At 39.2% G+C, this 53,508-nt stretch overlaps 2 protein-coding genes across 11 annotated transcripts in view; both read left to right on the plus strand.

Annotated features, from left to right (window-relative positions):
- Window positions 1–5,117: 5,117 nt before the first annotated feature.
- Window positions 5,118–45,083, plus strand: LOC117400584 (gap junction gamma-1 protein). 10 transcript variants are annotated; one of them, XM_034000765.2, is made up of 5 exons: window positions 5,118–5,240; window positions 5,348–5,460; window positions 18,538–18,627; window positions 27,194–27,423; window positions 41,797–45,083. In XM_034000765.2, exon 5 carries the CDS (start codon window positions 41,817–41,819, stop codon window positions 43,065–43,067), a length of 1,251 nt encoding a protein of 416 aa, XP_033856656.1. In that variant the 5' UTR covers window positions 5,118–5,240; window positions 5,348–5,460; window positions 18,538–18,627; window positions 27,194–27,423; window positions 41,797–41,816; the 3' UTR covers window positions 43,068–45,083. The 10 variants fall into 10 exon arrangements, 7 of the variants coding, with proteins under 7 accessions (XP_033856656.1, XP_033856654.1, XP_058878964.1 ...); XM_034000763.2 differs by lacking the exon at window positions 27,194–27,423; XM_034000764.2 differs by lacking the exons at window positions 5,118–5,240; window positions 27,194–27,423 and having other exon boundaries at window positions 5,290–5,460.
- A 7,310-nt stretch (window positions 45,084–52,393) lies between these two features.
- iba57 (iron-sulfur cluster assembly factor IBA57) overlaps window positions 52,394–53,508 on the plus strand; it is a 9,306-nt gene continuing 8,191 nt past the window's right edge. Inside the window, exon 1 of the mRNA XM_059022987.1 lies at window positions 52,394–52,998. Coding sequence (XP_058878970.1) covers window positions 52,610–52,998 — 389 coding nt within the window. The 5' untranslated portion in view covers window positions 52,394–52,609. The remainder of the gene's footprint in view (window positions 52,999–53,508) is intronic.

A 53,508-nucleotide genomic window follows, 5' to 3' on the forward strand; every position in this document is an offset into this window, starting at 1 on the left:
ACCTACAGCAGTATAACTCCACCAGTTCTACATATTTTAAGCTGGTTTGTTATTGCTGCAAATCTCGAACAATCCAGCTTTTCTATCCATTCCTGCAGTTCGTTGTCACTCTGAGGGATTCTCAGGAGTTCCCCTCCTGCCTCAACCTTTTTCCTACCTATATCAATTGACATTCTTCAATTTCAATTTCAACTCTCCCGCCCCGCCCTCTTCGAGGACCTAGTCATGAAGCCACGTGCTTATCGGCTTTCTGAGATGCTCCGAATCCACCGTCACATTAACTTCCAGCTTCCCTGCATCAAGCATCCATTCCTGCAACCTCTTCCTGTTCCCGGATTCGCACTTCCTCATCTGGCTCTGCTCCTCCAAACCGACAAACTAACACGGCAAGAGTGTTATGGAGCGATGATGAGGTCTGGGAGTTGCTCAGTATTTGGGCAAATGAAAATATCCAGCGGCAGCTGGATGGAACAAAAATAAACTTAAAAGTCGCATCCGGGATTGTGATTGTTGTTGTAGTAACCTGAAAAGGTTACGTCTTGCATGGAGCACACATTGCTCCACAAAATAATCAAAAAATTCTTCTTCATCTCTGGCCAAAGGCAGCCACATCTCCGGCTGCATGTAAACCGCCTTAACACTCAAAGACCAATATCCACTGCATTCAGCAGATCTCTGCTCTCTGCAGCAGACCACCGCACACTACTGACAGCACTCCATTGTTTACTTCCTCAGATCTCTGCACTGTTCAGCAGATCCTGACCTCTACTGTTAATTGCTCCTCACTACAGCAGATCCCTCTTCAGATCTGCTCAGTAGTGCAGCATGCAAAAGTTGCTTTAGTTTACTGTTTAAATCTGCAACTGCCCTCCCCCAGAACTTCCAATGCTCCAGCATTCCTCCAATACTCGGATCGCGGCAGCCTTTTCTGCAGTCAAGACTAACACTAATCCCCATCTAATCAAAATACAGGCGCTTGATTTCCTCAGCAATCTAGTCATATGTCCGCTCATCCTCTCAAATACTACAAGCATTACTACATGGTGAGAGATGTGGTACGAGACTGGAAATCTGTCTTGATTTATGAGTTAAGGAGTTCCACTATTAGGGGAATGACTGGAGTCGTGAAACCCAAATCTCTGAACGTGAGTTCACCTTTTCCATTCCAAGCAGACATGATAGTAGCAAACCGCTGATCGATTCCATATTAACTCTTTGAACTAAGCGTAACAAAAGAGCGATTTCCACATTAACAATGAACTGAATCTCATTATCGAACAAGTATCGATGAGGAAGAAATGTTTTAAGTGGCAGAAACAACTCAAAGTGTTGAATCGGTAAGAGAATGGCACTCGAAACAGTGATTTTTTTTACAGATTCAACACTTCTCATTGTTCATCCCTTACTTACGCGGCTAAGAAAGATAATTCTGGTCGCTCTTCTTTGCACTCTTTCTAGATAAGCAATATCCTTTTTGTAACGAGGTCACCAGAACTGAACACAATATTCTAGATGAGGTCTTACTAATGCATTGTAAAAAATTACTTCCCTTGATTTAAATTCAATGCTGTTCACAATATATCCGAGCATCTTGTTGGCCTTTTATATAGCTTCCCCACATTATCTAGATGAAGACATTTCTCTGTCAACATAAACTCAGAGGTCTTTTCCATAGATTCCTTCTTCAATTTCAGTATCTCCCATATGATATTGCCTGCGTGCAGTCCCTTACACTTTTCTCTATTAAATGTTATTTGCCATGTGTCTGCCCAGTTCTGAATGCTGTCTAGATCATTTTGAATGACCTTTGCTGCTGCAAGTGTTTGCCACTCCTCCTATTTGTGTGTTGTTTACAATTTTAACAAGTTTGCTTACTATACCAGAATCTAAATCATTAATGTAGATTAGGAATAGCAGAGGACCTAATACTGATCCCTGTGGTACGCCACTGGTTACCTCGCTCCATTTTGAGGTTTCTCCTCTAATCAGTACTTTCTGTTTTCTACATGTTTACCACTCCCTAATCCATGTGCATGCATTTCCTTGAATCCCTACTACGTTCAATAGACAGTGTCCGGCCAATGCCTGGTCATTCAGAGCAAATTTCCATGCCTGGATAATGCTGTACATTGTTTCATGATACAACTGGAACAGAAACATTTGTGACTTTTGGTCAGATTTTTCCTTTATGCACTGAAGCCCCGGGACTTTATAATATAACATGTCTGTACTGATTCACCATTTCCATTACACACTGCAGCCCCTGTACTTTATAATATAACATGTCTATACTGATTCACCATTTCCATTACACACTGCAGCCCCTGTACTTTATAATATAACATGTCTGTACTGATTCACCATTTCTTGAAAAAAAACATGTCTCAATGAGTCATTATGAGGCCTCAGGATTGAGTCACCCTAAGCCTGATCAAATAGAATGTTCTTCATTTTTCTTTTCATGTTGTTCACCTATTCTCCAAATTGGTCTAAATAAAATAAAAAATAAAAAAAAACAGTGTTTGCAGAAAAGGAAAGATTTTGAGTCAAACTGGAAGAAAAAAAAAAAGCTCTTAAGTCAAGAACATGGAAACTCACTTTCATCATACTGACATTGCAAAGCCTAGGATTATATGAGTCTGGACTGATAAAATGAGATGACTCTATTTTGATGGATAAGTGGCATCATTCAGTAAATATTTTAATGCGTCCTTCAGGGAAGTAAGGGGTGGAAATTTGCCCCAAATGACTTCTCACTGAGTAAAATAGGGTTATATGATTACAAAGCAAAGTTGCAAACAACAAAATATGTCAATGCATTAAGCAGAGATTTATGAAACCCTATGTACAGTGGATTCAGAATTATTCTTGGGGCTAACCAGTAAGAAGAAAATAACATTTAGGATAATGAGAGGCTTGATTCTTTATGTTTAAAAAGTAACTACATGTTAGTGTGCACTAACAAAAACACATTATCTCTGTTAAAACATATATTTATATCAAAAGAGACCCAGAAGAGAAATGTGTTGATTCCAGATCTCCCTCGAAGACAACATTTATTTACAAACACTGGTATGTGCACTTCATTCAGTCTGTTAGGCCTGCTCAGAAGCAATCCAGTCTATCTCTGCTGCACTCTGAAATATCAACCATTAAAATGAAGTTCTCTCTAGAAGCACATTCCCCCAATTAAGTCATATTCTAAGCCAAATCCTTAATACAAGCATTTAGGTATGTTTTTTGTCGGGGTGTTCGTGCACACCCCTTTTTTATCAGAAGAAAGTATCGAATGCAGACAAACAGTAAGAAGAAAAATACAATCTTAAATGCCAGGGCAATAGCTGCCTGTCACCATCTGGCTAAGCTGCTGGGCTTGTCAGCTAACCGAACAGCAACTGTCTCTGCTGCGAATGAAGAACTGGCCTGGAGAACCTTTCTTCCCTCTAGCAGGCGGTCCCCGCAGCTTGCTTGACTTGATACAACTCTCTAGCCCACCATGTGACAGACTGGCAGCACCACAGGGACTGTTACTTTTACTCAGTATCAGTTCTGAAGTAACTGTCAGTAATGCTTATTTAAAGAATTCTATTATAAAACAGATTTATGATATGTAACCTCAAAGACTCTAAAGTGCTTTGGCTTTGATAAGGGTCTTAAGGGGATACTTCATACAATCTACACTTACTTTAAGGAAAGTAGCTTCAAATGACATTTTCTTGGTTTGTTTTATGTCTCCTTAACTTTGTATGGTTTAGTGGTTCTTGCAGCAATTACTCAAAACTGTGTAAGAGCCAGCAACATCCAGTGGATCAAGTTTTTTTTTGCTTTTGCTTTTGCTGGCAGGTGGTGTTTACCATTTCAAAAACGCTTTTGGCTGAGCTGGGCTACATTACATATGTCTTTGGAGGCAACTAGAACTAAATAGTAGTTTGTGAACTCAAAAAAAGCACCTCAGGACAGACTCTGAATTACCTTTGAACAAGCTCATCGCTCAAGAGAGGCGATTTGAAAAATGAACACTTAGGGTGTCACCTGTAGGGTTACACTTTAATATATGTGTCAGTAATTCAAATATAATCATGAACTAACATATCATACCATTCTTATTTCACAAGATATGCTAATTTATTTGGGAGAATGTATTGTCAAATGTTTTGATACTGTTATTTAATGCTGTGTGTTTTTTTTCTATATGCATGTGTGCTGTTTTTTGTATATGTATATTCAGGTCCTGTATGGTGCTCTGAAACTACTTGTGGTCTGTTGCACTCTATACAATTTTAAAATAAATTAAATAAATACCAGTATTTCATACTGATGATACTCTATTCTGAATCACTTTTCACTACTTTAATTGTAGTTTGTGAATACATTGATTTACATCTGCTGGTGTTTATCCTCACCATATAGCTATTCTGTGACTGTTGTTTTGGAAATACAGTACACGGTAAGGTGCTGTACCTTTTGAGAGCCAATATGAGTTTTTATACAAAGCAGCATCAATAGGGTTGAGAAGCAGAGACTGTGAAGATGACCAAGATGGCACAACATCATATTATTATGTTAATAAACCATTCTGAGGTTTTGCACAATACATTGATGTGTTATTGTTGGAACATGTAATCTGCTTCAGGGTAATATTGAACATCATGGGTAGCCCCACATCACAAATAGTTAATTAGCTACTGGTTTGCTATTATAAGTGGATTTTAGAGGTACTGGCAATATTAAAAATGGGTCAATGTATCACTAACAAAATGTGTGTGTTTTATCAACATTTTGAACTGATTAACAAACAGCTCAAATGTATCTACCCAAAGCACAGGAAAGGTATAATCTGCACACGCCTCTACTAGAAGTGTCATCAAACACACACAACAGAAAATAAAGCCACAAATAGTAAATAACAAAATAATAATTAAATATGGTAAATGCCTGTACACTACACTATGCCAGACGCTCATTCAAATTAATACCGATTTTCAATTATTACTTTACAACCAGTACAAATGACGGAATTGTTACCCATTGCCTGTAGGTTGTTAAAAGTTGTCTGTGGGAACTGTCTGCACAGTATTTAGGAGTGCTGTCTCTTTCACCCCTTTTTCACTCCCTCTCTTTTGTTCGGCAAGTCCTGTGACGACGGTGCTGTATTAGTTGCCGCTTGGATGATCTGGGAGCCTTCTGTGTCAGCCTTCACGTTACAGACTAAATTAGGAACAGCAGAAGGACTAATATAGGTATATGTGTGTATTTGTTTTTCTTTATTATCTCGGCATTAGAATATCTGTCATAGACAACAGAAATAAGTGTTATATGACATACTTGTTTATGTGGTTTTTTTTAGTCGCGTTCTGTTGAAGAGAACATGTTAACCTGCCTCTGTCCATTGCTATGTTATTGTTTGGGTTGATGATCTCACACGGGCAACAATTCACCACCATGAGGGACAGTGAAATTGTAAGTACTGTATTTTCATTTGTACGCTTTCTGAGGGAAATTAAAGCTAGTCAGTGTGTGTGTGTGTGTGTGTGTGTGTGTGTGTGTGTGTGTGTGTGTGATATATATATATATATATACACACACACAGAATATCACCTAGCCTGTATATGACGTTGATTATCATGATTACGACGTTGTAGTAATATTGTTAGTATTATGGTTGTTGTATCTTTTTGGTACGGTGTTATGCATGTCTTTACTTCATTACTTGTGAACAGGTGTTCAAAAATAATACAAAACTACAATAGTTAATTCAGCATAAAAGTTCGATGGAAAGTTTTTGACCGATTTCATTTAAAGTTTGTATTAAAAAATGGAATAGTGGTTTAAATAGTGAATTATCATCTCTAAAGCATGTCTTTTTATTTCGCATATTATCTTGTGCGTACTGTACGGTATCAGAGGTTTTCTGTTCATTGCTGGAATAACCAGAAAATACACCCGTGTTCTGTCAGGGGAACGTTTTGTTTGAGTAAAATCAACTGAAATAGAATTCATTTTATCGTCTTTAACCAGAGTAATGTTCAAACCTACGAGAACAACACCAGTGAATAGTTTTCTGACCGAACTGAGCTGTAACAGTTGTAATTTATATTAATATTTTTTATTTAATTTATCTCTATACCTACTTATCCCATTTCTGAATAAATGTAGATAATAAACAGGTAAGTAATAGTTGACATTTAAATTATATTTCTCCTTGTACCTGTGTTTTAGAAAATAAAATATTTACGTTATTATTATCTTACAATTATCATTACTAATAACAATAATGCTAATAATAATAATAATAATAATAATAATAATAATAATAATAATAATAATAATAATAATACATTTTATTTGCATATTATTATTATTATTATTATTATTATTATTATTATTATTATTATTATTATTATTGGCTTGTTTGGGTGGGACTATGTACTGTACTTATTTTGTGTTGTTAAAGTTGTTTATTTGTTTACTTGCTGCAAAAACTCAGAATGTGCTATGTTGGCAACACTAGAGACAAATTTAGCTTTATTCACAAACCAGGCGTCTAAACCCTGCCCTGGAGGTCTGAATCTTTTTTTTAATGGTTTAAAGAACGTTCACTCTACAGTATTAGACGATGCCCAGGGAAGTGCCAGTCATAATACCAACCATCGATTGAACCAGTACATTAGATTGCTAGAACCGTAAATATTTAGTAAATCAATTTACTGGCAAACATTCATTAAACATTTTATTCACGGCATTTTGTTTGCATCTAACATCTTTCGTTTTGCTGTACAATCTCTTTTCAGTTTATTGTTCATTTAATAGTGTTGTGTTAAATGAAGCGGGCAGCCTGACACAAAGAGAGATGAAAAATTGAACAAAGAAAGGGTTTTAAAAACCTTAGCATTTCAGTTTGAATTGCCCTGGGAGGTGAAGCTACTGTTGTTGCAAGTGACCCAGTAAGCAGTAGTAAATCATACATGAAAGGTTCAATTTGATGCATACCACTGTATCTGTAGTGTACTAAAAGGTCGGATGAATGTAGTGCTGTGTATGCAGGACTGAAGAAGTACTTAATTTGTGCCGGGGCTTGCCAGGGCTCATCTCCGGAACCTCTGGGCGTGCAGTCATATTCCCGGTACCTCTAGTTAAAAATCTCATAAAATGCTTTATTTTAAAATTCTTAACACCGTTGTATCAAATCTGCAAGTTCTTGCGAGCGCGCTAAAGAGAGACAGTCCGCTGCCACGTTTGTAGCCTTTAAATTACTTTAGAATTTCAGCTTGAGTGCCTTTAAGTAAGATGACACTGCCTGCAACTCTATTGTCGTTTTGATACACAAATAGCTTATTTGATTTGAAAAACGTCATGAACGCCACAAGGGGAACGTCTTAGTCTACTTGGTTTGATTAAATGAGTAGTACACGACAAAATGTTAAAGCTGTACATTAATTTCAATAAAGAACAATGACAATTTTTTGTCCTGCGGTTGTCTTTAATTATTTTTTTCTGCACGTACTACTACGTGAATGTACACATCTAAGACTATACGTACAATACTTTCAAATAAACGTGTTATGATTTTGAATGTGCGGTTCTTAAGGACGGTGTTATTGTCATTGCTTGCGCCCCGGCACCTCTTTCTTTACAAGGACTGGAAGAATTACCAGTGTTCTTAAACACTGACACAATTATTGCGTTTTAAAACTGCCCTTAAGATTGTTTTTTCTTCCACAGTCTGAACAATTGACGAATTCGGAAGTAAAATCCTCAAACAATAGACACATTCCACCATTCCGGATGATATGTTCAATGAATCAGCAACGATTGCCAGCGTACAAATGGAAGGGGACTGGTTTGCAGTAAAAATGAAGCTTTTTACAATTGTACAAAATGTGTACTTCAGGAAAAAATAAAATTGAAGTACTGCTTGTTAAGCCACATGCCACTGCTCATCTGCAGATTTTGGGTTGGGGCCAAACTTTTCAATGATGCAGTGTGTGCCTTTGCAGAAGTGTTCACAATCCCATTGTGATAAAAGATACCGTACTGTGGCTGCGAGACAAGAGAGGTAAACCACAGTTTTAAGTGTTAAAGTGTTTTTATAGCAGAATGTTAAGTGGGATTTGTTCTCCCCTAGACTGGTGTTATTTTAAATGGAAAGATCTGTTTATTTCTCATCTACCATTACAAACACGTACTGTACAAAGTTGCATTAAAAGCAGCACCCATAACTATAAAACAGTCAATAGTGGTACATTTAGAAAGAATAAATACACTTTAAATTCAATGACAAACATTTTATCTAACAGTCTTTCTCAATGTTTATTAGTACGTATTGATAACCTGTGTGATGTATGAGAAACAAACACAAAAAAACAACACAATTATAATAAATCTGCCTGCATGATTCAAATTACATGACTCAATTCATTGTGTTTTAAAGACCACAGCTGCAGTACACTGTGCAGTAGATTTGAGGTAATGGAAGACACTAGTTTGGTTAATATAGCAGAAAAAGAGTGAAACACAATTCAAAGTATATCAAAGTTTGTGAATGAAAGATGTTTTATTGACACCATCAGTTAAGGAAAGCTTCTTCAGCCACAAATTCACAAGATTCCCGATACAACAACAACAGCAACACACCATTATTAGTTAGGTGATGTTTTGTTGGTTTGACAAAATTGACGGAGATGTGATAACTACAAAAGGGAACCAACTTATAAAAATAGGTGGGGGGGTTACCCCATTGCTACTAGTTCCTGATTTATTACTTTACTCCTTTTGTAGATATCGTATCTATATGGGTGAGTACTGAAGCCTTTAGTCTTACCTGGCAGTTTTTGTACATGAGAAATACGTGTGAGATATCTTGCCCTCAACCAAGGTGGTCATCTGAAGCCTGCAGAGCCTGTTTGCTCTCTGGTTGTACTCTGTTGTCTCTACGCCCCTTAGAATCATGAAGCCGAATTTTACTTTAGCAGAGCTTATATGCTGTGTCACAGTTCATAAGAAAGCTACAGTATGGGCATTTTTTGTTTCTATTTTTTTCTCAGCAGTCCCCTACATTGCCTTTTTTTTTCTCTCTCTCCCATTGTGTTCCCTGTTATCTACACTACAGCTGTGGTCAAACGTTTTGCATCACCTAGAATTTTAGGATTAAAAAAAAAAAAAAACTATAGGAACATAATTTGGATCTTTTATTTGACATTATGTAATTGTAGCCAGCTAGTTTAAGAAGTTAGCAAATAAACTACAAACTGGTAGGGAATTCTGGGACACTTCCTGTTTCTTCTCCATGTGGGTAATTTACATCAGCATACTGGAGTTAGTTTGTAAAATGGCTCCGGCTGTGCAACAGTGTGCTGATGTCTGTCTGCTATACTTGGTTTCGTTTGCAGATGAGCTACACTCTTAACGTTCAAATGAATAATTATCTGTTTACTTGTTATTTTACTTCGAAATGTAAGAAATTATTAGAGAAACATAACTTGAAATTACTTTTGTAATGTTTATCTCTGCTGCTCTTTCTTAAAATTGAGTCTTTATTATTATACAGCTAGTGCGATTCTGTTCAACTAGCTGCTAATGTTATTTCAGGGCTTAGGCAAGTAAAGTAAGATTGAAATTATTGTAATAAATAGTTTTCAGGTGTTTTGCTGGTAACCTTATCGTAAGATGTGGGTAATTTACATCAGCATACTGGAGTTAGTTTGTAAAATGGCTCCGGCTGTGCAACAGTGTGCTGATGTCTGTCTGCTATACTTGGTTTCGTTTGCAGGAGATGAGCCAAAAATAAACTCTGTTGTACCTGAGTCTGAGCCAGAGTGATTGTGGTCTGGGACAAACAAATAATAATACACAACACAACGCAGAGTACGCTAAAAAAAACAGGTTGTTTTATTCACAGTAATTCATTCAAACCAAAACTAATATTTAGGAGGAGACGCAGCCTAGCTGCCCATTACGTAACCGTGTGGTCCTGCATGCACTGTAGTTTTAATAAGGGTTACATTTTTTTATTATATCTGGTGCCGTGACTCGGATGGGCAGCTTCTAAGGGAAGCGTAAACATAAATTAAATAGACAAATAAAAGGTGAATACGGATTTAAAAAAAAAAAAAAAAAAAAAAGATAAAAATAAATAAACAAATAAATAATAATTAAGTAAACAACTAGCGGTTACTAACAAGGCAGACCTATGGCTAAGCAGTTTAGTTCTGGAAAGGGAAAGACAGAAGAATATTCTTCTGGTTTTACTGCTGGATTGAGGGAGGACTGGACACAGAAGATGTCTGAGAGTAGAAAGGGCTGGTCAGAAAGGCCTGTGAAGACAGAACCATCTGGATGGTGTTCTGATGAGGAGGAGGAGACCAGAGCCATGCCCCAGATGACAAAATGCAAAACGTTCCCAGTGGGCCCAACTCCTACCTATGTGCCAGCGATGCATCAGGTGCGAGGTATTCCATTATTCAGCAATAGTAAAGATTGCAGGATTGATATAGAAGACTGGATTAAGGATATCCAATACTTGTTGAGTGCTACACATGTTCCAGCGTCCCTACATTTTGACACACTGGTGCGTTACCTGAGTGGTGGAGCAAGGAAGCTCGTATTGAACCTCCCATTAGAAGAGCAGATCGCCTCCAGAGCCTTTGAGGAGTTGAGGGCTGAGTACAGTGACTGCCATTTATCTCTTGACCCAATGGCAGACTTTTATGAGCGACACCAGCGCCCAGATGAGTCAGCCTCCACCTATGCCATAGAGCTAGATGCCTTATTGAGGAGCATTGAAGAAAAAATAAATGGAGGTGGGGCACTCCAAGACAGGGACTATAAACTCACCCAGCAGTTCATGCGTGGCATAAGTGAGAAAGATGTACGTGATCGTCTTGCCCCCATGCAGCCTCGCTATCTTACGTTCAGGCAGTTACAGGGAGAACTGAGACAGCTGGTGAGGGAGAAAAATTCACTAGGCGACAAGAAGGTGAGAGCAAAGAGTGTTAGCAGCATGCAGCAGGCTGCAGTCAGTGCAGAGGGGAGCATGCAAAGTAATGTTTTGCCCCAGCAGGAAGCAGCAGCCACAAGAGGGTTAAGTGATGCCGTTCAGAGTCTTACCACCCTAGTTCAGGACCTTGCCACTCACCAGAGACAGCAGTCTGAGAAGATGGGGCGTTTGGAGGCCATGGTTATGCAACAAACTGCTACTACCTACAGGTATGTCCCCACCAGTAGCCAAGGAAGTGGTAATGGAGCAGCGACTCAGAGACCTCCGCGTCGCCAGGAGCCCTTTGTGTGCCATCGGTGTGGTCAAGTTGGCCACATCGCTCGGGGGTGCCGTAACCAGCCAAATGCTTATGCTGTGCAGCACAGTGTAGGAGAAAACAATTCTCATTTAAACTAGTACAGCCTGACACTGAGGGGCAAGTGGAGGGCAACGAAAACAAGACCAGCCCTATAGTTACCTGTGTTCACAGTGCGCCACAGATGGAGTGCAGTGGGGAGACAAATTCTTCCAGTTTAGTTGGCCCAATGAATGAAGATTTTGTTGTGGTGAATAGTGTCCCCTGTAGAGCCCTAATTGATTCAGGATCCCAGATTACATCAATTACTGAGGAGTTTTGGCACCAACACCCCACCCTCAGAAACCTGAGACCAGATGAGGTTGATATCCGCATAGAAGGGGCTGGAGGTCACGAGGTCCCACATCAAGGGGTGTTGCGTTTGAATTTGTCTTTTCTAGACCAGACCTATGCGGCTGTTCCAGTTTTCGTTGTGCCGGCGACACAGTACCGAAAGTCTGTACCACTTCTGTTAGGAACAAATGTTATTAGGGCTAGCAAGCAGGACTTAGAAAAACGGCTGGGCAGAGAGTTCCCTAGCTGCCTGAAAGATGAACATCCAGCCTGGCATGCTGCCTACCAACAGGTGAGGGTGAAGTCACCCGGAAGGGAGCCCAAGACGGTGTCACAAGTTCGTTATGCAGGAAAACAGCCAGTGAAAATTAAGCCTGGGGAACACAGATGCATAACAGTCAAGGCTCCATGGTCTCGTGATAGGAGTCCATACACTGTACTTATCGGACCTCCAGATGGCAAACAGTTTATTAAAAACATGGTGGTGGAAGAAGCAGTGGCAGATGTGGTCCATGGGCGGACTCTAGTGCACCTCTACAACCAAAGCACATACAATATTGTTATAAAAAGGGGCCAGACAGTAGCTAGCATCTCTGCACTGAGCAGCGTAGAAGCAGTGGTTCCCTCTGACCCTACCCCGGATCTAGGTAGCACAGCCGGTTCGTCGCATGATCAACAAAGTTCTTCCCCACCAGATAAAGCACCAGTTCAATCGGACATTCCGGAGATGGATTTGAAGGAGGCAGCAGTGCTGAACCAGGAACAACAGGAAAGGCTGGAAGAACTGCTCCGGAGGAACTCTGATGTGTTTTCAGTTAATCAGTTCGACCTTGGATGTACATCCGCTGTCAAGCATGAAATACCATTGATTGATAACAAGCCCATGCGCCAGCCTTACCGTAGGATCCCACCAGCCCAGTTTCAGGAGGTTAGACGACATCTACAGGATATGGTTGAAGCGGGAGCCATTAGATCAAGTCAGAGCCCTTATGCCTCACCCATTGTAGTGGCCAGGAAGAAAGACGGCTCAATCCGAGTCTGCATTGACTACAGACAACTAAATGCAAAGACGGTGAGAGATGCATTCCCTATGCCCCGTATTGAGGAGGCCTTGGATGCTCTTGGTGATGCTGAATTCTACTCCACACTGGATCTCACTTCCGGCTACTGGCAGGTAGAGGTGGCTGAACACGACAAGCCCAAAACTGCATTCACTACACCCATGGGCCTGTTTGAGTGCAACCGAATGCCTTTTGGCCTGCAGAATGCACCAGCCACCTTCCAAAGACTGATGACTCACTGCCTGGGAGACCTAAATTTTTCAGCTGTGCTGATATACTTAGATGATGTCATTGTATTCTCCCGAACATTTGACGAGCACCTAGAGCGCCTGCAGTTAGTTTTTGACCGGCTGCGCCAGTTCCGGCTTAAGTTAAAACCTAAGAAGTGCCACCTGCTCCGGAAAGAGGTTAAATATTTGGGACATGTGGTGTCAGCCGGTGGTATAGCCACCGACCCAGAGAAAATACAGCAGGTGCGGAACTGGAAGACCCCGACAGACAGGAAGGAGGTAGCGCAATTTTTGGGGTTCTCCGGTTATTACCGGAGATTTATAAAAAATTACTCCAGTTTAGCAGCACCCCTCTTTCACCTGACCGCTGGGTCCCCTAAGAAGGGAAAACGGCCCCACAAACCGGCCGGGAGGCCACCACCATTCAGTTGGACAGGGCAATGTGATCAAGCATTCACTGAGCTGAAGGAGAGATTGACAACAGCACCCGTCTTAGGGTACGCCGACTACAGCCTTCCATTTGTTCTCCAGACGGATGCTTCAACAGAGGGGTTAGGTGCAGTGCTGGCCCAGGTGCAGTCCGGCAAAGAGAGGGTAATTGCGTACGCCAGCCGCTGTCTCCCCCCCTCCGAGAAAAGGTACCCGGCTCACAAACTTGAGTTCCTGGCTTTGAAGTGGGCAGTAGCTGAGAAGCTGAGGGACTACCTGTTAGAGCACCGTTTCACTGTGTTGACTGACAACAACCCGTTGGTATATGTAACCAGTACTGCCCACCTTGATGCAACAGGGCAACGGTGGGTTGCAAAGCTAGCAGAATTTGACTTCGAGATAAAATACCGCCCGGGAAAGAGCAACGCGAACGCAGATGGCCTCTCACGCATGCCGAGAGCTGAAATTGCAAGCATACTGAAGGTCGGTTGTAATGTCAATACCGCTAGCACTTCGGACCAAGGGGAATTTAACTCCACCAGAAATACTCTATCCAGCACTGCACCTCCCAGTCAGTGGGCTGAGGTCATCCCCAGACTGCCTAGGGAGGAGCTTAGGAGACATCAAGAAAAGGACCCAGTAATCTCCGTTGTGCTGCGTTACTTCAAGGCTGGACGGGCACCAAGTGTAAGGAAGAGGAAGCAGGAGGAGCCCCTTGTCAGAGCGATGCTGAGACAGTGGAACAAGCTGACGTTTGAAGAGGACATCCTCTATAGAACATTCAAGTCGCCAGAAGGGAATGAAGTTAGACAGGTGGTGCTGCCTGAAAAGCTAAGGCGGGAAGTATTCGACATGCTACACACCGACATGGGCCACTTGGGGATGGAACGAACCGTAGATCTTATGCGTGCACGATGCTATTGGCCAGCTATGTTTTCCACTATCCAACACTGGTGTGAATCATGTGAAAGATGCTGCCTAAGGAAAAGTTCACAGGGCGCCCGTGCACCCCTGATCTCTATTCACACGACTAGGCCTTTAGAGCTTGTATGCCTGGATTTTCTCACCTTGGAGCGCTGCAAAGGGGGTATAGAAAATATCCTGGTAGTTACCGATCACTTTACACGCTATGCTCAGGCTTATCCTACTCCTGACCAGAGAGCAGCTACCATAGCCAAGGTTATGTGGAAACATTTCATTTGCCATTACGGGATTCCCGAAAGGATACACACTGACCAAGGGAGGAACTTTGAGAGTGGTCTCCTGCGCCAACTCTGGAAATCAATGGGGGTAGCCAAAAGCAGAACCACTCCCTACCACCCACAAGGTAATGGTACCACTGAAAGGTTTAATAGAACCTTGATGAACATGCTGGGAACCCTGGAACCTCACCAGAAGTCAAACTGGAAGGAGTACGTTGAACCCATGGTCCACGCATATAACTGCACCCGTCATGAGTCCACAGGCTTCTCACCCTACTTCCTCATGTATGGAAGACATCCTCGTCTTAAAGTGGATTTGGCTTTGGGGCTCCCATGCCAGGAGGAGGAGGAAACAGAGCCAGAGGAATACGTGTCAAGTCTCCGTAGTAGACTGGAGTTGGCTTACAAGCAAGCAACGTTGGAATCTGAAAGATCCAAGCGCCGTCAGAAACGGTATTACGATCAGAAAGCAAAAGAAATTACCTTGAGACCAGGAGACCGTGTCCTAGTGGCAAATAAAAGTGTTAGAGGAAAACAAAAATTGGGAGACAAGTGGGAGAAAATACCGCACATTGTAGTTCGTAAACAATCTGATCTGCCAGTATACGCTGTGCGTCCAGAAACGGGAGGGGGGGAAAGAGTTATTCACCAAAACTTACTGACGCCCTGTATGTTTCTCCCATTAAACAATACCAAGCAGCTTACCTGTATGGATGATCAGGGTTCGAACACTAGCCACGTAAGGTCAAATTTTGAAATAGACACCTCTGAGGATGAGGAAAACTTATATGTAGAGGTAGGGTCACAAGCAAGAAACCGGGGGAATCAGATTGATAGCATAGGAACAGAGAAGCTCCCTAAATCAATTGCACTCGCACCTAGCAGACACATGGGCTTGGGCACCCATCCATTTCTCAGCGATAGAGACGATAGCGATAATGACAGTCAGCTTAGCTGGGAAAGGGGTTATCATGATACAGAAATAGTGGCTGACTATTCAGAAACGCACAACCCAGACCACATCTGTTTAGGTAGTGAGTTGTCAGGCCCGGAGGGTCCATCCGCCCCGAGCCAGACCCCAGAGGGTCCATCCGCCCCGAGCCAGACCCCGGAGGGTCCATCCGCCCCGAGCCAGACCCCGGAGGGTCCATCTGCCCCGAGCCAGACCCCGGAGGGTCCATCCGCCCCGAGCCAGACCCCGGAGGGTCCATCCGCCCCGAGCCAGACCCCGGAGGGTCCATCCGCCCCGAGCCAGACCCCGGAGGGTCCATCCGCCCCGAGCCAGACCCCGGAGGGTCCATCCGCCCCGAGCCAGACCCCGGAGGGTCCATCCGCCCCGAGCCAGACCCCGGAGGGTCCATCCGCCCCGAGCCAGACCCCGGAGATTTTAAGTATCCGTAGCCAGGCCAGAGCAGGTCCGCCTGCCATGGGCCAGGCCCCAGGAAACATCGAACTCCGCCGCTCCACTCGGCAGAGGAGGCCACCTAATAGGTTATCTTTAGAGCACCACGCAGAGACTCTAGGTTCTGAACAGTGCCGATATTGCCAGAAGATTGCTAGGGGCAGGCAAATCTGGGAAACCCAAAAGAAGAAACAGGCCCTGCGGATTCCCAGAGACTTTAGAGTTTGCAACAGTTGTGACATACGTTTGCATTAACATGTAAGACGAGGGCGTCCTTTTCTGTAACAGGGGAGAGTGTAGCCAGCTAGTTTAAGAAGTTAGCAAATAAACTACAAACTGGTAGGGAATTCTGGGACACTTCCTGTTTCTTCTCCATGTGGGTAATTTACATCAGCATACTGGAGTTAGTTTGTAAAATGGCTCCGGCTGTGCAACAGTGTGCTGATGTCTGTCTGCTATACTTGGTTTCGTTTGCAGGTGAGCTACACTCTTAACGTTCAAATGAATAATTATCTGTTTACTTGTTATTTTACTTCGAAATGTAAGAAATTATTAGAGAAACATAACTTGAAATTACTTTTGTAATGTTTATCTCTGCTGCTCTTTCTTAAAATTGAGTCTTTATTATTATACAGCTAGTGCGATTCTGTTCAACTAGCTGCTAATGTTATTTCAGGGCTTAGGCAAGTAAAGTAAGATTGAAATTATTGTAATAAATAGTTTTCAGGTGTTTTGCTGGTAACCTTATCGTAAGATGTGGGTAATTTACATCAGCATACTGGAGTTAGTTTGTAAAATGGCTCCGGCTGTGCAACAGTGTGCTGATGTCTGTCTGCTATACTTGGTTTCGTTTGCAGGAGATGAGCCAAAAATAAACTCTGTTGTACCTGAGTCTGAGCCAGAGTGATTGTGGTCTGGGACAAACAAATAATAATACACAACACAACGCAGAGTACGCTAAAAAAAACAGGTTGTTTTATTCACAGTAATTCATTCAAACCAAAACTAATATTTAGGAGGAGACGCAGCCTAGCTGCCCATTACGTAACCGTGTGGTCCTGCATGCACTGTAGTTTTAATAAGGGTTACATAATCAAAGAAACAACAAAATGATATCACAAAAGTTTACCGGAAGCCATAATAGTAGTACAATATTTCATGTTAAATTTTGAAATGTCACCTTTTTCAATTTTTGTCAGTTTGTTGTTGTTAATGGAAAACTACAAAGTGGTATGTAATTCAATATGTTAACATTATTTAGCAGGTTTAATTTGACTTTATGTAGCAAAATGTGTTCATTCTATAGGGTGATACAACATTTTTGGCCATAGCTGAACAGTGTATAGACTCACAGCCACCATCCTGCTGGTAAATAGTGAAATTAATGAAGGATTTAAAGGTTATGTGTAATCTTAAGGAGAAACTTTGCCCAAAGTGATTTTGTACTCTGGTTCCTCATCCAAATCCCTTTTCATTTTGATCTTTAACCTCCATGTACTGTATGAGTCTGGCTGTGGGCACACTTCAGTGCCCACACTGCAGTTTTCCATAATCACCTCAAGGGGACTAATGCTTGCCATCTCCAGGGTGACTTCAGCCTCATTCTGCTAACATCAGACATGGCTGAACCATGACGAGTTCATTGGATCGGCTGGCAAATCGCTAATAATCATCACACACTGGACAGTATGTTTCGTGCAACAAATTATCTTTACTTTAAGCAAGCCAGATGCCATGGTTCACTTGATCATAGGCATCCCTGAGCATTATGTACATGTAGTGCTGCATCTGCATGCTTGGTTTTGAAGCAAGTGCATCCGTATTTGTAATTTGTTATTTTACTAATGAGGCATCTTTGTACAGAAAAGTTTGTGGGTGGCAATGATTTATTTAAATGGAGTAAAGACTATTTTATATAGGGATGGAGATATACTACATGCTGTATTTGTTTAAAGAGAAGGACATCATTACATGCTTTAACATGTGGATCACAGGTATGCAGTTTTGAAAGAAAAAGGTTATAGCAAATATGATCAGAATAGGCTGGCTAGATGTGTAAGTTGGTGATTAGAACTGTTTCTGCAGCCACCTGTGAAAAAAAACAACTACACTTCCTTTGATCCATGACAAATCCACATCACTGAGCTGGCATTGAGTCAACCAATAAAACTGCTGATTTTTAAGGTGCCAGGATTGTGGCAGGTGCATGATCATACCTATTTATAGTGTTAGGCTGGTGCTTCTCATTTTTGTCCCTGCAATAGTAGAAGTAGGTTAAAAGGAGAATGTTTTGAACTTCCGTGATGGATTTCATTATACTGCATTTCTGTTCTGTAGTCATCATGGCCTGCGATCACATGGCTTGGAGGAGTCATGCACACGTTGGTAAAAGATCTGAATGAAATCTAGAACAAAACCCATGATTCAAATGCACAAAACTGTCCAGTGTAACAACTCGGCAGATTGAACAATGAAACTATTGGAGGGGAAGAAGGCTGATTTCTAGTGTGCTGTCCTTTGTGCTTGGTGGCGAGTGGCTGCTTATACAGTGCCCTCAGAATGAGCTATTGTCTTCATTTCTTCTTTAAGGTTCAGAACTGCTAACCAAGGTCCGGAACCATCGTAGGATGCACTGAAGTGATTGGAAGTAAAGCATCAGTGATTTCTCTATATGGGAAGGTATGGACTGTTTTTAAAGTATTAGATACTGTAATTCTTTATGTATTGTGCAACTGGTCATGGTCCTTTTGTGTAATATTGCTATTCAAGATTTTTTAAACAACTTGTTGGTGAAATATTGCATACTCCCATCTAAACTACTGTATTAGTTCAGATTAAAAAAGAAAGAAACTGTGGCTTGATGTAAGACTGCCTTTGATAATGATATTGAATTAAGAATGGATTTTAACCATATATATGTAGCTGTGTACTGCATAGATTTAAAACTTGTTTATTGCTGTATGCTGCATCTTAAATAATTCTGTAAAAAATTTGACGACACATGAGTAAATATACATTTATGTACCCATACCAACTTGCTCTTTACAGAGTTCGTGCTGTAGCTTCAAATTCAGTATTTTTTTTAATTGATAAAGCTGTGTTAAGGTGCTTTGACAATGAGTTCAGGAGCTGCTCTTCAGTTTTAGTTGAGTGCCATCGACATACGTACGTAACTTTTGCCAAAGAGCCTTTTGTAAGTGCCAGCACCATCTAGTTGCAAATTACCAGAAATACTTAAGGAAATTTGATCCAAAGTAGCTGTTCACTAGATGGCGCTGGCTCTTAATTCTCGAATGACACTTTGGTTAATCAAGCTAATGTTACACATGCCTCTCGCCGGCAAATGAAACTGAAGAGCAGCTCCTAAACTCAGACTGGTTGGAAAACACCACCTGATCCGCAAAGACCCACTAAGTAAAAGAAAACAGATAAACGTGAATGTTCTGTACACCTATGAAAGTTTGTTTCAACATGAGGCTGATGGTTCCTGGTAAACCTGGAGTGATATATATATATATATATATATATATATATATATATATATATATATATATATATACACACACACATACACACACACATTTTTATTGTAATTTTATCATGAAAAAAAACAACCTTACAGATGTAATTATTCCCAATCAATTGTGTTCTAAACCATTCTGAAATGCATGTAGACACCTTCTAAAATGTCTATAAAATCTAATTCGGTGAAAGGTTTGGAGAGTATTGTAGCTGCTGATTTTCTTTGATTTGCTTTAATATACAGACATGACCCCAGAAAACATGAGATAGTAGATATGCGAATTTACAGCAAAAAGCAGAGGAAGGAGTTTAAAAAGTAGGGAGATACTTAGCAGTACAATGACTCAATAGATTTGTTACTGGGATAAATATGCAGATATACAAATTGTTCTTCTATTGCAATGCAAAAAAGATGCATTTAATCTACCCCTTAGTTACAATATTGATTCCATTCAGACAACAAATGGAGCTTGATCTTATATATTTAAAAAATCATTTTATAAATGATTAGTAAAATGTGGGGTATAGCATTCAATAGGTTCTATGTAATTTCTCCTTTATTTTTCAGTTCTATGCTGCGGACATGCTGACATGCTGTTGTAAACATGCATCAAACTATAGCCAATGTAATTTAGAAATATCAAACCATTTACAGACAGAGCATCCTCTCTCGTCTCTAAAACGGCAGTCTGATCAATTATTTGCAAACAGATGCGTTATCAGTCCCCTGTAGAAGTGTTAAACATACATCGACTGGATTATTAAGGCACACAATTTTCAAGTTCAGGATTAATTTGTATCATAGAAATGATTTTAGTTGTTAGTGCCTCCCATGAGCAATCATCTCTACATGCTACACGGTAACCACAAAACAACAATAAAAAAAAGCAGAACAGTAAAGTTCATTTGACAAGGCCATCAGAAACACTGTGACTCTCATAAATGAAAACATGTTTAACAAAACCAAATACTATTTGTATGTGTTTCTATTGGTCACTCATTGTACACGCTAGGTTTGATGTTAATCCAGGCCAGGCAGTATAGACATTCTGGACACGGATTGTGGGTACCAGCACAGAGCACATTTATTATAGTTACACTATGTAACACAATTTTTGTTCCTGGGTAGTAAGTGTTATTTCCTAATTGCTTATGCCTCAAAAGTATAGAAAATGGCTATTATTCCCCACAAACTTTGCTTTTGTGACCAGGACAGTGATATTTTGAAATTTACCTATTTCCAATGAGAAAACGGGCGAATTTGTGTCTTTTCGTTCACATAAAGTCAGAAAAAAACAACATATGAATCCAAATTAACATGTATTTATACTAAAGTAATACAAAAATGACTACAGAAGATTTAGAAGTGAGTAGTTTTTCGAGATTTACAATTATACTGTAAATCACTTTCACGAATCAGCCCCCAAATGTAGTCTCCCATCATGTTCTCGTTATACTGTCCTTGGTAGCGCGTTCAAAGTCCAGTATATCCTGGTGGAAGCGCTCGCCTTGCTCCTCCGTGTACGCTCCCATGTTCTCCTTGAATTTATCAAGATGAGAATCAAGGATATGGACTTTGAGGGACATCCTACAGCCCATTGTGCCGTAGTTCTTCACCAAAGTCTCAACCAGCTCCACATAGTTTTCGGCCTTGTGATTGCCCAGGAAGCCCCGAACCACTGCGACAAAGCTGTTCCAAGCCGCTTTCTCCTTACTAGTGAGCTTCTTGGGGAATTCATTGCACTCCAGGATCTTCTTTAACTGTGGTCCGACGAAGACGAGCTCTCTTTGCAAATAATAGATTTTCATCAGTAGATTCATCAGTAGGGGGCGCTAAAGAACTATCAATGTTATTTAACCCTTTGTCAGCGGCAAGGTGTGCATATGCACCCCAGCGTGTTTAAAATGAATATAGCTCATAACTCTTAAGATATCCTTACAAAGTGCACAAGCTTATTTTTTGGGGTGCATTTGCACCCTTTTCCAAGGGTTATAAAAAATAAAACATTTTCACATACCACGATGACAGCTCCTGCTTAACTGGCAGAATAGATTGTTGAGAGTTGCGGGAGAGCTGAGAGAGATATTTAAATGGTGTATCACTTCTGAAATGATTGACTTAGACCTACACTTTTATTTTTTTTTAGTCAGTAGTCCTTTTCATGAAACCGTGAGTCTGTATGTGTATAATACATTCGTTTCCCGCACTGTATATGATAACTGCATTCTTTATGTATGTGGGGTGCATTTGCACCCCTTTCCACCTTCTGTGTGAACTCAATGATTGCTGCTGACAAAGGGTTAAAGGTACTGCATTCTTTACAGTAACCAATTAGTATTGGGTAATTACAACAGCTTGCTCTATTTGCATTTAGGCTATGATGTCTATTAGTCCCTTGCTTGTGACCAGATGTGCAATAGTAGACAAATCTTAATAAAATAAATGATCAATTATTTACAGTGAATGCAGAGGACAGACATTTTATTTGAAACCAAAAAGTTTTGTGTGTATATAGACATTTTGCTCATGTGTTTTCAGGACTATGTCGCTTAGGCTACTGGAAATTGATGTTATTGTGTAAAGCGAGTTTCAACATTCTCTAATTAGCTTTTATAGGGCATCTACCAATGGGATACTGGGAAACTGGCAGTGAAAAACCCTGTGTTTCTTTTCTCCTTTTTTTACGTACTTTTAGATTATTTCAGGTTATTCCCTCAGTCTCCATGCAAAACAAGCCGTTACTTCTGTCTGGACAATGGCACACTTTTTTAAGATGCTCTCTTCCATGCAAAGTCAGCAGTGATGTAAACATGCTCCTGAGACCAAACACCTGGTGGTAGCCAACAAAAAAACCAAAACATTTAAAAGAGCATAATAAAAATAGCATTGTTGCAGGGTAGCGGCGAGACGAAGACTCAGAAGCCAGGAAGCTGCAGTTTGGCTGCTGTGAGCGGCCATGCTGACAGCACACCTGCTGGGGCAATTCTGGCACCAGAAAGGCTGCTTCCTCCAAACTTGTGGCCTGCAAAGGCAACGCTGGCAGCGGGGTGGGGCAGGCAACCCAGGTGGTGTGGAACAAGCAACCCTGGGCGGAACCTTGGGAGGTGATGGCTGGAGCGAGCCCTCAGGAGGCGACAGCAGCAGCGGGCCCTCAAGAGGCAATGGCAGGAGCGGACGCGGACATGCAACTGGCTTTCGCCGGGCTGCCCTCAGCAGCAAATGCAGTGCCTGCTGAGGTTGGCCCGGCTGTTGTCCTGTAGACTCCACCGACCGCAGCGCATCTCCATCTCGCTTTGGTGATAGCTGAGCTTCTCCCTCTCGCACTGGAGACAACGGGGCTTCTCCCTTTCGCGCTGGAGGCGGGAGCAACAGGTAGTTTCCCTCTAGTGGTGGAGGCAGGCACGGCAGGCAGTCTCCCTCTAGCAGTTGAGGCAGGAGCGACAGGTAGTCTCCCTCTAGTGGTGGAGGCAGGAGTGGCAGGTAGTCTCCCTCTAGAGGTGGAGGCGGGAGCGGCAGGTAGTCTCCCTCTAGCGGTGGAGGCAGGAGCAGCCGACTACTTTTTTATTTAGACTTGCGCATCAAATATCACAGGAAAGATGGGAGAACGTCTGATTACAGCAGTGCAGAATATCTTGTCCTTTATGATAAGCAGTACTCCCCTAGGGTTTCCCATTGCTTGTTATTATAGGGTGAACCCACATTATTCTCTTTCTTTCTCTTCTTCATCGGAGCAATAACCATATGGCAGCTTGCACCCGATCCATATTGCCAAATTTAGCAGGACAGGATGGTGATCGGGGCGTTTTTTGTCCAAAAATTGAACCTGTTTCGATTTTTTTCGCAGCGAATTTTGCATTTTTTTTTTCCATAGCGATTACGCTCAAGTATGAAAGATAGTATTCAATTCCATAGGCTCGATTTTTTACCATAGGAAACTTAGCGAATAAATACTATAGTGTGAATAGCCCTAAATACTGCTAAAAATACAAACACAGTATAATCAAGCTTATTTTATATTAAGATACAACAAACCCTATCATTGTCAGTCTCGTTGGCAAACAACACACACTAAAGTATTATTTAACCATTTTATTTCATTGATTGGCGTTTAGGTACCATTAAGCACTATTGGCCATCCGTTTTGCATTGTTTTGAGATATGTGCATGTGTCAGTGGTTCATTGCATTTTGTCTGTGTGATTACTTACGCTATTATTAATGTATTTTTTAAAACGTGAACTTTCAGTATTATAAATGAGATGTACTTTTAAAACATCAAAACACATCTCAAAATAATGCAAAATTCAGCATGACATTTTACTTAATACTTTTAGGTAGTCATGAGTCAGCATTTATATGCAGAGCAGCTGAAGATTCAATTACCTCCGGATTGGCTAGAAAATTAACAACCCTGAAGTCTGTGCGCAGTGAAGTATAGAAATATTTCGGTTTTGACGTGGCTGATGATGGAATAGTAAAACAATATAACAAGACCTTGTTTTTCTCCATGGACATTGTGAAGCAAAGCACTACTGAGTTAAACTAAGTTATTGCTTTTCATATGTAAATATCTGTTTCCGTCTATATATGTATATATGTTTGATATTGCAAATGTGTTATTATGTTTTTCTGTGTTAGATATTATTGAAATACGTGCACGATATCAATATACAGTTATCATATTGTTGCCCACCACTAGGTCTAAGGGTATCTCTCGGTCTCCACCCAGCCCTGTAAAATGCTTTTTGTTTTTTTTTTGCTGCTGCTGTTAGTCCTGCCAACAAAAGCCACCGTTCCTGAAGGTCAACAGTGATTTGGGAATTGTAATGGAGAAGGAGAAATCAGGGATCGAGCAGCACCTCTACACCAGTCACTTCAGAGAGAACAGTAACCACATATTTCCAGAAACGTTCAGTAACGGGAAACAGCACACTTTGAATTATTGCCTTAATGTTTGGTACATAGCTGTATTTTTTATATTTAAGTTCCATTACCGCCATTGTCCCGTAAAAATTAACACTTTCACTGCCACATTGCTTTAATCTCTGGCCATATAAATGGTACCACATGTTTTGAAACATTGTCTTTATAGATGGTAGTTGCTGTCTCTATTATTCTCCCAAATAAATTATTATTATTTTATTATTATTTATTTCTTAGCAGACGCCCTTATCCAGGGCGACTTACAATTGTTACAAGATATCACATTATTTTTTAAATACAGTCCTTATAAAGATTCCCAGAGTTTTTGAATGGTATTTTTGCACTATCATGCTTTTCCCATGGTTATACTTTGTATTTACCATAGTTTACTCTAGATTGCCATGTTTTTTAATGCATTATCATACCTCTCTGTGCTTTACAATGCTTACCTATGCTTTACCATGCGTTCACAGTGTTTTATTACACTTTGCTATGGTTTTACTATAGGAAGCCTATATAAGGGCCATTGAAGGTAGTCTGCGGTCAATAGTAACCATTTCACTGCCACATTGCTTCAATCTCTGGACACAGATACTCACTTTTTACTTCATTTTAGTGTCAAACATGGTGACTCACTGGGGACTGGTAAAACATGGTAAAAAAAAAAAGTTAATCAGATTACAGTAAAAGCTTATTATTAGGATGGGAAAAGCACGCTCAGCTACAAAATTACAGTGAAAATATACAGAAATTGACAGGTAATGGCAATAGTACCTCCACATTTGTAATTACCTGTGTTACAGGGCTCATTACTGACAGTAATCTCTGTCAGTAATCAAGCTGTATTATTGCTTAAGTGAACTATTTCTACAACTACTGGAAAAAGGTGGTGAAGTGAAGTAAGCGCCTACTGAAGAACCCCATCTTAACTGTATCTGTCAAAGTATGCTGGAATGTCAGATGCACCCTTGTCGCACAGACGATTACAGTTTGGATTCCAAAGAAATGCTCTGGGGATCAGCTGTTACCTAAAGATCACAGTTTGAATTGTACATGTTGCTCAAGAACTGACCCAGAATGAAAAATAAAATCATATCTTTTTTTAGATGTACTATGCTATCTGTGTTAAAGGAAAGTGCTTCAGGGCAATGATTTTTAGACTATGAGACTCCTCCTTTGGGTTAAACAGATTATTCTGGCATCCAAGTGGTGTTTTTTCATTTCATTTCATTTTAACAATTTATAGTAAAGAACAAGACAAGAGAGAGTTAGATGTTACAATAAGAATTCTACCCCAGATTTACCATAATTATGTATATATGTCACATTTCTATTAAATTGTTATTGCTTTAATTGCTAACTCATTTTCTATAATATTCTATACACACTGTTGATATGTCATGGTCATTGACTTTTTCATAATACTCATAGCTCTAATGTTGAATTTACAGCTGTATATTCACAGAGCTTTCTTCGCTTGCTTGTATTACATGCACCCATTGCATAATGCTCACCCCTTGTAAACTACCCTATTAAAAACACAACAGTATGCAGTATAGAATACGATTACCTGTGTATACCTTAGATTCCCCTCAGTGTCTTTCTATTGACAAGCATCACATTGTACTGTACATACAAATGAAAATGATAGAAATACAAAAATACAGCAATGCAATTGAAAACAAGACCAGATAAACAATTTAAACATGTCTGGGATGAATGAGGGCTGTATTCATGTATCACTAGCATGCTAGTGACTCATGAGTCCTGCACATTTATCAGCATGCTAATGCCAATGACAATGTAGTCTTTTAAATTTAGAAAGTTTCGCTTTTTAGGAAAACATCTAAAGCATGTGTACTTTTTTAACCAATGTATTTATCACATACGTTGGCCATTTATCTCGTCTGTATCGTTGCTTCCTTATTTAAACATCTGGCAAGACTCAGAATTTTCATGCCTAGCATGTTCACATGTGATGTATCACTTCGTAATAGAAGCCAGACCCGGTGCTTTTAGAGCATATTGTTTTTATTACAGACCCATTTTCACCTTTCTCAGCTATTTTTGTAAAGCACAGAGCAGAGAGGATTTGCACATATAAAATCAATGCAGTGACAGCTTTCAGCTTTACTGGGGATACATATTGTGAACCCAGGACACATTTCATTCTTTTGTTAATTTTTGTGAGAGGGGCATTAAAATGGACGTTATTCTTATTAATTCAAATAATTAAGAAATGCTAAGGCAGAGCAGAACATTGTACCAGTCATGTCATCATTTTACAGTAGCTAAATTGCATTGGTAGTAAATGCATAACATTAAGACTACATCTCAGTCCAGTATTACCCCAACATGTCATTGTTATATTTGTTCTCATTCCTGCTGAAGACATTTTAAAGTTTGTAGGGAGAATTCTTATGCTGCCTTTTTTTTTTTAGAATTTTATGAAATAGAATCCGATAGAGCCTGACTGGCGTCTTATCGAGTTAAACATGAAAAACGGGTACCTTCTGTCAGAAAACCTATTGAACTTCCAGTTTGTGTCTATTATCCAAAGTTAGTTTTGACATCAGAGAACCTGCTAGCCATGTTTTTTTTTTTATATACTAAAGAACTAATAGTAAGGTAACAATGAGGATTTGGAAAAAATCAAGAATTTTAAAAGGTTTTAATGTTCTTTTAAGTAAAAAAAAAATAAAAAATACAGCTTTTGGATTAAAATGCAGACACGTTTTCTGTGCAGTAAAATAAAAATGTTATTCTAGAAAACCAACCACTGTCTTCCTCTGGACTCCAGTTTAAACTCCACTGTGTAGAAGAATGAGGAGGATTTCTGCATAAAATCAAGCTCCCCCCACACAGACACAGACATACAAGCCAGTCCTAGGGCTGCCTCTGCCAGTCATGCTCATCTTTAGACTGAAACACTGAGAATCTGCTGACAACCATAAATGGTGTTGAAGGTGGCTCTTCACTTCTGAGTCTCGTGCTGGTTTTGGGAAGATTTACTTAGAAGCTGGACTACAGGTAACGTGAACCATACTGTTTGCCTTTTTTATTTAATTTAATTTAAATTATTATTCTTTTTTATATTTATTTTTTATTCGGTTTTGAAGCGAAGCAGTCACAGTTTAGGATACTACCAACTTGTTTTTGCATGTTCTGCACAAGTTATTTTATTTTAGTTTTCCCTGAATAATATTTTAAAGCCACAATTCCATTAGCAAGCTATAAATGTATGCAATAAATATGAAACAATGTGGTGTTGCATAGAATGAACATAGCAGTAACGATTTTTAATAATCTAAATAATAAAAATATTTTCCCAGCTAAAAAGGTTCATTGAATGGAAACCAAAGTATGCAATAATAATAATAATAATAATAATAATAATAATAATAATAATAATAATAATAATAATAATAATACATTGATGATTAATTACAACAACACAATATTCTTAAGAAAAAGTTAATATTTTGATTAGTTAAAATTCTGATTTCTCGCTTTGGCTCATTAACAGTTTTTATTCCTTCAGGTAATTTTGTGCCTGGTATAATATGTCCTATAATTCTCTTGATTAGAGCAGTATAAAGAGCAATAACTTTATATCAGGCACTACAGGGTTCACTGGAGGTATTTGGCAAAATTGGAAATCGTGTAAGGTCTAAACTGCAATGAAAACTACATTTGTAACATTTAATAGTTTGATCCACAGTGTTGTGCTTTCCAGTCTTGGGCTTGCTAGTGGTCTGATATTGATATAGAACACTAATAAATAATTTTAGAAAATGTTAAACAGTTTTACACTAGTTTACAAAAAACTTCAATTGAGCACCAGAAATGTTCAAATACATGATTTATTAATATAGATTTTAAATACATGATTTATTAATATAGATTTTAAATACATGATTTATTAATATAGATTTTAAATACATGATTTATTAATATAGATTTTAAATACATGATTTATTAATATAGATTTTAAATACATGATTTATTAATATAGATTTTAAATACATGATTTATTAATATAGATTTTAAGGTGGGAACTAGTCAGCTAGGTGACCTCAAAGCGCTCAGATCTTGCCCCACAGTAGTTTAAATGCAGCCTCCTCAAGATGTTCATAATTTTAAGTTGGTGGGCTGCCATCACAGGATTAAAATGGAGCAGAGGGATGGATTTAGTGTGTCTGTGTCTCGGGAGGGGGGGGGGGGGGGTTAAGGAGATTCTTTGTTATCGTTTATCACATTATATAACAGAAGTGAGGCCAGTTCATCAAAGTTTTTAAACTCTTTTCGTTCTGACACCTAATTTCTGGCCATCATTTGCCTTTAAGATAGTTCATCAACAAAGAGGCAATGAGCTACAAAGAATCACGGTGACGTGTACCAAGAGTTAAAAAGCTAAACAAGGCTATATGATGTTATTTAATAAAATAATAGTAATATAAGGAGTACAACTGGGTATGATGTTATAAATGTATAAAGTATAAACTACTGTGAGAGAGAGAGAGAGAGAGAGAGAGAGAGAGAGAGAGAGAGAGAGAGAGAGAGAGAGAGAGAGAGAGAGAGAGAGAGAGAGAGAGAGAGGAGAGAGAGAGAGAGAGAGAGAGAGAGAGAGAGAGAGAGAGAGAGAGAGAGAGAGAGAGAGAGAGACTCTGCTGGTTCATGGAGTCTCATCCCCTGGGTTGTTGCTGAAGGAATCGCTTCAGCTCACTACAGCCTCAATCAACTAGTACAGTAAAAGGCCACTAACCCAAGGAAAGGGCCCTGGGTTTTATTCGAATCCCTGCGTATACTGTTTTTTTTTCCTATGATATGTAAAAATAAGTATTTTTATTTCTACAATTTTTTTTAAAGTTTTACCAAAAGTGCTCCCAGTGCACTGTGCATTGTTCAAGTGGAAACAGGTGTCTTATCCTGTGCTGAAGGTTTCTGTGATTTGAGCCACTGTTGCACATCTGTTGCTTCTGATAATGTGTTACAAGCTTAATACTGACATGCATAGTTACAAAGTTTAAATCTACCTCTGGTAAAAGGTAAATCCTTTTTCTCTGCTCCTTTACATTGCAATGCATTGCCAGTAGATATAAGAGAAATTAACAACCTAAGACAGCTTTTGTTTATTTTTAGGAATTCATACTCCTATGAGTAAAGAAGACAAGGATGATCTTAGCTGTCCTGTTCTGCACATATTTTGTAGTATTCCAAAATGAATGTTTTGTAAAGCTCCTAATGATGGGATGAATACATGGGTTAAAATATGTATTTTTAGCCAACATAAGAAAAGAAGACCATTCGGCCCATCACAGCATAGAAAGCAAGAAAGAACAAGTGGGTCTTGAGAGTTGATTTAAAGCGAGCAACAGTGGGAACATCACACAACAAAGCTGGGAGAGAGTTCCAAAGAGTCGGAGCCACGAAGCTAAACGAATGTTCTCCAAGTGTGGTGCACTTTTGCTTGGGGATCACAAGCAGGCCAGAGTCGGAGGACCTCAGCTTGCGGGCAGGGACATAGCGGGCCAGCAGGTTGAGGAGGTACTCGGGACCTGTGTGAAGAAGGGCATTGTAAGTGAGCAGGAGAGCTTTGAAAATAATCCTGAACTTTACAGGTAGCCAGTGCAGCTGGGCAAGACTGGGGGTGATATGTTCATGTTTTTTACATCTGGTAAGGATCCTGGCAGTGGCATTCTGAACTAGCTGCAGTCGGTTTATGGTGCGTGCCGGGAGACCACCATGGAGAGACTTGCAGTAGTCGAGTCGAGAAGAGACAAATGCATGACAAAGTATCTCTGCATCCAGGAGGGAAAGGTAGGGACGGACTTTGGAGATGCTTCGAAGATGGTAGAAGGAAGATTTGACCACGGAGGAGATGTGGGCATCAAAGGAGAGGTTGCTGTCAAGAAGTACACCAAGGCTTCGTACTGTGGGGGAAGGCAGCAGCAGACAGTTTCCGAGGATCAGGGCAGCTATATTGAGATTCTTATGCTGAGTTTTAGATCCTACTAGAAGGAGTCCAGATTTGATAGTCTTGAGTTGAAGAAAATTGACAGACATCCAGACCTTGATGTCTTGAATGCAAGCTGAGTCCAGGGACAGATAAAGAGTGTGCATAATTGAAGGAGCAAGATCAGAAGCACAGAGACGGACAAGATTAGTCGGCCAGGGTTCCAGGGGGCAGGTGGCAGTGGTTGATTTCAGCAGTAAGCTGGAGACATCAGCAATTTATAGAGGAGAGAAAGAGGAGAGAGCAGGAGGGACAACCAGAGGAGAGTCAAGGTGGTCAAGTAGTAAACTGGGTCTGTGGCGGGAGAGTGTGCCTTATGCATGCTCACCAGTTTGCGCCCAGCCTCCACCCTGTTGCATTGGTGCTGTGATCCTGGTTTCTGTGGGTTATGGGTTAGGATTAACTGCCCTCAAAAGACTTCACTCAAGTCCCCTCATAGTTCTCCCTTGTTCTAGGCTAAATAGATTCAGTTCTTTAAACCTATCTCCATAGCTCTTTCCGTTGATTGCTCTCCGTTACACTCTGCAGGGCCACAATGTCCTTGGTACTGTGATGACGAGCTTCAGGCACAGTACGCCTAAGTGCAGTCTCACCAGGGCATTGTAAAACCTTGTCATAACCTTCTTTGATTTGTACTGTAAACTTTTGGCTGTATGCCCAAGCATTCTGATTTTCTTTTTGATTGCTCAGGTCTGTTGTGAAATTCCTGAGAGTGTACTTAACACATGTATTTATTATTTATTTATTTTTGCACCCTGCTTCACTGGCCCTTGCGTTCTTGCTTGTGATGTTGTGTGATAGCACTGCTTAATATGGCAAGCCAAATGATCACGTAGAGACATCTCAAATTACATTTTAAGATATCTTGAAATATTTAGAGATATCTGTAAATCATTTGCAAATCTCTTTAAATGAATTTGAGATATCTGTAAATAAACCAAATTGAAGATATTTCAAACATATCTGAGATCTAAAAATGAAACAGATATCTCAAATGAATTTACATATATTTTTTAATGTTTTACAAGCATGGTATGCCAAACTCATTTAGAGAAATCTCTCTCTCTCTGTAAATCATTTTAAGATATGTTGAAATTAACAGGAAGTCATTTCAATATATCTCCAAATGACTTCCTGTGAAAATGCTCTATGCTTTGAAAGGACTTCCTGTCCATTTAGACGTAGCTCTAAATCAATAGGAAGTCATTTTGAGATATCTTAAAATAATTTAAAGATATCTGAAAATGCATTTTAGATATCTAATGTAAAGCTCAGTTTAAAGATATATGGAAATGAATCTCAGATATCTAAATGTATTTTAGGTATCTTAAAATGATTTTAAACAACCTTGTAGATGATATATTGCAGTGAATAACCCTGTTCCCCCAGATGGGAGCCCCTGGTTGATGGTATGTTAGGGAGCAGATCTATCTGTATGTCCTGCGCTCCCAGTCCTAGGACACATTGGGCTAGATTCTCAAAGCTATTAGCGCTCTGCGCTCCCAGTCCAAGGACACTTTAGGCTAGATTCTCAAACTGTCATTAGCGTTGTTTTTTGTCTAAAAAGAAAAAAACACCATTTACAATTCTAAAACAAATAAGACTTTGGACTACTCACACTTTTGTCATCAGTAATCAGCTTTGAGAACCTAGTCCTTTGTGATCGTCAGACCTAATGCAAAGCCCTGGAGTATGGCCTGAGAGAGAATATGGATCATACAATTTAAAGGATGTACGAGCAATAGCTCACAACAGTTAAACATCCGACCACCATGCATTACACTGTACACACATTTGTAAAGAATACAAACTGGATCAGCTGGGAGATGAAGCCAGATTAAAGGGTGAACTGGGAAGCAGTGCTTGGGTTAAAGTGTCACTAATTATATTGCACTCATTGGTGACTAGTGAGCTGAGCTGTTGCCACTGAGCGAGTATGTCAGGTTTACTCCTCAGGCTCCTGGTGAGAGTCTGATTTGATAATGCAGTACATGTAGAGTAAATTCAACACTTATTCAATGTAAATTAGTCTGCCCATAACGGTTCTCTATACAGGAGATATTCTGTACAGATGGAGCACGCACACTTATTCATTTTAGTTTCAAGCCATCCTCTAAAACCCACACTGGTGCAAACTGTCACAAATCCATTGTGACAGATCCATTGTGACAGTGGTGTATTTACGCTCCTTCTCATGCATCGCACGTTTTATGGCTTAATGATGAAATGCAAGGTTTGATATTTCCAATGTGACAGTTTGCTTTGCAATATACTGCATTTTATTTTTGTGGTGTACAGAGTTGCGTGTAGTGAGGCAAACACCCACAATTACTACAACGCAAACATAATTTAAAAAAGAAATGTTTCCTGAAAACATGTAGATATTAAAGAGACAGTATAATAGTTTAACCTTCATAGCATTCTGCGTTTTGGTGTTCTCTTGTTTTCCATTTCGGAGAGGCCCGCCCCTGCAGGGTGGGCTGAGCAATCTCTTTATATGTTCAGTTGTAAACCTTGCCACTCGTCTCAGCTTACCAGGTTCTGATGGAGTTTATTTAGCAGACGCCTTTATCCAAAGCAACTTACAGAGACTAGGGTGTGTGAACTATGCATCAGCTGCAGAGTCACTTACAATTACGTCCCACCCGAAAGACGGAGCACAAGAAGGTTAAGTGCTTTGCTCAGGGTCACACAATGAGTCAGTGGCTGAGGTGGGATTTGAACCGGGAACCTCCTAGTTACAAGCCCTTTTCTTTAACCACTGGACCACACGGCCTCCTCAGTGGAGTGGTCATTATCCCATGTTAGACTGCAAAAGCCTAGAATTTTTCAACTGTCCTTTTACATTTTAAAACCCATCTGCTTTACGCTGATGTCATCTGCGTCTCTTCCTTATTATCAAAATGAACAAAAATAAAAATGACAACATACATCTGGTTTGCTGAAATCACTGGAACCGATTTGGTTGAAAAACTAACAAACATGTAAACAGACCCGTCAACTTCACTCCAGCTAAAAATATATTTTACTGCAGTGATTTTTTAAAAAAAGGGTGAAAAATGACAAAAGACAGAACAAAATATTGTCACACGCATACTGTTATGTCTGCTACTTCTGATCTTTCACTGCATCTTCTGATGATTCTATATGACATACGCATCCATAGTGGTTTAGAATTTTCACATACTAGCCTTGTATTTAATGTATTATACTTTGTTCACTGTATTTAATGTATTATGCATTGTTTTTTACTGTATCTTGTAAAGTGCTTTGTGATGGTGGTCCACTATGAAAGGCACTGTATAAAATAAAGATTGGTTGATGATTGATTGATTACTAAAAATGACTAGTGTAAGAAACTAAAGACACTGATAATGCTCTCTTGTGGGGGCAGAATGTTTGAAAAAACTTCTACTGCTAGCATGTCCAATTGTATCACTACAAAAATATGTAAGTAAAATGCCATTCAAGACTTACAGAAGCAGTCACTACATTCACTTGGTAAATTATGTTTTATTTGAAATCTTTGTTTTCCTCCATCTCTACGTGTCTGTAAAAACCTGAAAGTAGAAGCAGTAGGAAAAAATAATTAGAATTCATATATAATTAAATGGTAATGAATAAAAAAATAAATACATAAATGTTTGATTGTGGATTCAAAAGCAATTGTATTACTGATGGGGAGCGACTGCAGGCAGCCTGCGCATCGGGGATGCCTAGCAGGGGGTTCTGGGACAGGTCATGGTGGAGGGGCTGTGGGGCTCCAAAAGCCGCAGACGGTCTGGCCATAGAGGACGCAGAGCTCGCCCTCGTGGCCCTCTCCAAGTAAGCTTCTTTCACCCGGGGCTGGAAAGCCTCACAGATGCATAGAGGGTATGCTTTCCTCTTGCAGGATATTGGCGTTGCAGGCCATGCAGGGGTGGAACCCTGACTTGCCTGACATGGGCCTGGTGTTTTGCATGGGCCGTGAACTAAACACCACTTGCACTGCACTCAAGCACTGGCTGTGCAAACGCCATGCACTCACTCACTAGCGCTGTAGCAGAGGGTAACTAACACCGCGCACTGAGTACCGTGGGCACCTTGTGTGCAGCAATACCTACCCAATGGGCAGGCATATCCCATAAGTAATTTCATTGGTGGTCGTCTTCAAATTGAAAGGGAACTCTTTGTTATAAGGTTACAAAAAGTCTGATTTCAATTCTATATTCAAGAATGTGTTATTGCTGGCTGTTTAGTACATTCTCCTGCAGGTTACCCAGCACTGCACTAATTTTCACAAGAAACCAGACTCTCGCCTTGAAGGTTTGTTTTCACTCCTGTTTACTGAATCATTTAAATAATATACTTAGTTGAGCGCAGTTTAGAAACCCAGGACTGGGTGCAGGGCTCGTGTGAGTTTATAACTCTGATTATGTCATTGTATTTGTATTTTACAAGTAGTACTGTAATAATCCTGTAATGGAAGCTGCACATATGTTGTATGCAGAATTTAGTCGTTGCCAATTATTTTTTTTATTTTCTCCCAATTTGGAATGGCCAATTATTTTTAGGCTCAGCTCACCGCTACCACCCCTGCGCTGACTCGGGAGGGCGAAGACGAACAGACGCTGTCCTCCAAAGCGTGTGCCGTCAGCCGACCGCTTTTTTACACACTGCAGACTCACCATGCAGCCACCCAAGAGCTACAACGTCGGAGGACAACGCAGCTCTCGGGCAGCTTACAGGCAAGCCTGCAGGCGCCCAGCCAGACTACAGGGGGTCGCTGGTGTGTGGTGAGCTGAGGACACCCTGGCCGACCTAACCCTCCCTCCCCCCGGGCGGTGCTCGGTCAATTGAGCCCCCTGGAAGCTCTTGTCCTCGGTCGGCAAAGGAATAGCCTGGACTCAAACTCGCGACGTCCAGACTATAGAGCGCATCCTGCACTCCACATGGAGCGCCTTTACTGGATGTGCCACTCGGGAGCCCCTTATTTTATTTTTTTAATGTAGCTACCAATGCACTCACCTGAAAAAAAGCACAACACAGTTTATATGGATCATTTAAGAGAAATGCCATACCAATGTCGGCATACTGTATCTGTAACAGTTGGCATCTGCGGACACTGAAACTAGGTCAATTAGCCCGCAGGGAACTGGAGAACAGAGTTTTCATGTTTCCCAGATTTGGCAGATGACAGAGATTCCTTAGCCTTCTGAGGTTTGAGATAGTCTGTCAGACATCCCTGTTGCCAAATGCGAAGTGACAAGGCAAGACTAGCCCTCACTGACCAAATTCAGCCAAGGGGAAATACATCAATAAATACATTAAAAAAATTGGAAAAGATCTGAAAAAAGTTATTTTAAGTCAAGACTTGGGGGATAAAGGAAACAATTGTCATGCTGTATGCATTTTGCAAAGCTTGTGTCAATTTGTTTATGCAGAGAGAACAAGACTAGTAAAAGAGCAGTTAATTGACCATACTGATGTGTTTCTTGTTAGTTTAATATTGTTACCATTTTTTCTCAAGGACTCATATTATCAAATTCTGTGCAAAAAGACATTTGTAGATACAGCACTATAAACATAGTGACAGCAATAACAGGGAGAGGTGGATAAGGCTTTCACTGGTGTTTAAAAATGAATAAGAAAAGATTGCTCTCTAAACTCCTTGTATGGTGCCATAGATGTTACCCTAACATAGCCAACTGGTACATACTGTTAGTTAAAAAATAAACATTACTCCACACATTGGGACTTACACAAGGAACCAGAGAGATCAATCTTTTTTCAGGTTTTTCAATTAATTTGTTTTTTTTGCTTTCAGCCTATTTTTATTACTATTGCTGTTTGCTCCTTTTTGGTAGAGCAAAGATAATTTAAAAGGAAGGTCTTTAATTACCATAGGAATTAATACACACATAGCTGGTAGTGTACACCAGAGCAAAACCAGGCAGGGATCAATGGAAAAGTGTCCAATTTTGCACGAGAACAAGTGAGGAGCATATTAGCATACACAAGATGTATCAGAGCAAAATCTGTGAAAGTTACAAAATATATGAATTGCCCCTTGAATGTTCATTAGTATTAGGATAAGAGCAATGGCTTTTACTCCCAGGTTAACAATACATTACAGAAAGTAAATTTAATTCTATGGGGCAATTGCAATATAACAAAAAATAGTTTGTCTGTACAGTCAGTCAGCTGGCTGCTGAACAAAGCAGAGGTGTTTTCAGTCCAGTGTTTGTAGCTGATGGCAGCCTGCCGCTGCACCGAACATATTTTCAAAGCATGCTAGAGCTTGCCCTGAGATCAGTGGGCTGCTGCTACTTCTTTCGTCAATTTTATTTTATTTGCAGGGCATGAAATCCCACTTTGAGAAGCAAAAATGTTTGAAATGGGTCTTATTTAAAGTTCAGGTCAATCCATACAGGGTGGTTCACTTACTCAAATAGCACAGTATTAGGAGGATGGCTCCTTTATACCAAAAAGGTGACATTCAGTTCTATAATACTAGTACTGTAATGCCTAATCCTGCTGTCACCTGACTTATTAAATGTGAATTACTGGTTTTCAGCTCTGTTCATAAAGTATTCATTCCTTTTGTATTTCAATATTAAAAACAAAATCATTATTTCTTCTTATTAATATTTGTTTATTCAGCAGACACCTTTATCCAAGGTGACTTACCTAAGTGAAACTATCATACGGTATGTTAGTGATGGTAAAACAAAAAGGGGGTGGGGGGTGGGGGGTGTTATATTAAAGCATGCATAGTGGATATTTTGGGTTGTGTTATTTTGTTTTGTGTTTATCTGAGGGAGAATATAAGCGACAACCCAGACCACCATTCACAAGCGCAAAACACTGACACAGGTACACTGTACTTTGCCAGATCTCTTACTTTAATGTTATTATTTGAGTTTTTCCCCAGCATTGTAATTAGTTGACTAATACAATTTTGAATTCCATCTCCAGACGTGAAAATAATCTGCTAGCGTACTGTGTAACCTAAATGGCTAGTGGGTTGGCTAATGGGCGCAGGCTTGGGGCTTTTGCAACAAACTGAGATAGATTTGACAAAGTCATACAATCTATTAAAGATACCTTGTGTAAGTGATAATTAGCTAAACAGAAATCCCATATACATGCTATAAGGTTGGCTTGCCATAAGCTCATTTTGCAGCATATTGTAATGTAGGCATCCCAAATTACTGCTGTATATAAACAACTGTCTCCACTGTGGGTAAAATTTGACATCAGTGGGGAAATACAGACGAAGTTAGAGGAAATAATGATGTTTAATGTTCTCTGTTTAAAATGAGCTAATATCAGTAACGATATGTTGATTATCGTGTAGGTAACTTTTCTGGCATGTTTAGCTAATTACAGTTTTCTACCCTCCAGCTTCAAGTTTTTTAACTTGTAAATGTGGTTGGGATGTATCCAATGTCAACACAGAATATCTAACCTGAAGGCTTTTGACTTTAGCAGCCGTGTTCCACTGTGGCTGTATTTCAACAGGGGACACCAACTTGTGCACTGAACTTGTAATGATCTTTATCATTTAAAAGACTCAAGCAAGTGTTTTGAACTCAGAAAAGTTCAAGAAGCTGTTTTAATTTAATCCAAGTTGGCACCATTTTGAAACAACAAAAATGTATGTTCCAGTTCAGTGTAAGTAACATGTTATTTGTGTCATTCGTGTCAGGGATTAAAATGTGATTACAGTACATGAACCAACACACTTACAGAACTCCACCGTCTGCAAAGCAGTGGCATTGATTGATTGCTATGTGCAGGCAGGGCTATGTTTTGGGCTTTGTTTGGCTTTTTTGCAGCAGTCCTTGACTTGTTTGAGAATATTTAGTGACATAGTAAGACTAATATGGCTCGTTGTTGAATGCATGTGACGGTTTCTATACAATGCATGCATATTCCAATTAGTTACCACTATGATACCTGCAAGTCGCCTTGGATAAATGCATTTGTCAAATAAATAAATAATAAAATAGTAATAATGATGCGTAAACTTCAGAATATAATGGAGTGTGGATAGAGGTACTGGCAAGCCACATTACCCTTACCTGTAGCTAGATTAATTAAACCCTAACCCTATTATTAATTCATCAGGTGTTTAATTAAAATGTGTGAGGATGAATAGCTAGCATACTGGTGTAGGGAGTCAAGTCTGGACAAGAAGTTTCCAATAAATAACTGGCAAATATTTTGAAAGGTGGAGACTGCAGCAGGGTGATTAAATACACAGCACAAAATCTCTTATCTCTGAGCTGTACGGTCATTTAAAATCTGCAGATGTGCTGCAATGAAGCAAATGTAAGTACCGTAGTATATTTTAACAATTTTAATCAAATTCATGTTTGAGTTAATAAACTGGAGAAAAACAGTAATCATTTATTTTAACTGCATTACATGTTTTTTTTGTGTGTGTGTTTTTGTTTTAGAAAAAAAGGCTGCTGATTTTGAGCTGGAGTGTAAGTGTTTTAAGTCCATTGCGTTGAGGTACAATGTAGGCTGTGTGAATATGCGATTTGAGCCAGGAGGAAATTTATAGAATTTTTAGTGTAACTAACCAGTGATTTGTATGGGCCAAATAAAAATACTTCAGAGTCTTCAGTGCTGTTTAAATTCCTGTTTAACATGCTGAGTCAAAGAGACTTTTCAGAGGTTTATCTACTTTATCTTGCCCAGACCAAGATAAAGTAGATAAATACTATAGATGAAAACAAGGTGGCTTTACAGAATCAGATTTTTAAGATAAATAGATAGATAGATAGACACAAAGATACCGTATTATTATTGATATTCTCCACTGGCATTTTAACTATGTGTCAATATTGTTGTGTTGTTTTGGTTACTTTTACTTTAAAATTCAAACAGTCTGTTTTGTTTTATTGTGTGAAAGAAGCCATTCAAATACGTTAAAGGAACGTAAAATTATTTTCTGCTTTCAGTACCAGCTGTTGATGACTTTTGTAACATTCCTTTCCAAAGTAATACACTTGCCGTGCTGCTCGAGGCTTGCCACACCATTTTATTATATTGTGTTTAGAACAAGAACCAGCATGCTTTCACAAGACAGGCACATTTTGGGAACATAGTGGGCAGTGCTGTATGGTTTCCACAAAAAAAAACAGAGAGAGAGAGAGAGAGAGTATGCTAGCCTTCGTTTGGAGAGAGCCGCATTCCTTCAGATAGGCTTGAGAAGAACTTCCCCAGCAAACAGGTGTTCTTCTTTAATTCTTAATTTAATTCTGAAAGTGTGCAGAAGGCAGTCAGGGCTACCCTAATTGGCGAGAACAAAATAAAAACCCTGCTCATTTTCAACCTGGACGTGAGCTGCATGTCATGAGTGAACCTGTTCGAAAGAAAGGAAAACAGATACTAAAGTTGCTTTGCTTGTAAGAACACTGATTTAAAGAATTTGTGTTTTGCAGTGGAACAGCTTATCTGCCCTGTAATAAATTAGGGAAATTGAATCGGTGTTCTAGTCGACATCAGTTCAGTTAGTTCTCCAAAAGGAGCTAGTTTTTTTTGGTTTGTTTGTTTTTTGTTTCTTAATAATAGGCAGATGGTCCGATGACTGGAAATTTCAAACTTGTAAATTAAGTACGCAATGGTGTTAAAGATACTTCTGTTTTCGGCCTGGATTATCTGACAAACCCACACTAAAACCCCAACACAGTGTTATAATGTCCGACTGGCAACACGCTGCATTACACAATATATATCCTTATATACACAGTATATTACCAATTTTGGACAAAATGTATATGTTTCTTTATTAACCTCCAGACAGGCTTGCCCTAATGCTGTTTAATGTTATTCAATTAGTTATGTGTTTGACAGCTTAAAAGAGTCTTATGTGTTCATCATTGTAGGCACATGATTAGACCCATTTCCCTCTTACAACATTATTGATTGCTGGGACAACGATAAGTGTTGAATCGGTAAAAATAATTTACTATTTTGAGTGCCGTTAGGCATGTGAAACTATGGATTATTTTCATACCCATTCAACACTTTGAGTTGTTTATGCCACTTAAAACATTTCTTCCTAATTGATAGTTGTTTGATAATGAGATTCAATTGAATTGTTCTGTGGTTTTGTTGACGAATCAACAATTTTCTTTGGATTTGTAGCACAAACAGTGGATTTGTTAATCAACTGGATATCTGCCCCACACTTCTCTTCAAAGCCACACAGACACTTTTCATTCATCAGTCAAAAGATCAAAGGGTGACATCACAGAAATGTTTTAAGCAGGATTAAGATGAAAGTTTATTTGAAAGGACCATATTTAAATGCCAAAGAATGCTTTCATAAAATGATGAACAATTACACAAGTAAAGACAATTAGAGAACAACTGATAGAATTAATGTGCCTGGATTAGTTTAAGATTATGTGTAGTGTGAATACGTATAGTTGTTAGAACGTGTTGAACTTGAATAAACCTAAGCATTTGCCGGTGCAGATCTATGTTTTTTTTTTTTTTTTTTACAAATTCATATGGAAATGCCAGATTTCTTTTTTATAGCATTCTCCTTCATAACCCAGCAATACCACTTGAGTAAAACTGTATGTTAGCTTGGGCCACAAATGCTTTATGGAAAAGGCTTTTTGACCATTCACCATAATCGTGTGTGTAAAACAAAACATTAAAATAACATCTTTAACAAAAACAAATGAAAAACAGTTGCAATTAACCAATACTACATTATCTTTAAACAGGGACTGTATTGCCATCCTCCACTATTTAGATCATTTAACTGAGTCCAGTGTTGTGCAGGATACATTTAGCTCCATGTTACCTAGATCTTGTTAGATTCACATATAAACACAACAGAGAAAACTGTAGAATGGCGTGTGTTTTATCTCATTGCCCTTTGTCTCCTCAGGTGAGGGAATGGGTCCAGGAGATAAGCTGTACTAGAAAAGCATTGAGCAGCTAGCAACATAACAAAACACATGTGGCCTCCTTTGTTTCCATTCCAGAACTTTGTTATATTAAATAACAATTGTCTTTTCAGGCATGCGGAACAGCTCTCAATCACTGTTCATTGTTAAGAAGCAGAATAAGCTGTTAATCGTCAGAAAAATTTCCCTCATTAAAAAACATTCTAATATTTGCACCACATGGATGGAGTAAGATTTGAATGGGACAGAACTTAAAAAGTCACAGTTGCCTGAGACAATAAACTAATACCTGAAATACCAAAAACCATACTAATATGAAATTTAATTCACTCGTTTACCTTAAATATGATTCACATGGCCGTGACAAGCTCATTAGAGAAGCTGCTTCTTTTCAAGATCAGTTTGTTTGGGAGATTGTTGGATTTCTGTAACTTTAAAATGTTTTTTTTTTTTCTTTTACCTTCCCAGGTTTTAGTTGAACAGTCCTTATGACCAACATGAGCTGGAGCTTTCTCACCCGTCTTCTGGAAGAAATCCACAACCACTCCACCTTTGTGGGGAAAGTGTGGCTAACCGTTCTTATCATCTTTCGCATTGTGCTGACAGCAGTCGGAGGGGAGTCCATCTACTCGGATGAACAGACCAAATTCACCTGCAATACCAAGCAACCTGGATGTGACAATGTCTGCTACGATTCCTTCGCCCCCCTGTCCCACGTCCGTTTCTGGGTCTTCCAGATCATCATGATCTCAACACCTTCCATCATGTATCTGGGCTACGCCATCCACAAAATTGCCCGCTCATCTGAGGAGGAGAGGAGGAGGTTCAAGAAGTTCCGGAAGAAGCCCCACGCCATCAAGTGGAAGGCCACCCACACTCTGGACGAGGTGCTGGAAGAGGAAGAGGAGGAGCCCATGATCTATGAGGACACACTGGAGGTGCATGAGATGAAGCCAGAGAGCAAAGTGCAGGGCAGGGAACAGCAGAAGCACGACGGCCGGCGTAGAATCATGCAGGAAGGACTAATGAAGATTTATGTCCTCCAGCTTCTGGCCCGAGCTATTTTTGAGGTGGCTTTTCTCGGGGGCCAGTATCTTCTATATGGCTTCAAGGTCAGCCCATCGTACATCTGCGCCAAGAACCCCTGCCCTCACCAGGTAGACTGCTTTGTGTCTAGGCCCACAGAAAAGACCATCTTCCTCCTGATCATGTACGTGGTCAGCTGCTTGTGCCTGTTGCTGAACATCTGTGAGATGTTCCACTTGGGTATCGGCAGCATCCGGGACATCATCCGCAACAGGAGGAACAAGGGCAAGCGCCCGTCCTACAGCTACCCCTACCCCAGGAACATTCCTTCATCGCCCCCTGGGTATAACTTGGTGGTCAAGTCGGATAAACCCAATAAGATCCCCAACAGTCTGATCACACATGAGCAGAATTTGGCTAACGTGGCACAAGAGCAGCAGTGCACCAGCCCCGATGAAAATATTCCCTCTGATCTGGCTAGCCTGCACAGGCACCTCAGGGTCGCCCAAGAGCAGTTGGACCTGGCCTTTCAGACTTACAACAGCAAAAGCAATGCACAGCCTTCAAGAACCAGCAGCCCGGCCTCTGGCGGGACTGTGGTGGAGCAGAACCGAGTCAATACAGCTCATGAGAAACAAGGGGCGCGGCCAAAATGCAGCACAGAGAAAGCAGGGTCTATCATTAAAGATGGAAAGACATCTGTGTGGATTTAACTGTACATTCTGTACTTGTAATGGTCTGTGTTTAAAAAAAAAAAAAAGGTAACAGCAGCTTTCCGAGAGCTACTTAAATGATGATATTTGTGAAAAGGATTGTTGTTTTAGGAACCCTGTCAATAGGGCATTAGGTTTTGGAGGAGCCTGTAAAGATTTGGATATGGTGACATGCGGAGTTCTTGAGTTGAACTCTTATCAACCAACAACTTGTATGTATCACTTCTACTGCCAAGACATCTCAAAGCAATGTACAAAAGAAATGCAAAAATGCTGAGATTATCTACCAATGCGACCTATTAAAAGCAAACTGCAGACATTTATTTTACATGACAGTACTACCACAGTAACACACTACAGTCTAACTCGTTTAACTGTATAACCAATTTTTCGCAAATATGTATACACTCAAATGGAATATACACTTAAGTGGGTTGGTGCTCTGCAATCCCAGTTAATTAAAAAAAAATATTGAGGCCAACAATTAATTATCTTACTTGAATAAGAGAACACAGAATTATCAGTTTATAACATATTTTATTTAAATGTACAGTAAATGGTAAACAATGCACAGTAATGCACATTCGCAAAATCCCCCTTTTTACTTTCAAAAGTTAAATGGAAATAATTATTACTTCAATACTATATTCTGAAAACTGCATTCATTCATTGTCTCAACACATCTACATATAATTTTAGCCTTTCTTATCTAAAGAAAATTAAATTGTGGGTTATCAAGTTTTTATAGTACACCCCTACATTTGTCCTGATGATGAAAAAGATGGCCACTGATTACAGTTGAGTTTAGGTTGCACATAAAAATATCAGTGCATGTTTTGTGTAGGTTTCTATGTCACCATAATAATAATATTATTACGTTTAGGGAATGGAGCCCTAGCAATTACATTTTGTTTAGATAAGCTGTCCTTGCTTCCTAATATCAACCAAGTACAATTTTCTGAAAGCTGAAATGTTTGTGGTTTATCATGGATGATAAGAACTTTTTTTATTTTTTTAAATAAAATTAAAACATTAGATTAGGAAGACTGCTGTTACCTTTCTTTGTGATGGATTTTAGAACCATGAGAGTTCTGGATTGTGTCGAGTGTTGCTGGAACAGTGCCGTCAGCCCTGATAACTGTTTATTAGAAATCATGTGGTCATCACCAGTCAAACAGGAAATCCTTCAACTTGCTATTTTAAATGTCTATATAAGGGACTAGGTAGATATATGCCACTATTGCTCCTACACAAGGGTAAACATGATTCATATAATTCATGAAACTTAGGACATCTCAAAAATTATTGTAGTGTTGGCATATTATTGTTCTGTCTGAATGCATCACTTGTCTTCTATGTCAGGTAAATGTAGAACTCCATATTTAATAGTCATAATTCTATCCAAACACCCAATACAAATCCTAGCATTTTTAATATGAGGGAGACCTTATGCTAAAAAAAAAGAAATCACAAATCTAACAGAATGGATGTTTTGGCTTTCTCTATATCTGACACCCTGACGCCCTCTACTGAATGCTATATAGCTAATTTAGCATTATTTCCTATGGCTTTATACTAAAAAAAAACAAAATGTCTTCCACGACATATTATGTGCAACAGCTTGTACTTTTCATGTATTTACTGTGGGGGTTTGATGCAACACTTTTCATGTATTTACTGTGGGGGTTTGATGCAACACTTTTCATGTATTTACTGTGGGGGTTTGATGCAACACTTTTGTTCCAGAGCTCTCTGTTAAGTTGTTAGCAATTTGAGTTACGTAACTATTACTACTGCCTTTGTGCATATGAAACTACCACGTGCCTTAACCTGCAAGGATCAAGTTTTATGCTGTGTATATAGAAATACAGAAGTCCCAATTTTTTTTTATATGTAATAATACACTCCTGTGGTTTGTTGACAGTGACAGAGAAATGTAATAAGTATGAATTCCAAACTAGCTTGATATTTAGACTGACAGAAATAAATAAATAAAGTCTATCCCATACATTTATATACCCTTGCCCCAATTTGTTTTAAGGATTAAAGAAACGATAAATGGGACATACTACATTAACTAAGATGGAGCAGTTGCTGTTGTTGTTGAATGCATTAAACCATGTGGGCAATATTTTCTAGAATGTATCCATAGTTAAAATGTAATTAGGTACAAGTTGACACAAAACTGTTGAATTCATATTGAATTCCTATTAATCAACCCTTGACATATTCCATATTATTTATATATATAAAAAAAACATTATTCATCACGAACGGGCACACATTTTAAAGTATGACATTTGTTTACATTTACTGATTTAAAAATGGTATCCTGCAATAGATATATCAGTACTACAAAAGTGCTATGAAGATGCTTTTAATTTAAAGAGCCAGTATCAGAATTAGACCTAAAAAAAAAAAAGTGTGTTTTGGTGCTTTCGTGGAAATAACAATACTAAAATTGAAGTACATGTGGGAAGTACGGACCACTTTTTTTGAGGAAACAAATTGATGTCGTTCAGAAGTATCAGGATCAAGATTATTTTTTCTGCTAACCTCAAACCTGTAAATCAAATACTGCCACTGTGACAGTGGATGAGAATGCCACTCCTCGCTATCTCCTATAATAATGGATGACTAAACTTATATCACAGTAGTAAGAAACATGTGTAAATAATGTATTTTATGGACTAGGTATTTAACTTGTTAGTTTTGTTAATGTAGCAGTATTAAAAATGTTATTTTTTTTACAAAAGTACTGTAGGTATTATAAAAGGTTTTAATGAAAAATGCATATAACCAGATAGTTGTGTCAACTCCATTGATGTTTACATTTGCGATAGCACACACAGTAGAAAGCGATGTGATATAGCAGGTCGTTGTGCTCCCTTCAGCAGGTGAAGTCAGGCTGCTGACTCCACATCATTTATAAACATTGCCACCAAGCTAATTACACAAAGCTGTTTATTATTCAGAAAAATAACCGAGTTATTTTAGGTGAACAGAAACCATCGGAAAAAAATGGTCTAACCGAGGTCTAATACATCTCACATGTATTGCACAGAGAGAGGACACTGGCTGTTTAACATAGGAATGATAATCGAGGCTTTAAGGGGAGATGTTCATTTTTTTAAATACATGCTACAGATTCCTGGTATAGAATCACTTCCTATTATTATTTAATGATTTAGCAGATGCCTTTATCCAAAGCGACTTACAGAAAATTAAACAAAATATAAAATTATATAAATTACAGGAATACAAATGCAAAGCAAGCACATATATACAATTTATACAATATATATATATATATATATATATATATATATATATATATATATATATATATATATATAAATAAAGGAAAAAATACATAAAAATATGTAAGTAGGAATTTACAAATAAAGATTGAATAAGTGCGTTTTGAGAAGACAGCGGAAAGCAGTAAATTTAACCAAACTAGTTTCTTCATTACCTCAAATCTACTGCACATTGTACAACATTACAGGGTTTTAACAGCAGATTATATACCAGAAAGTAAAGGCAAATTATAAAAGTAATAATATAATAACTGCATCATAATGTTGCTAGTGCTAAAAGAGGCAATAAAATTGATGTTAAAGCCTTTGTTAGCATTTGTATGTATAGCTTCTTACCATATAATTGCAATAAATGGTGCACTATATGTGACTATATATGGTATATAACTTGCAGGAGTTAGACTGAATATTTATTAAAAGCCATTCATTTTTATGAAACAAAAAATAATCTGTGCTTTACTTACCTACAAGATCTTGCCAGTTCAAAGTTGAGTTGAAGAAAAGCTCTTTCTGTTGTATTGCTCTTTAAAAGGCTATTTGATATGTTCTTTCTGTTGAATCAATACCTTCATGGAAAAAGACATTTTAGTTTTCTTCTTTCTTTTTTTATATATATATTTTAATGTGATTACCTTGACATTTTAAACATGCTTTGCAAAACACAACCTGTTCAGTTACTTGAGTCTGTATTCCTCTGCCTTCAGCAACATGCCTCCCATTTTTGTAGCTCTTGTCTGGTAAAAACACACACACACACACACACACATATATATATATATATATATATATATATATATATATATATATATATATATATATATATATATATATATATATATATATATATGGTTATGCTGCATCAGTTTTCTAATCTGGGTAAGGTAGGGTTGTTTAGAAGTACAGTCAAACCTGCTTATTTAGTGAGCAACCACTTTAAATTCCTCCCAATGATATTTGTGCTTTTATTGAACTGTATTAAGCGACCACCTGTCTGACGCGACCAGCGACCACAATTCTCTTACCCAACAACAGACTCAAACCTGTATTAAGCACCCTTACTCAGGGCTATTGTTATAAGAAAAATATGGTTTTAAATGGTACGTCCTAAATTCAAAGGAATACGGTAACCATTAGTGGTCTTTTATCCGTAATCAATAAAACAACAGCGCTGTCTTGTAAAGGAAGAGAGAAAACGCGGAGAAACAAAAGGTCCTCCCTAGATGACAGATTTAAAGTTATTAAACTTGTAAAGACAGTAAGTGCAAGAAAAACTGTTGAAAAATTAGACACTAGAAAGACGCAGATACAGCATTTTGAAACGGAAAGAACTAGTGCTTGAAGTTTTAGGTTTTTATTTTTGTTCACGTGACCGTGGTTTGAGCTGATTCAATATCTTAATTAAACTGTTAATTACTAAACAAAGTCGCTTCTTTTTACCTTGACGTCCTGATTGACTTACTGATTCTGTTTCACCTTCTTCATTATTCAAACACAAGTGCAAGCAATGACATTAATCACTTCCCCTAGATGCTACTTTAACTTGCATTTCGTTCTCGCACTTGCCTGGGAACTAGGTAGCGGACCTGTGTCCGTTTCGTGTTGTGTTGTTCTTTCCCGTTAATTTAACAGAATGTTCTCATAATTAGGATGTGGCGGCTTAAAACTGAAACCGTTTGTAAATGCATTATCTAAATGAATGTTATTAAATTATATACTTCCTTTTGTTTATATTACATCTGCTGGCTTTTACAGTGTATGTAAGACATACATACTTACAGGAAAGCATGTCAGAGACAAATAGAAAACTCATAAGTCATAGGCCCTCTTTTAAGAGACCACCTGTGTTAAGAGGCCACTATTAGACTGTCCCTTGAGTGGTCTCTTAATACAGGTTTGACTGTATTGCATACCTTCATAGTTGTTATCACTTGAAACCCAGTTAACTCAAGTGCAGTGTTCCAACCAATCCCAGATGATGTTTTTGATAATGTATAATAGTTGTACAGGAGAAAGTGTTACGTGCGTGAGTCGTCACTGAATGAGTCAGACACAGACCATTGGGTGTTAACACAACAGGAGGGTAAATTTAATAAACACACAGGTGCTGCCACTAGGGTGCCAGCAATGGTAGTCCTAATGTCCTAATAAAGAAAACAAAACAAAGCTAAAAATAAAACTTTGCCCAGGAACTGATTACACAATCAAACACTCTCTATGTCAGCCTTTAGGCGTAGTTCGGGCTCTCTCTCTCTCTCTCTCTCTCTCTCTCTCTCTCTCTCTCTCTCTCTCACTTCCAGCTCCAGCCGTGCGCCACTGCGGAACCAGCCAGCATAGTTCCAGGTCGACGTGCCTCCGCCCAGCTCTCCAATAAATAGCCTTGGCTCTGCATGCTATGTCAGCCTCCGGGCCACAGCGGAGCAGGCCGGGGCTCCCCTCTTTGCTGTCCCGTTTGTCAATTACTCCCTACTCTATATACAGTTATATATATATATATATATATATATATATATATATATATATATATATATATATATATATGCACTAGCACAAGTTTCTGTCTTTGTCTTGCGTTTGTTTCTCTTCCTCCTCCCTCCTCCTCTGCTTCCCTTTCTATGCCGCATTGCCTTGCATGGGGTTCCCTCTGGGGAGGAAGTGAGGCTCACTTCCCCGGCCTCGGGGCTGGACTCATCGCCCTCTGCCGATGCATCTCAGGTTCTCCCGTGGAGTAAGAGGGGATCTCCGGCCACAACTGTTCTTTCGCAGCTCATGCGCTTTACCTCGCCTGCCGGCTCTATCCTAATCCTACTCTTACTCTGTCCGGGCTCGGTTTCTCACCTTGCTCTGACCTTCTAAACATTTCTCTTTTCCCAGGTCCCTGCGGGTACCTTTCCATACCCAGCCTTAGAAGCCGAGCTTCCACCTCAACCACGAGGGCGACTCCTAGTGACAGGCACCTGACTACCCCCTTTTCTTTTCCAGGTTCTCCAACCATACTCGAGAACTCCTGTTCCCTTATGGGTAGACCGAGTCTCCCAGACCAACTGAGAACGCTTCTCCTGTCCTCCGAGAGTGAGAGTCTGTCCTATCCTGTCTGTCCCGTCTCCTAACACTCCCTAATAAAAGCCCCTCAGCCCTTGCAAGCGCCACGTGAAATACTGGTTGGGATCACTCCGGGTCGTTGTGACGGTCCTGGCTGGGCAGAGCCTTCACAGGCACCGTGTTTCAGTTGAAGGATTGTGTAGTGATTATCCTGCGGAGCGGACGCTCTTCTCCACGATGTAAACAAAGCGCCCCTCTGTGTAGCATGACGGTGCAGTCGCCTCGAGCTGTGGTCCAGACGCTTTTTGAGCTTTGTAGGTAATCATGGTCAACACCATATTTTTAAAATAACACACTGTTATTCATGTATACAAATCAAGATTTATGCATTTTTTTGTATTTTTTTTTTTACTTTTTGTTCAGAGTAACTTTTACAGTAGATCAACATCAAATGTAAAATGAACAATAATATGTAAATATGCACTTTATTTTATTTTTTATATGTCAGTGTAAAAGAACAAAACATTGCTGTCTGTATATCTTTTTGTTCTCAAATTTCCAGACAAAGATTGTCTTTAAAATATAATTTTAAAATAATAACAATAATAACAATAGATATTCAAGATTTGTGTCCTACTGTTCATATACAGTACATGTTATTGTGAACTGGTGCTGTCTTTAGGAAATGTATTCTGCTCCTGCGATTAAAAAAGTTTTACATTTTTATTTCAGGATATCTCTAAATACAGGTATACATCATTTGAGATATGTGTGAATGTCTATTCAGCTTGTCAAATTTCACTTTTGTTTTTAGAGGTGGGGTTGAATCATCTCTCAGTAGCCCCCTCTGCAATGAGCATGTGTTACTGCAAGAGACAGCAGATTGGATTTACCTCCCAAAACTGTATTTGTTCAGTGTGTTCCCCGGCCAGGAAAGAGTTAAATGTGAACTGTCATTGTTTTTGGCCAGGCTTGACTCCCAACACAGCCGGCAACACATTGGTGTATTTTTATGTATCTGCCTTCTACAATTAAAAATCCTGCTACTTTATAGCTTTAATAAAAACAAGTATGTTAGGTTTAATGTCATACTTGTCTAAATTCATCCCAGCTCCATAGGATTTTCTGACACGCTGGATATTCAGCAAAACCGAACACTAATGTGTGTTAATCAGAGTGTCTTTGCATGATATTGATGTTGGTGTCATATTTCAGACAGCAGATAAGACAGGGTCCAACATTTCCCTGGAGCTTATAAGCTCATAACTACAGTAGCACAAAATGAAACAGGCTGTATTGTAAGGACCCAAATAGCGGGATAAAAAATATGGTTTAAAGAAAACAATTAAAAAAAATATGACATTGCTTCTAGTTTTAAGTGAGTCTATTTTTCTTTTATTTATTTATACTATCTCATTTAGAGTACAAGTGTAAAATTAAAATCACAATTGCTTCACATGACATTATTTACTTGACAATGCCAGCAGGCAAATTAAATGTACAACAGTACCTCCCCACTTACTCAACCCGGTCTCACTATCAAAATTGTACAATAACACATTGCTGTTGCAGATGCACTGTGAATTGTATTGTGGGGTCTTTAAACACCTTAACCCCTCAATAAAATCCAGGAAGTTCAACTTGGAAACTGTTTTTTTTTTTTTTAACTTGCATTTCACAGACTGACAGTTTTCAAGTCTGTTTTCTAGCTTAATAACAATGTGTTATAAGCTATGAAAAACAAAGTTTTTACAGAAAACTGTTTAATTTAACCTAGTAGTCACAATTAATAATAACCCAACTAAATCATCTTAAGATCAATAACACAACTGGAGTGGATTGTTCAACGGCACCCAACAATCAATAATAATTTTCAATAAAACATATAATAAGTTGATAAAAATGAATTTTAAACATATCCTAAGGATCACTTGATTAGAGTCCAAGTTTCAAGATCATTTTACATATGATGTTCTGGACTGTGTCCATTTTGAAAAACGACCTGAATGAATGCTCTATTAATCATTTTTGAGACTGGTTGTTTGAATTTCCACAGCTTTTCTTGTCAGACAGGTGGAATGCAGTAACACGAATATGCAGTATTGTAATACTGTCCTTGTAGACTTTACACATCATATGTTGGGATAATCAAGTCAAAAAAGGTATACAGCATGACCTGTTAAAGTGACAGGGTTTCTTTTAGGGATTGTTGTAGCAATGGAAGTATTATACTATACATAAAGGATATTCACATTAATAATGTACTGAATTTGTTTAACCAACGCCTCTATGTTCTTTGGGCTGAGAGTGGTGTTTACTAAAGACATTGAACTAACTGAGTTACACATTTTTTGTATAGCTACTTTTGTGAGGTGGAGGTTCACATAATTATCTGTGGCTATATATTCCGTTCACAAATAGCCTCACTACTAGAGGATTGTAGTTATTAGATGGCTGAATAACCGATGAGCCCCCAAGGCGAATATTCTGTTTATAGAACAAGCACAGCGATTGGAAAAGAAAGTATGAGTAAACCAAATGTGGGTTAATGAATTAGATCTGCATCTGCTTAGTAATGCATTAACATTTGGAACCGTACAATGTCATGGTCATTGATCTGGTCTTGGATTTGAATGAATGTAAAATAAATTCCAAAATTAGATCTGGTAATTTACTCTGTACTGTTAGAACTATCAACACGTCTTGTCTGCTTTTATGCCTATGCACAGCACTGCCTTTGTAGCTAATATTTTTAGGAATACAATTTTTATTCCACAATACTATAATTACATTTTCTGGATAGTAGATAAAGTTATACATGAATAGTCTAGGGTTCGGAAAATATCAAGTTAAATATCATTATGAACAGAAATATTTACGGCAAAAAACAAAAGGGGCTTGTACCTGTCCTAGTACGACTATCTGCTGATACGACTTTGCCTGAAACAAACAACAATATAATTTCCTGCCACTGGGTGGCACTATTGCAGGAGGCGAAGATACTTCAACAACACGTAAAACAGAAGTCGCTCATTTTAAACCTCGATTTAATGCTCCTTGTCTTTTAAAAGTACAGAACAGCAGGGAATTTCGGAATACAAATTGGCATCGAATGTGCGGTTTTGGCTACGAATATTTCATTTTGTATACCATTTCTAGTGTATTTTCAGGCATGAAAACAGGATGATGTTTAATTCATGCTTGGCCCGTGGCAACTCCGGAGCTGCAGTTTTTAAGACTTTCATCTGGTCCAACTTGAAGTGCTGTCGGCGACCGAGACAGCATCACCAGGTCGTTACATTCAATGTTTCTGGGTACTGCCAGAGCACCATAAACTCAAAGCGTAGTTTCAGCCAGGTGCACAGTAATACATGTTCGGGGCAGTATACATGCCACAGCCTGACTCCTGATAGGACTCTCTTGAAACTTCAGGGCAAGGACACCAGAGCATTTCTGCAAGGTCTAATCACTAACGACGTGGAGAGCTTGACGGGGGAAGAGGGCAGAAAAGCGCTCTACACCCATATGCTGAACATTCAAGGGAGAACTTTATTTGATATTATTTTATACAGGTAAGAGTGCACGTATTACATTTTCTAAAATGAATTGAGTAACCGCCCACTTACCACCAGTCTGTGAGCAAAACAGTTGAACTCCTTAGGCAGCAGCAGTTTGAATTTATAATTCAATTATAGCAAAACAGACGATGCTGAAGTTGGCTTATTATTTGCCAGCTTCAATCTTATTCGGCGGCTGAAGTTGGCATCTTATTCGCCAGTTTCTAATTCGCATCCCGCAATTGTAACACAAATTGAATAAGGAACTGGGCAATTTCGGGGTTAAATCGCTCTGGTGCACTTATTTCAAAGTTGATTCTCACAGAGGGGGTACCCCTCTATGTCACCCATGGGTATTTACCTCGGCCCAAAATGGCAAACATGGCACAGATAGCGCATTACAGCTTCTTATTCGCATACCGCAAATTGAATAATTAACTGTGGTATTTCAGGGGTTGAATCGCTCTGGGCCACTTACTGCAAAGTTGATTCTCACAGAGGGGGTACCCCTCTATGTCACCCATG

This window comes from Acipenser ruthenus, chromosome 4 (genome assembly GCF_902713425.1).
Source record: "Acipenser ruthenus chromosome 4, fAciRut3.2 maternal haplotype, whole genome shotgun sequence".
Taxonomy (NCBI): domain Eukaryota; kingdom Metazoa; phylum Chordata; class Actinopteri; order Acipenseriformes; family Acipenseridae; genus Acipenser; species Acipenser ruthenus.

What these genes read in the sequence shown, in the direction of transcription:
- LOC117400584 (XM_034000765.2), top strand. Translation starts at nt 41,817, where the DNA reads ATGACCAACATGAGCTGGAGCTTTCTCACCCGTCTTCTGGAAGAAATC.